At 40.5% G+C, this 70,660-nt stretch overlaps 1 protein-coding gene and 24 non-coding genes across 27 annotated transcripts; all 25 read right to left on the bottom strand.

The window, feature by feature from the left end:
* Window positions 1-1,372: 1,372 nt before the first annotated feature.
* Window positions 1,373-1,445, bottom strand: trnam-cau (transfer RNA methionine (anticodon CAU)). Its single transcript has one exon. It is a non-coding gene; the product is annotated as a tRNA-Met (tRNA).
* Window positions 1,446-1,808: 363 nt separating this feature from the next.
* trnae-uuc (transfer RNA glutamic acid (anticodon UUC)) lies at window positions 1,809-1,880 on the bottom strand. The gene has a single exon. It is a non-coding gene; the product is annotated as a tRNA-Glu (tRNA).
* Window positions 1,881-2,167: 287 nt separating this feature from the next.
* On the bottom strand, window positions 2,168-2,239 carry trnah-gug (transfer RNA histidin (anticodon GUG)). The gene has a single exon. It is a non-coding gene; the product is annotated as a tRNA-His (tRNA).
* Window positions 2,240-2,617: 378 nt separating this feature from the next.
* trnam-cau (transfer RNA methionine (anticodon CAU)) lies at window positions 2,618-2,690 on the bottom strand. The gene has a single exon. It is a non-coding gene; the product is annotated as a tRNA-Met (tRNA).
* Window positions 2,691-3,181: 491 nt separating this feature from the next.
* Window positions 3,182-3,254, bottom strand: trnam-cau (transfer RNA methionine (anticodon CAU)). The gene has a single exon. It is a non-coding gene; the product is annotated as a tRNA-Met (tRNA).
* Window positions 3,255-3,745: 491 nt separating this feature from the next.
* trnam-cau (transfer RNA methionine (anticodon CAU)) lies at window positions 3,746-3,818 on the bottom strand. The gene has a single exon. It is a non-coding gene; the product is annotated as a tRNA-Met (tRNA).
* A 363-nt stretch (window positions 3,819-4,181) lies between these two features.
* On the bottom strand, window positions 4,182-4,253 carry trnae-uuc (transfer RNA glutamic acid (anticodon UUC)). Its single transcript has one exon. It is a non-coding gene; the product is annotated as a tRNA-Glu (tRNA).
* A 292-nt stretch (window positions 4,254-4,545) lies between these two features.
* On the bottom strand, window positions 4,546-4,617 carry trnah-gug (transfer RNA histidin (anticodon GUG)). Its single transcript has one exon. It is a non-coding gene; the product is annotated as a tRNA-His (tRNA).
* A 378-nt stretch (window positions 4,618-4,995) lies between these two features.
* Window positions 4,996-5,068, bottom strand: trnam-cau (transfer RNA methionine (anticodon CAU)). Its single transcript has one exon. It is a non-coding gene; the product is annotated as a tRNA-Met (tRNA).
* Window positions 5,069-5,163: 95 nt separating this feature from the next.
* Window positions 5,164-5,236, bottom strand: trnar-acg (transfer RNA arginine (anticodon ACG)). Its single transcript has one exon. It is a non-coding gene; the product is annotated as a tRNA-Arg (tRNA).
* Window positions 5,237-5,431: 195 nt separating this feature from the next.
* Window positions 5,432-5,503, bottom strand: trnae-uuc (transfer RNA glutamic acid (anticodon UUC)). Its single transcript has one exon. It is a non-coding gene; the product is annotated as a tRNA-Glu (tRNA).
* Window positions 5,504-6,240: 737 nt separating this feature from the next.
* On the bottom strand, window positions 6,241-6,313 carry trnam-cau (transfer RNA methionine (anticodon CAU)). The gene has a single exon. It is a non-coding gene; the product is annotated as a tRNA-Met (tRNA).
* Window positions 6,314-6,676: 363 nt separating this feature from the next.
* On the bottom strand, window positions 6,677-6,748 carry trnae-uuc (transfer RNA glutamic acid (anticodon UUC)). The gene has a single exon. It is a non-coding gene; the product is annotated as a tRNA-Glu (tRNA).
* A 738-nt stretch (window positions 6,749-7,486) lies between these two features.
* Window positions 7,487-7,559, bottom strand: trnam-cau (transfer RNA methionine (anticodon CAU)). The gene has a single exon. It is a non-coding gene; the product is annotated as a tRNA-Met (tRNA).
* A 95-nt stretch (window positions 7,560-7,654) lies between these two features.
* On the bottom strand, window positions 7,655-7,727 carry trnar-acg (transfer RNA arginine (anticodon ACG)). The gene has a single exon. It is a non-coding gene; the product is annotated as a tRNA-Arg (tRNA).
* A 195-nt stretch (window positions 7,728-7,922) lies between these two features.
* trnae-uuc (transfer RNA glutamic acid (anticodon UUC)) lies at window positions 7,923-7,994 on the bottom strand. Its single transcript has one exon. It is a non-coding gene; the product is annotated as a tRNA-Glu (tRNA).
* A 738-nt stretch (window positions 7,995-8,732) lies between these two features.
* Window positions 8,733-8,805, bottom strand: trnam-cau (transfer RNA methionine (anticodon CAU)). Its single transcript has one exon. It is a non-coding gene; the product is annotated as a tRNA-Met (tRNA).
* A 2,397-nt stretch (window positions 8,806-11,202) lies between these two features.
* trnae-uuc (transfer RNA glutamic acid (anticodon UUC)) lies at window positions 11,203-11,274 on the bottom strand. Its single transcript has one exon. It is a non-coding gene; the product is annotated as a tRNA-Glu (tRNA).
* A 738-nt stretch (window positions 11,275-12,012) lies between these two features.
* On the bottom strand, window positions 12,013-12,085 carry trnam-cau (transfer RNA methionine (anticodon CAU)). The gene has a single exon. It is a non-coding gene; the product is annotated as a tRNA-Met (tRNA).
* A 95-nt stretch (window positions 12,086-12,180) lies between these two features.
* trnar-acg (transfer RNA arginine (anticodon ACG)) lies at window positions 12,181-12,253 on the bottom strand. Its single transcript has one exon. It is a non-coding gene; the product is annotated as a tRNA-Arg (tRNA).
* A 195-nt stretch (window positions 12,254-12,448) lies between these two features.
* On the bottom strand, window positions 12,449-12,520 carry trnae-uuc (transfer RNA glutamic acid (anticodon UUC)). The gene has a single exon. It is a non-coding gene; the product is annotated as a tRNA-Glu (tRNA).
* Window positions 12,521-13,255: 735 nt separating this feature from the next.
* Window positions 13,256-13,328, bottom strand: trnam-cau (transfer RNA methionine (anticodon CAU)). The gene has a single exon. It is a non-coding gene; the product is annotated as a tRNA-Met (tRNA).
* Window positions 13,329-13,423: 95 nt separating this feature from the next.
* trnar-acg (transfer RNA arginine (anticodon ACG)) lies at window positions 13,424-13,496 on the bottom strand. The gene has a single exon. It is a non-coding gene; the product is annotated as a tRNA-Arg (tRNA).
* A 195-nt stretch (window positions 13,497-13,691) lies between these two features.
* On the bottom strand, window positions 13,692-13,763 carry trnae-uuc (transfer RNA glutamic acid (anticodon UUC)). The gene has a single exon. It is a non-coding gene; the product is annotated as a tRNA-Glu (tRNA).
* Window positions 13,764-30,396: 16,633 nt separating this feature from the next.
* On the bottom strand, window positions 30,397-54,325 carry smox (spermine oxidase). 3 transcript variants are annotated; one of them, XM_007239184.4, is made up of 7 exons: window positions 54,177-54,325; window positions 45,515-45,749; window positions 43,316-43,542; window positions 39,452-39,625; window positions 36,570-37,266; window positions 32,118-32,278; window positions 30,397-30,934 (listed from the first exon to the last, which is right to left on the bottom strand). In XM_007239184.4, the coding sequence occupies exons 2-7, from the start codon at window positions 45,720-45,722 to the stop codon at window positions 30,782-30,784; spliced, it is 1,620 nt and encodes a 539-aa protein (XP_007239246.1). In that variant the 5' UTR covers window positions 45,723-45,749; window positions 54,177-54,325; the 3' UTR covers window positions 30,397-30,781. The 3 variants fall into 3 exon arrangements, with proteins under 3 accessions (XP_007239246.1, XP_015458509.1, XP_022537528.1); XM_015603023.3 differs by lacking the exon at window positions 30,397-30,934 and adding an exon at window positions 32,443-32,486 and having other exon boundaries at window positions 32,191-32,278; XM_022681807.2 differs by lacking the exons at window positions 30,397-30,934; window positions 32,118-32,278 and adding an exon at window positions 32,285-32,486.
* Window positions 54,326-70,660: the final 16,335 nt, after the last annotated feature.

A 70,660-nucleotide genomic window follows, 5' to 3' on the forward strand; every position in this document is an offset into this window, starting at 1 on the left:
AAAATGTATACCACAATATTGTAGATACCAGAATATTTTATATACTATTAAAGGTATACCACAATATTTTATACAGTATTAAAGTTATATCACAATATTTTATATAGTATGACAGGTTACCACAATATTTTATATAGTATAACAGATGCCACAATATTTTATATAGTATTAAAGGTATACCACACAATTTTATATAGTATTAAAGGTATATCTCAATATTTTATATATTATAACAGGTATACCAGCATTTATTTTACATAGTATAACACATGTACCACTATATTTTATATAGTATAACAGATGCCACAATATATATATAGTAAAAAAGATGCCACAATATTTTACATAGTATAACAGGTGTACCTCTATATTTTATATAGTATAACAGATACCACAATATTTTATATAGTATAACAGACGCCACAATATTTAATATACTTGAAGGTGTTTTTTATAATATGTATTTTTTTACTAACCAGACTTAAATTATGAATTGAATTTCAAAGGAATTCGTTTGAATTCACACTCAAAATCAAAGAGTGTAATTTTTTAAAGAGTGTATCTCTTTAAGCCACGCTTTAAGGTGGCGAGGATTTTGATTGGTCAGAAATGGAAGGCCCGCGGTGGAGAAACATTTAATTGGTTAAAAATGGACAGAGCATCGGGCAAGCGCTGCGATTTGATTGGCAAGAAATGGAGACACGCCAGGGGTTTTGATTGGTAAGAAATGGACGGGATAAACGAGGAGTAGATTTCATTGGTAAGAAATGGACGCTGTGCCGTGAGCTGATTGGAGAGAAATGGAAGCGGCGTTGGAAAAAGAGTGACACGATTGGCGTGCTGAAAGCCGGCGCTTGTGTTCCAGGTAGCGCTAACTAGGCTCAGGCATGCAGCTAGTTACCTGCCAGCACCATAGGGGATGGCAAGAACCAAAGTAATCTTAGCGAATGTTGGGGAGCGACAAAAGCAGAGGAGCCGAGCCAGCCAGAGGTCGAACCTAGAATCTTCTGATCCGTAGTCAGATGGGTTATCCATTGCGCCACTGTGCCACTGATTGTAAGGCACATGACTGGATATATGCATCGGAGGAAAGATGTGCAACAACACTTACCGGATCATATCAAGAGCCTACTGTTACATGATCCACTGTAGGCTTTTTTCTAAAGTACTTGCAAAGTTAAGTAAAAGCTGGAATCAGATTCGTTTTCCCTGTTCGTAGATGTTGTGATTAACTACACATGTATGTGCAAGGAGAACATAAGTCTTTATTTTAGATACTGGTGCTTAAACACCTTCACTTACCATGCTCCTCACAAAACAAGGTGAGTCTCTTAGGACATTACGAGCATGTTTCTTATTTAAAAATGATCAATGCCCCGTGTGAGGATCGAACTCACGACCTTCAGATTATGAGACTGACGCGCTACCTACTGCGCTAACCAGGCTCAGGCATGCAGCTAGTTACCTGCCAGCACCACAGGGGATGGCAAGAACCAAAGTAATCTTAGCGAATGTTGGGGAGCGACAAAAGCAGAGGAGCCGAGGCAGCCAGGAGTCGAACCTAGAATCTTCTGATCCGTAGTCAGACGCGTTATCCATTGCGCCACTGGACCACCAGCAAGAACCTGTCAGGCAAAGTGGATAAGAGGACATTTCAGGCCTATGTCACACCAAAATGGGCCTCTTAGCTCTGAAGTAAAGCAAGATCCCAACACCCAAGCTGCACTATTAGAAGTTCTAACAGGATCGACATTGAAACCCAGCAAAATGTTAAGGCATCACTCTGCTTTCCTCAGCCAGCAAGAAGCTTCCCATACCGGGAGTTGAACCCGGGCCGCCTGGGTGAAAACCAGGAATCCTAACCGCTAGACCATATGGGACTCCAAGGTTAAAAAGGCACAAGGAAAATTATGTCATTAGACTCTTGAGTTTAGAAATAGGCCCTCCTGCAGGACAATTTCCTAAGTGTTTGCATCCGTAAGAATTTTCTCAAGCATCCAGAAACGAAATTTAGAATAATCTGACAAGCAGACACATGCCTCATCCTCACGCCATGTTGCACAACGCTTTGCTGAAGCAGTACTACTGAAAAACAAGACATGCACCTGTTTTACTTTAAAAGATTCCAAAGACAGGCAAGAAAAGCCTGCTGCAAGCTTAAAGGACTTGCCGTGACCCGGATTCGAACCGTGGTTGCTGCGGCCACAACGCAGAGTACTAACCACTATACTATCACGGCACCCCACCATCCACTAACAAAGAACTTGCTCTCTTCCCAGGCAACAGGCTTGTCAACTGATTGTACGGCACATGACTGGATATATGCATCGGAGGAAAGATGTGCAACAACACTTACCGGATCATAACAAGAGCCTACTGTTACATGATCCACTGTAGGCTTTTTTCTAAAGTACTTGCAAAGTTAAGTAAAAGCTGGAATCAGATTCGTTTTCCCTGTTCGTAGATGTTGTGATTAACTGCACATGTATGTGCAAGGAGAACATAAGTCTTTATTGTAGATACTGGTGCTTAAACTCCTTCACTTACCATGCTCCAAACAAAACAAGGTGAGTCTCTTAGGATATTACGAGCATGTTTCTTATTTAAAAATGATCAATGCCCCTTGTGAGGATCGAACTCACGACCTTCAGATTATGAGACTGACGCGCTACCTACTGCGCTAACGAGGCTCAGGCATGCAGCTAGTTACCTGCCAGCACCACAGGGGATGGCAAGAACCAAAGTAATCTTAGCGAATGTTGGGGAGCGACAAAAGCAGAGGAGCCGAGCCAGCCAGAGGTTGAACCTAGAATCTTCTGATCCGTAGTCAGATGGGTTATCCATTGCGCCACTGTGCCACTGATTGTAAGGCACATGACTGGATATATGCATCGGAGGAAAGATGTGCAACAACACTTACCGGATCATAACAAGAGCCTACTGTTACATGATCCACTGTAGGCTTTTTTCTAAAGTACTTGCAAAGTTAAGTAAAAGCTGGAATCAGATTCGTTTTCCCTGTTCGTAGATGTTGTGATTAACTGCACATGTATGTGCAAGGAGAACATAAGTCTTTATTGTAGATACTGGTGCTTAAACTCCTTCACTTACCATGCTCCAAACAAAACAAGGTGAGTCTCTTAGGATATTACGAGCATGTTTCTTATTTAAAAATGATCAATGCCCCTTGTGAGGATCGAACTCACGACCTTCAGATTATGAGACTGACGCGCTACCTACTGCGCTAACGAGGCTCAGGCATGCAGCTAGTTACCTGCCAGCACCACAGGGGATGGCAAGAACCAAAGTAATCTTAGCGAATGTTGGGGAGCGACAAAAGCAGAGGAGCCGAGCCAGCCAGAGGTTGAACCTAGAATCTTCTGATCCGTAGTCAGATGGGTTATCCATTGCGCCACTGTGCCACTGATTGTAAGGCACATGACTGGATATATGCATCGGAGGAAAGATGTGCAACAACACTTACCGGATCATAACAAGAGCCTACTGTTACATGATCCACTGTAGGCTTTTTTCTAAAGTACTTGCAAAGTTAAGTAAAAGCTGGAATCAGATTCGTTTTCCCTGTTCGTAGATGTTGTGATTAACTGCACATGTATGTGCAAGGAGAACATAAGTCTTTATTGTAGATACTGGTGCTTAAACACCTTCACTTACCATGCTCCTCACAAAACAAGGTGAGTCTCTTAGGATATTACGAGCATGTTTCTTATTTAAAAATGATCAATGCCCCGTGTGAGGATCGAACTCACGACCTTCAGATTATGAGACTGACGCGCTACCTACTGTGCTAACCAGGCTCAGGCATGCAGCTAGTTACCTGCCAGCACCACAGGGGATGGCAAGAACCAAAGTAATCTTAGCGAATGTTGGGGAGCGACAAAAGCAGAGGAGCCGAGGCAGCCAGGAGTCGAACCTAGAATCTTCTGATCCGTAGTCAGACGCGTTATCCATTGCGCCACTGGACCACCAGCAAGAACCTGTCAGGCAAAGTGGATAAGAGGACATTTCAGGCCTATGTCACACCAAAATGGACGTCTTAGCTCTGAAGTAAAGCAAGATCCCAACACCCAAGCTGCACTATTAGAAGTTCTAACAGGATCGACATTGAAACCCAGCAAAATGTTAAGGCATCACTCTGCTTTCCTCAGCCAGCAAGAAGCTTCCCATACCGGGAGTTGAACCCGGGCCGCCTGGGTGAAAACCAGGAATCCTAACCGCTAGACCATATGGGACTCCAAGGTTAAAAAGGCACAAGGAAAATTATGTCATTAGACTCTTGAGTTTAGAAATAGGCCCTCATGCAGGACAATTTCCTAAGTGTTTGCATCCGTAAGAATTTTCTCAAGCATCCAGAAACGAAATTTAGAATAATCTGACAAGCAGACACATGCCTCATCCTCACGCCATGTTGCACAACGCTTTGCTGAAGCAGTACTACCGAAAAACAAGACATGCACCTGTTTTGTTTTACTTTAAATGATTCCAAAGACAGGCAAGAAAAGCCTGCTGCAAGCTTAAAGGACTTGCCGTGACCCGGATTCGAACCGGGGTTGCTGCGGCCACAACGCAGAGTACTAACCACTATACGATCATGGCACCCCACCAACCACTAGCAAAGATCTTGCTCTCTTCCCAGGCAATAGGCTTGTCAACTGATTGTACGGCACATGACTGGATATATGCATCGGAGGAAAGATGTGCAACAACACTTACCGGATCATAACAAGAGACTACTGTTACATGATCCACTTTAGGCTTTTTTCTAAAGTACTTGCAAAGTTAAGTAAAAGCTGGAATCAGATTCGTTTTCCATGTTCGTAGATGTTGTGATTAACTGCACATGTATGTGCAAGGAGAACATAAGTCTTTTTTGTAGATACTGGTGCTTAAACACCTTCACTTACCATGCTCCTCACAAAACAAGGTGAGTCTCTTAGGATATTACGAGCATGTTTCTCATTTAAAAATGATCAATGCCCCGTGTGAGGATCGAACTCACGACCTTCAGATTATGAGACTGACAAGCTACCTACTGCGCTAACGAGGCTCAGGCATGCAGCTAGTTACCTGCCAGCACCACAGGGGATGGCAAGAACCAAAGTAATCTTAGCGAATGTTGGGGAGCGACAAAAGCAGAGGAGCTGAGCCAGCCAGGAGTCGAACCTAGAATCTTCTGATCCGTAGTCAGATGCGTTATCCATTGCGCCACTGGCCCACCGGCAAGGACCTGTCAGGCAAAGTGGATAAGAGGACATTTCAGGCCTATGTCACACCAAAATGGGCCTCGTAGCTCTGAAGTAAAGCAAGATCCCAACACCCAAGCTGCACTATTAGAAGTTCCAACAGGATCGCCATTGAAACCCAGCAAAATGTTAAGGCATCACTCTGCTTTCCTCAGCCAGCAAGAAGCTTCCCATACCGGGAGTTGAACACGGGCCGCCTGGGTGAAAACCAGGAATCCTAACCGCTAGACCATATGGGACTCCAAGGTTAAAAAGGCACAAGGAAAATTATGTCATTAGACTCTTGAGTTTAGAAATAGGCCCTCATGCAGGACAATTTCCTAAGTGTTTGCATCCGTAAGAATTTTCTCAAGCATCCAGAAACGAAATTTAGAATAATCTGACAAGCAGACACATGCCTCATCCTCACGCCATGTTGCACAACGCTTTGCTGAAGCAGTACTACTGAAAAACAAGACATGCACCTGTTTTACTTTAAATGATTCCAAAGACAGGCAAGAAAAGCCTGCTGCAAGCTTAAAGGACTTGCCGTGACCCGGATTCGAACCGGGCTTGCTGCGGCCACAACGCAGAGTACTAACCACTATACGATTACGGCACCCCACCATCCACTAGCAAAGATCTTGCTCTCTTCCCAGGCAATAGGCTTGTCAACTGATTGTACGGCACATGACTAGATATATGCATCGGAGGAAAGATGTGCAACAACACTTACCGGATCATAACAAGAGCCTACTGTTACATGATCCACTGTAGGCTTTTGTCTAAAGTACTTGCAAAGTTAAGTAAAAGCTGGAATCAGATTCGTTTTCCCTGTTCGTAGATGTTGTGATTAACTGCACATGTATGTGCAGGGAGAACATAAGTCTTTATTGTAGATACTGGTGCTTAACCACCTTCACTTACCATGCTCCAAACAAAACAAGGTGAGTCTCTTAGGATATTACGAGCATGTTTCTCACTTAAAATTGATCAATGCCCCGTGTGAGGATCGAACTCACGACCTTCAGATTATGAGACAGATGCGCTACCTACTGCGCTAACGAGGCTCAGGCATGCAGCTAGTTACCTGCCAGCACCACAGGGGATGGCAAGAACCAAAGTAATCTTAGCGAATGTTGGGGAGCGACAAAAGCAGAGGAGCCGAGCCAGCCAGGAGTCGAACCTAGAATCTTCTGATCCGTAGTCAGACGCGTTATCCATTGCTCCACTGGCCCACCGGCAAGAAACTGTCAGGCAAAGTGGATAAGAGGACATTTCAGGCCTATGTCACACCAAAATGGGCCTCTTAGCTCTGAAGTAAAGCAAGATCCCAACACCCAAGCTGCACTATTAGAAGTTCCAACAGGATCGCCATTGAAACCCAGCAAAATGTTAAGGCATCACTCTGCTTTCCTCAGCCAGCAAGAAGCTTCCCATACCGGGAGTTGAACCCGGGCCGCCTGGGTGAAAACCAGGAATCCTAACCGCTAGACCATATGCGACTCCAAGGTTAAAAAGGCACAAGGAAAATTATGTCATTAGACTCTTGAGTTTAGAAATAGGCCCTCATGCAGGACAATTTCCTAAGTGTTTGCATCCGTAAGAATTTTCTCAAGCATCCAGAGAACGAAAGGTAGAATAATCTGACAAGCAGACACATGCCTCATCCTCACGCCATGTTGCACAAGGCTTTGCTGAAGCAGTACTACCGAAAAACAAGACATGCACCTGTTTTACTTTAAATGATTCCAAAGACAGGCAAGAAAAGCCTGCTGCAAGCTTAAAGGACTTGCCGTGACCCGGAGTTGAACCGGGGTTGCTGCGGCCACAACGCAGAGTACTAACCACGATACGATCACGGCACCCCACCATCCACTAGCAAAGATCTTGCTCTCTTCCCAGGCAATAGGCTTGTCAACTGATTGTACGGCACATGACTGGATATATGCATCGGAGGAAAGATGTGCAACAACACTTACCGGATCATAACAAGAGCCTACTGTTACATGATCCACTGTAGGCTTTTTTCTAAAGTACTTGCAAAGTTAAGTAAAAGCTGGAATCAGATTCGTTTTCCCTGTTAGTAGATGTTGTGATTAACTGCACATGTATGTGCAAGGAGAACATAAGTCTTTATTGTAGATACTGGTGCTTAAACTCCTTCACTTACCATGCTCCAAACAAAACAAGGTGAGTCTCTTAGGATATTACGAGCATGTTTCTTATTTAAAAATGATCAATGCCCCGTGTGAGGATCGAACTCACGACCTTCAGATTATGAGACTGACGCGCTACCTACTGCGCTAACGAGGCTCAGGCATGCAGCTAGTTACCTGCCAGCACCACAGGGGATGGCAAGAACCAAAGTAATCTAAGCGAATGTTGGGGAGCGACAAATGCAGAGGAGCCGAGCCAGCCAGGAGTCGAACCTAGAATCTTCTGATCCGTAGTCAGACGCGTTATCCATTGCGCCACTGGCCCACCAGCAAGAACCTGTCAGGCAAAGTGGATAAGAGGACATTTCAGGCCTATGTCACACCAAAATGGGCCTCTTAGCTCTGAAGTAAAGCAAGATCCCAACACCCAAGCTGCACTATTAGAAGTTCAAACAGGATCGCCATTGAAACCCAGCAAAATGTTAAGGCATCACTCTGCTTTCCTCAGCCAGCAAGAAGCTTCCCATACCGGGAGTTGAACCCAGGCCGCCTGGGTGAAAACCAGGAATCCTAACCGCTAAACCATATGGGACTCCAAGGTTAAAAAGGCACAAGGAAAATTATGTCATTAGACTCTTGAGTTTAGAAATAGGCCCTCATGCAGGACAATTTCCTAAGTGTTTGCATCCGTAAGAAGTTTCTCAAGCATCCAGAGAACGAAAGGTAGAATAATCTGACAAGCAGACACATGCCTCATCCTCACGCCATGTTGCACAAGGCTTTGCTGAAGCAGTACTACCGAAAAACAAGACATGCACCTGTTTTACTTTAAATGATTCCAAAGACAGGCAAGAAAAGCCTGCTGCAAGCTTAAAGGACTTGCCGTGACCCGGATTTGAACCGGGGTTGCTGCGGCCACAACGCAGAGTACTAACCACGATACGATCACGGCACCGCACCATCCACTAGCAAAGATCTTGCTCTCTTCCCAGGCAATAGGCTTGTCAACTGATTGTACGGCACATGACTGGATATATGCATCGGAGGAAAGATGTGCAACAACACTTACCGGATCATAACAAGAGCCTACTGTTACATGATCCACTGTAGGCTTTTTTCTAAAGTACTTGCAAAGTTAAGTAAAAGCTGGAATCAGATTCGTTTTCCCTGTTCGTAGATGTTGTGATTAACTGCACATGTATGTGCAAGGAGAACATAAGTCTTTATTGTAGATACTGGTGCTTAAACTCCTTCACTTACCATAATCCAAACAAAACAAGGTGAGTCTCTTAGGATATTACGAGCATGTTTCTTATTTAAAAATGATCAATGCCCCGTGTGAGGATCGAACTCACGACCTTCAGATTATGAGACTGACGCGCTAACTACTGCGCTAACCAGGCTCAGGCATGCAGCTAGTTACCTGCCAGCACCACAGGGGATGGCAAGAACCAAAGTAATCTTAGCGAATGTTGGGGAGCGACAAAAGCAGAGGAGCCGAGCCAGCCAGGAGTCAAACCTAGAATCTTCTGATTCGTAGTCAGACGCGTTATCCATTGCGCCAAAGCTGGGGAACAATAGTCTGCTTTGCCGTGGGAAGAAGAAAAAATGGAGGGAAGAAGGGGGAAGAAGGGAAAAGGAAAGAAAGCGAGAAAAAGAAAAGTTAACCATCGAGCAAAAACTGAAAAATGAAATGGTTCTGCCTCTTTTAAAGAACTGCAGTGTTTATTTCGTTGAATATGTTTCTTTTTATATTATTATTGTCATTTTCTGAGCTAAAGGGAAGATCGGGGCAGATACAAAGGTCGCGAGTTCAAATCCCGGTGTGCTATCAAAGAACAGCAGCTTAGATTTTAAATGTACCTAAAATCTACTGAAATTTAGAGGCATTTAAACACGTTTTTCTATACACTAATCTTAATTTACTGTTAATCTCTAAATTATGTGAAAAAAAATACATTTTATGTACTATAAAAGGCTTATCACAAATTGTTACATAGTATAATATGTATACCACAGTGTTCTATATATTATAACAGGTATACCAAAATATTTTACATAGTATAAAATGTATACCACAATATTGTAGATACCAGAATATTTTATATACTATTAAAGGTATACCACAATATTTTATACAGTATTAAAGTTATATCACAATATTTTATATAGGATAACAGGTTTACCACTATATTTTATATAGTATAACAAGTGTACCACTATATTTTATATAGTATAACAAGTGTACCACTATATTTTATATAGTATAACAAGTGTACCACTATATTTTATATAGTATAACAGATGCCACAATATTTTATATAGTATTAAAGGTATACCACACAATTTTATATAGTATTAAAGGTATATCTCAATATTTTATATAGTATGACAGGTATACCAGCATTTATTTTACATAGTAAAACAGGTATACCACAATATTTTACAAAGTATAACACGTGTACCACTATATTTTATATACTATAACAGATGCCACAATATTTATATAGTAAAAAAGATGCCACAATATTTTATATTGTATAACAGACGCCACAATAATTTAATATAGTATAACAGGTGTACCACTATATTTTATATAGTATAACAGATACCATAATATTTTATATAGTGTAACAGGTGTACCACTATATTTTATATAGTATAACAGATACCATAATATTTTATATAGTGTAACAGGTGTACCACTATATTTTATATAGTATAACAGGTGAACCACTATATTTTATATAGTATAACAGGTGTACCACTATATTTTATACAGTATAACAGAGGCCACAATATTTTATATAGTATAACAGGTGTACCACTATATTTTATACAGTATAACAGAGGCCACAATATTTTATATAGTATAACAGGTGTACCACTATATTTTATACAGTATAACAGAGGCCACAATATTTTATATAGTATAACAGGTTTACCACTATATTTTATATAGTATAACAGGTGTACCACTATTTATTTTACATAGTATAACACATGTACCACTATATTTTATATAGTATAACAGATGCCACAATATATATATAGTAAAAAAGATGCCACAATATTTTACATAGTATAACAGGTGTACCTCTATATTTTATATAGTATAACAGATACCACAATATTTTATATAGTATAACAGACGCCACAATATTTAATATACTTGAAGGTGGTTTTTATAATATGTTTTTTTTTACTAACCAGACTTAAATTATGAATTGAATTTCAAAGGAATTCGTTTGAATTCACACTCAAAATCAAAGAGTGTAATTTTTTAAAGAGTGTATCTCTTTAAGCCACGCTTTAAGGTGGCGAGGATTTTGATTGGTCAGAAAGGGAAGGCCCGCGGTGGAGAAACATTTAATTGGTTAAAAATGGACAGAGCATCGGGCAAGCGCTGCGATTTGATTGGCAAGAAATGGAGACACGCCAGGGGTTTTGATTGGTAAGAAATGGACGGGATAACCGAGGAGTAGATTTCATTGGTAAGAAATGGACGCTGTGCCGTGAGCTGATTGGAGAGAAATGGAAGCGGCGTTGGAAGAAGAGTGACACGATTGGCGTGCTGAAAGCCGGCGCTTGTGTTCCAGGTAGCGCCACTGGCCCACTGGCAAGAACCTGTCATGCAAAGTGGATAAGAGGACATTTCAGGCCTATGTCACACCAAAATGGGCCTCTTAGCTCTGAAGTAAAGCAAGATCCCAACACCCAAGCTGCACTATTAGAAGTTCTAACAGGATCGCCATTGAAACCCAGCAAAATGTTAAGGCATCCCTCTGCCAGCAAGAAGCTTCCCATACCGGGAGTTGAACCCAGGTCGCCTGGGTGAAAACCAGGAATCCTAACCGCTAGACCACATGGGACTCCAAGGTTAAAAAGGCACAAGGAAAATTACGTCATTAGACTCTTGAGTTTGGAAATAGGCCCTCATACAGGACAATTTCCTAAGTGTTTGCATCCGTAAGAATTTTCTCAAGCATCCAGAGAACGAAAGGTAGAATAATCTGACAAGCAGACACATGCCTCATCCTCACGCCATGTTGCACAACGCTTTGCTGAAGCAGTACTACCGAAAAACAAGACATGCACCTGTTTTACTTTAAATGATTCCAAAGACAGGCAAGAAAAGCCTGCTGCAAGCTTAAACAACTTGCCGTGACCCGGAATCGAACCAGGGTTGCTGCGCCCACAACGCAGAGTCCTAACCACTATACGATCACGGCAACCCACCATCCACTAGCAAAGATCTTGCTCTCTTCCCAGGCAATAGGCTTGTCAACTGATTGTACGGCACATGACTGGATATATGCGTCGGAGGAAAGATGTGCAACAACACTTACCGGATCATAACAAGAGCCTACTGTTACATGATCCACTGTAGGCTTTTTTCTAAAGTACTTGCAAAGTTAAGTAAAAGCTGGAATCAGATTCGTTTTCCCTGTTCGTAGATGTTGTGATTAACTGCACATGTATGTGCAAGGAGAACATAAGTCTTTATTGTAGATACTGGTGCTTAAACACCTTCACTTACCATGCTCCTCACAAAACAAGGTGAGTCTCTTAGGATATTACGAGCATGTTTCTTATTTAAAAATGATCAATGCCCCGTGTGAGGATCGAACTCACGACCTTCAGATTATGAGACTGACGCGCTAACTACTGCGCTAACCAGGCTCAGGCATGCAGCTAGTTACCTGCCAGCACCACAGGGGATGGCAAGAACCAAAGTAATCTTAGCGAATGTTGGGGAGCGACAAAAGCAGAGGAGCCGAGGCAGCCAGGAGTCGAACCTAGAATCTTCTGATCCGTAGTCAGACGCGTTATCCATTGCGCCACTGGCCCACCAACAAGAACCTGTCAGGCAAAGTGGATAAGAGGACATTTCAGGCCTATGTCACACCAAAATGGGCATCTTAGCTCTGAAGTAAAGCAAGATCCCAACACCCAAGCTGCACTATTAGAAGTTCTAACAGGATCGACATTGAAACCCAGCAAAATGTTAACGCATCACTCTGCTTTCCTCAGCCAGCAAGAAGCTTCCCATACCGGGAGTTGAACCCGGGCCGCCTGGGTGAAAACCAGGAATCCTAACCGCTAGACCATATGGGACTCCAAGGTTAAAAAGGCACAAGGAAAATTATGTCATTAGACTCTTGAGTTTAGAAATAGGCCCTCATGCAGGACAATTTCCTAAGTGTTTGCATCCGTAAGAATTTTCTCAAGCATCCAGAAACGAAATTTAGAATAATCTGACAAGCAGACACATGCCTCATCCTCACGCCATGTTGCACAACGCTTTGCTGAAGCAGTACTACCGAAAAACAAGACATGCACCTGTTTTACTTTAAATGATTCCAAAGACAGGCAAGAAAAGCCTGCTGCAAGCTTAAAGGACTTGCTGTGACCCGGATTCGAACCGGGGTTGCTGCAGCCACAACGCAGAGTACTAACCACTATACGATCACGGCACCCCACCATCCACTAGCAAAGACCTTGCTCTCTTCCCAGGCAATAGGCTTGTCAACTGATTGTACGGCACATGACTGGATATATGCATCGGAGGAAAGATGTGCAACAACACTTACCGGATCATAACAAGAGCCTACTGTTACATGATCCACTGTAGGCTTTTTCTAAAGTATTGCAAAGTTAAGTAAAAGCTGGAATCAGATTAGTTTTCCCTGTTCGTAGATGTTGTGATTAACTGCACATGTATGTGCAAGGAGAACATAAGTCTTTATTGTAGATACTGGTGCTTAAACACCTTCACTTACCATGCTCCTCACAAAACAAGGTGAGTCTCTTAGGATATTACGAGCATGTTTCTCATTTAAAAATGATCAATGCCCCGTGTGAGGATCGAACTCACGACCTTCATATTATGAGACTGACGCGCTACCTACTGCGCTAACGAGGCTCATGCATGCAGCTAGTTACCTGCCAGCACCACAGGGGATGGCAAGAACCAAAGTAATCTAAGCGAATGTTGGGGAGCGACAAAAGCAGAGGAGCCGAGCCAGCCAGGAGTCGAACCTAGAATCTTCTGATCCGTAGTCAGACGCGTTATCCATTGCGCCACTGGCCCACCGGCAAGAACCTGTCAGGCAAAGTGGATAAGAGGACATTTCAGGCCTATGTCACACCAAAATGGGCCTCTTAGCTCTGAAGTAAAGCAAGATCCCAACACCCAAGCTGCACTATTAGAAGTTCCAACAGGATCGCCATTGAAACCCAGCAAAATGTTAAGGCATCACTCTGCTTTCCTCAGCCAGCAAGAAGCTTCCCATACCGGGAGTTGAAGCCGGGCCGCCTGGGTGAAAACCAGGAATCCTAACCGCTAGACCATATGGGACTCCAAGATTAAAAAGGCACAAGGAAAATTATTTCATTAGACTCTTGAGTTTAGAAATAGGCCCTCATGCAGGACAATTTCCTAAGTGTTTGCATCCGTAAGAATTTTCTCAAGCATCCAGAGAACGAAAGGTAGAATAATCTGACAAGCAGACACATGACTCATCCTCACGCCATGTTGCACAACGCTTTGCTGAAGCAGTACTACTGAAAAACAAGACATGCACCTGTATTACTTTAAATGATTCCAAAGACAGGCAAGAAAAGCCTGCTGCAAGCTTAAAGGACTTGCCGTGACCCGGATTCGAACCGTGGTTGCTGCGGCCACAACGCAGAGTACTAACCGCTATACGATCACGGCACCCCACCATCCACTAGCAAAGATCTTGCTCTCTTCCCAGGCAATAGGCTTGTCAACTGATTGTACGGCACATGACTGGATATATGCATCGGAGGAAAGATGTGCAACAACACTTACCGGATCATAACAAGAGCCTACTGTTACATGATCCACTGTAGGCTTTTTTCTAAAGTACTTGCAAAGTTAAGTAAAAGCTGGAATCAGATTCGTTTTCCCTGTTCGTAGATGTTGTGATTAACTGCACATGTATGTGCAAGGAGAACATAAGTCTTTATTGTAGATACTGGTGCTTAAACACCTTCACTTACCATGCTCCAAACAAAACAAGGTGAGTCTCTTAGGATATTACGAGCATGTTTCTAATTTAAAAATGATCAATACCCCGTGTGTCACTCTGCTTTCCTCAGATGCCCAAAAGGACACTTGGAGATGCCCATAAATATAAAACATACACGGCACAAGTTATTGACCAGTGTGAAAGGTTCTGTAAGCTACGTGTCATAAAATCCCCCCCGTCCCAGGCTCTAGAATGTACCGGACTGGTCAAGACTGGTCAACACTGGCCAATTCTCCAGTCAACAAGTGCTGCTGGTTTTTTACCATTTTTTGAGTCCTGGACTTTTTACCATAAAAGGCAAAATGCCTAAGGGAAGGAAAAAGGGTGCAAACCTTTCTGAGGTGTTGGCTGTACATGGAGAGAGACTTGAATGCATGCTTTGTAATGTATTCTGTCTTTTGTCCATTAAATAATTTGCTACTCACTTGATCCAGACTCAGATTTCATGTTTTATTCTGTCAATACTTTTTTTTACACCACAAATTGGCATAGTCGGCAGGGTGAAGGCTGGTGTGCAGCGGAGGGAAGAGAAGTGAACGCGCACCGCGGACGCTCTCCAGCAGCAGACTGGACCCAAAAAGCAGGGGAAATCTTACAGAGCAAGACCAGAGTACTTCCGGGGTGCGTGTAACTGATTATCCCTCCAATCGCACTCCAAACTTCATCCACAAACACTGGTGGTGAGTGACTGATTTATTGTTTCAAGAGTGAAAGTAAAAATACTTTAATTATTCCCCTCCACCTGCCCTCAAGCACTCCGCCCTGGACAAAGTTTAGTTGCATGACGGTGTAACAAAAGGACTAACCTGGTCTAAGCGAGGCCTCTAGTGATTAAAGTATCACTAGAGAAAAAAACTGAAAGAGTAGCCTGCTCATAGCAAGTCCTCTATTGATAGCTGTATCTCTGGAGAAAACAGGTCCAGAGCGTGGGGAGGAGTGCTTAGATAATACTAATAGTACAGGGTGCTGATTAAGTATTAAGTTGGGAAAGAGGGAGGTGAGAAATTAATTATTGGGGCTAAATTATCTGAGTCGCTAAATCAAGTGAGAGAGCAAAACTGGGATCCCAGATATATAAATTAAACAAAACTAAATAAAAAAAAAAGGAAAAAACATTGAAAAAAAGGGAAAAAGTTTTAATTTAGTTTCAGACTGCGTCTCTCCCTAGCCAGAGGAGCCAGGATTATGGCACTGATAGTGTAATGCATGTCCCGCTGTGGATAAAATATTTCGGATTTCCAACTACTGGGAGGCTTAGTGTGAAATATTGAATTGTGTGAGTGTGTAACTATGCGTCAAGAGTGAAATAGTAGTTAAATCGGTTGATTATTAATATTAATTAAATTAATTAATTATTAATATTAGTCAAGTTCATAAATTAAACATTGTGCTAATTGACGCTGCCCTGCCAAAAAGATAAGCACCAGCAGGAGACCAGAACCAAGCTGCAGTGATCCGGTGGGACAACAAGAACAAAGCCTTCGCAGGTGCCCGGATCTACAATGCAGTGCAGCAGCCCGACTCGCCCATAGCTTCCCATACCTGGAGCCACCCGATGCAGGCTTCAACGCGCACTGAAAGCCCTACCATCGAGCTGGTTGAAGTCGTGGGCCAAGATTGGTTCCGTGTTGGTACATCAATATTGGACTGAAAAAGTACATGTTTTAGGCTGCCTCTAGTCTCCCTGATTCTAGGCAGGCGAGGTAGGAGGAAGTTTGCAGAAAGAGTTGAGGACTTATATCTTGTTATGTCTTGTCGCCCGACATTAAAAAAGATAAGCGCATTTTGTTACGAAAGCTGGGTCCAGTTATTGCAAGGTGGATCGAAACTGGCCAAACAGGGACATCCGCCTAGTTCTCCCAATCAGATTTCAACGCTCCTGATCGGAACATGATAAGGGACCTGAGAGCGCGGTTGGAAGAAATTAGTAGCGTGTAAGCAAGAAGATTGAGAGACAGTTCATAATTGTCTAGTCAGTCTGACGAGAATTCATACAGACTTTCACGGACTGGAAAAAAAAGCAAGTTAAGGGTCGGGGACGAGGCAGAGGTAGCGAAAAAGAATTTGCAGCTATTATAACTGTGGCAAGCATGGACATTACGCAAGAGACCCAGCAACAGCACATCGGGAGCAGAGGGGAAGCTAAGGGGGCAGGATGCTGAAACCGAGATCCACTGAGACAGCAAAAAGGGAAGTACTTTCTTCTTCTCCTTAATTTTCATTAGTACAACAGTTTACAACAAGCCCATTAAGTTAGAGAAAAAAATTACTTAACTGTAATGTATAATAGGTCTATGGGCAGCAGAGAATGAGAGAAAGAGTCGCTGAAGTCTGAAGGCGACCACGCGGGAGCAGGCTGACCGGGCCGAGGAGCCAGGAGAGAAGATGCCAGCCGCGGCAGTCATGCGGCAACATGCGAGGTTGTTCGACACGCAGGTAGAAGAGAAAAGACAGTTATATTGACACAACAAACAGGCATTAATTGGGTTAAGCGTTGTCCCTGGTCCTTTGGCAAAGCAGTCCCAAACCCCGGACACCCCAGATTGTGATGGCAGTGGGACTTGGCTGTTTGCTGACCATCAAAGAGATATTATTATAATCTGAATGCGAAACGTAGCTTTGATGGTTCTGCTGAGGTTCATGTCAGACATCTGGAGAAGAATGTTTTTGGCAGTACGCAAATTTCATATTCACATCAGGTGTAATAATTTGTGTTATGTTTGTGCTTTGATGCCACACGCTGCAGATGATCCATTTGTTTTTGAAATGTACACAGACATATATGGCATTTTGTTTCGCTGAGTTCAGACGAGATATCACTCTCGTAACCCAAGTTAGTTAACTTTATTAGAAAATTGCATATTAACTCATTGCCTTAAGTTACTTAAGTTTTTACACAAAAAAATACATTTTCGAGTTTAAAATAGCTGAGAAATGTTCAAAAAAGAACGTTTGGAAAAAAAAAGATCATTTATTTGAGTTCAACTTAATTGTGTGTTTTTATTGCATAAAATATTAGTAAACAACTTTAGTTAGCAGTGTATTTTTTGGAAAACTTTTTAAATGTAAAATAAGCTGCAACATACATCTAAGGTAAATGGAATGTAGCATAAGACTTTTTTTTTTTTTTTACAGAATCATCGCTTCATAAGATATTAAAGAGTTTACTTACATTTGAGCAGCAGGGGCCAATGAAAGCACTGTATTTGTGTTGGGGCTGTAGAGCCATAATCTGACCCGGACCCACCAGATCATCACATTTGCTGTCTACATACTGATAGCTGAACTGATGACCTGAAGTATGGAGTAAGATCACTGTCAAAAATACTTGTAAATGCTCATTTTATTTTGTGCGTAAACACTTTGGGTGTATGCAAAAGTCTGTTTTAATACATCCATAAGCGATCAAAATCGTACACAAATATTTTTGTTGTGTGTGTTTTGTAAAAATACAACTTAAAAATATACAGATATGAAGGTTTATGCATACAACTTTAATTATCTTGGCTACATCTCTCTCCTTATGAATACGAATCTAACAAGCAAACACTGTCAAAAATATGTCACCTGGCTACTAGGCAAAATGCATTGAGCAGGGGCGCAATCGATTGGACATAGTGCGTATGCGCAAACTGCTGCTGTTTACACTCAGTGATGGCCCCGCTGAAACTAAACGTGACAAAATTCCCTGCACACTGCAGCAGGTAAGCTGATTTATTTTTTTTAAACTTTCAGCTGAAGATATGGAATTTAAATCACTAGTATGGTCATATAACATTGCTAAAATGGTGTGGAAATCATAAGAAATAAAATCAGGATTTGCTCTGTTGTTTGTGAACTGTTAAAATATCTTATTAGGTTAGGGTAGATATGCAGATATACCTGCTAGTCTAGCTAAGTTGATAAATGTCATCTCTGTTCGTTTCAGAAAGCTTTAAACACTAACACTGGAGAAATTATTAATAAATACAGCCTAACTGTGAACAATATTAATCTAGCTAAGTTATTAAAACTCAATTCTGTTCATTTCAGAAAGAGCTTTAAACACTAACACTGGAGAAATTAATAAATACAGCCTAACTGTGTTGAAGATAAGTTCTACTGCAGGGAACAGTGGTTATATGCGTAACGTTCCATATCAGTCGATTCACTCGGTACAACGCATAATGTATGGGACCTATATACACGCCCCGCGGAGCAGACACTGAACCAAGAGGGCACACTAGAGCACCCCAGACCCCGAAGAAAGACTAGCATGAGCTACTGAAGTGGCCACCACATCCAGGCGATAAAAGCGCACAAAAGTATGAGGTGATGCCCAGCTGGCAGCAGCACAAATGTCTTTAACGAAGACACCCTTAAAAAGGACCCAAGATGCAGCCATTCCTCTAGTAGAATGAGCCCGCACTCCCACAGGCAATTCCAGACCCTTGCTGTTATAAGCTAAAGCAATAGCTTCCGCAACCCAGTGAGAGAGATGCTGCTTAGACAAAGCCCTGCCAAGAACTGGTTTGGCAAAACAGACAAAAAGCTGGTCACATCGATGGAAAGCCTGAGTACGATCAATGTATGTACGCAGTGCACGCACAGGGCAGAGCGTGTGCAGTTTTTGCTGCTCAGCAGAAGCAAATGGAGGAGGAGAGAAAGAATTAAGCTCAAGGCTAGTGAACTATAAGACATAGGCAGCACCTTTGGCACATGCACCTGCACCATAGGGTGCACTGACAAAGCATGAAGATCACCCACACGCTTAGCAGAGGCTAAAGCAATTAGCCGAGCCGTCTTATATGAAACATATGTCCACAGAATTCAGGGGCTCAAATGGAGGCCTAGACAGGGCTTCAAGCACAACAGTGAGGTCCCAGGGAGGAACGTCCGGCCTAGATACAGGCTTTAGACGTCGCACTCCCTTTAAGAAATGTACAGCTAGGGGGTGTGCCCCAGGCAACAACCCCCCAAAACCAACATGACAGGTTGATATAGATGCCAAATAGACTTTTATTGTTGAGAATGAAAGCCCACGCTCCAGTAACTCCTAAAGGAACGTCAAAACATCCACAATGGAACATTGGAAGGGAATTAAATTTGACACCAGTGCTCAAATGCACGCCATTTAAAAGCATATAAACCTCTTGTAGAAACCCTTGCACACTGAATGGTAGCCACAACATTAGAGGGCAAACCGCTGGCCATCAAGACAGACCTTTCAGTGGGTAGGCATGGAGACATCACAGCTCTGGCTGGTGGTAAGCAATTTTCCCGCCTGCCTGAGACAGGAGATTCATGTGAATCTCTGGATTCGAAGAGATCAAACCGATCCCAGATCTGTTTCCCCACCAGGAACGTATCCGTTGACACCACCACACGAAACAGAACTCTGCCTATGGGCGAGCCCTGGCACAGCAGGAGGGGCTCCTCCAAGGAGATTTTCAAACAACACTGAGTCACGACTATCTTTTTTTGGAGATGGTGTGAGGCATTCAGGTGGTGTGATAATGGCCAGCGCTGAAATGCATGCATTAGAATTAAACCCAGCGGAACTACTGCTATCCTTGACGCCATTTGACCCAACAGCTGGAGAAATTGGCGGAAACGCAGACTGCACGACAGCTGAAACTGTGCAAGGCAGTCATAGAACGCACATATTCTGCGCTCTGCCAGATGCGCTTGGCTGGTGAAAGAGCATATTTCCAACCCCAGAAACGACAGCTTTTGGCTGGGAGTTAGAGAGCTCTTTTTTAAATTGACCGAGAAACCTAGCCGCTGAATATGGAATAACACAGCTCCAGTGTGCGTTAAAGCTTCGTCCTTTGACCGTCCAAGTAGAGCTAGGTCGTCTAGATAAGAAAGCACTCGCACTCCTTGCATTCGCAGAGGAGTAAGAGCTGCTTCCACACACTTCGTAAAAGTGCGTGAAAAGCCCGAACGGGAGAACAAGCCACTAGTAAGCCGCGCCCTCGAAGGTGAATCTGAGATACTGTCTGTGATCTGGATGGACTGCAATGTGAAAATATGCATTCGTGAGATCTATAGACATGAACCAATCTCCCAGGCCGACCGCGCGAAGGAATTGGCGAAGTGTTCGCATTTTGAATTTGAAAACTCTTAAATGCTTGTTTAACATTCTTAAATCCATAATTGGTCGAAAACCCCCGCCCCACTTCGGCACCACAAAATAACGGCTGTACCAGCCTCTTTTTGCGTCTGCCTGAGGAACTACACTGATCTCCTCTCTGAGCACCGCCGCAACATTGAGTGACACTTTTGTTTACACCAAGCTGGAAAAGCGGGGGTGGGGGAAAGCTTGGGTGAGATTCTATCGGCTTGACGTCACTGCACCACCAGTGGCACACTCTGTGCTCAGTGTAGCAATATAGTTAAAAGATTGGCGGAGCTGATCATGCATTCTGTATAGACCATTTCAGAGGAAAATTCATGAGCGTAGGAAGTGACGTAGCTGTTCCTTGGACACTTTAGCGGTAAACCGCGTTCAAAACAGTGGACGTAACTTTTTAATTTAACATGAATGCAAACTTCACCTAATCTGAGAGTCACAAACATTGAAAATCAGGTCAAATTGTTCTTTAAACAAGTAAACTATGGAGGACCAAGTATAAATAAATACACATATAAATGTATAAATAAATAAATGAATAAATAAATTAATGTTGAAATTAAAAAAATATATAAATAAATGCACATATAAATGAATAAATAAATAAACAAATACATGCAAACATTTTTATTTAAATATTAATTTATTTATATGGACATTTTTTATGTCAACATTTATTTATTTATTCATTTATTTATTTCAGCATTTATTTATTTATACTTATGTCATTTTTGGTCCTCCATAGTAAACACGCCTGCTTTCGTTTTTCACACTGCTGACCTGCCATGCAGTTACAGCGTCCGCTCACAACTTCTCCCTCCTTCTTATCTATAAATGATGCAGAGTACATTGTGGATAGCGTCTGACTTGCTCCAACCTCACCATACACTCTAGTGATGCTTCTCTACTATAGGAACAAATATTCCCAACTTTTCCACAGAGAAAGTAATTATATGCGCCCAAACTGTGTTGCACTTTCACTGCCGCTCTGGTGTAAACACACTCCGTTTCAACAAGGCAGTGATACACATCTGGGTAGGTCACCTCTGGCAAGCGTTTTAAATCAGAGGAAAAAACTTCTCTCTTAAATTCTTATCAAAAGGATCAGGAAAAGAGCTTTGATCATTTTTTACAAATTTTTGACCATATGTTTGCTCTGTTTTCGGGAGATTTGTGAAATATGCGCTCGTCATTTTGACAGCTGTATACTTGAAAATAGCGCCACCGGAAGCGTCGAAGCAACAGACATGCGCAGTAGCTTTGTTATTGTTTTCCTCATTGAAACGGTCTATAGGTCAGAACTTCATTATTTAACCATTTCTAGGCAGGCAGCACGGCTTCGGGAGGCATGCATACCTCACTCATGTTATCACAGGACCAAGGTAACGCAAGTAACCGGACAATATAGGGAGGGCAGGCTTGGGAAGGGGGGAAAGGCTTGGGAAGGAAGGACGGGTTTGGGAAAGGAGAACGCTTTGTAGTTTATCAATACTTGGCAACAGCAGAGAGGAGCAGCAAGCTTATAAGTCACTCTCCTCAGGTGAAGCCGATCTCTAATCAGGGCTGGGTGGCTGCATGTGTGTGCCCTGATTAGAGGAAGTCCTTATTTGGGCATAGAATGCCACTCAGAGCGTGCTGGGTTGGCTTGGCTGTACGGGCCTGACACATACAGGGTAAGATTGTTTTCCCAGTTTTGCCTTTGATTGTGAATAAAATCGGACTCAGCATGTTGTTGTTAATAATCAGATAAGCTGGATCAGGTGTGTGTGACGCAGGTAAAATGCTATAATGTGCAGGGCAGTGTATAGTGCTTTAGGGCAGTGAGTCAGCAACACTTCTTTATCTTGTTAACCTAACTCCAGTCTGATAGATTTGGTTATCAAGTTCCAAATGGCCCCCAAACCCTAGAAAGTGCACAAAACATCTTACAAACGTAGTTTTATATACAATAAAATGTGCTTATAATGCCCAATAGGGAAGTGTGCAGTGTGTGTAAACACTGTGTATAAAATAAATCATTATTATGCTGCTCTGCTCCCTGCTCTGCTCCCTGCTCTGCTCCCTGCTCTGCTCCCTACTCTGCTCCTTACCTTACTCTGCTCCCCACTCTGCTCCCCACTCTGCTCCTTACTCTGCTCCCCACTCTGGTCTGCTGCTGTGCTGGTCTGCTGCTCTGCTGCTGAAAGCTTGCTCTAATCTTAAACTTCTACACTTTTCTCTGTTTTCTTCTCTTTTACTCTCTTCACACTTACTAATCCACTTTTAGTCTGCTTCCTCTTTGCTCTACACACCTATTAATCCACTCTCAGTCTACTTTTATAGACTTTTTCCTCAGGTTTGCTGGATTAGCTGTTTGCTGCTGCAGTTTGTTTGTGTAAGTTTCTAATTTCAACTGAAACAAGGTGAGTGCTTTTTTTTCTCCATGGCTTCTGCTCAGGTTTACACCTGTTTAGAGTGTGGCATGTATAGCTTAGATCCCTTGTCCACCGATACTGGTAACAATAGTGGTATTTGTACTAAGTGTGAGATAGTTAGCACCTTGGTGGATAAGGTGAATAAGTTAGAGCTGCACGTCCGGGGTTTAATAAGGGATAGACAGCAGGATTCACTGTTAGCACCACCGGGTGTCTCAGGGAGAGTTAGTACCCCCTCGACTCCGGCCTTAGAGCCCTCACAGCGGGGCGAATGGGTAACGTCTCGGCGGCATAGTCGAAAGGCTAAGGCAAATGCTACCGCAAAGGCCACAGCCAGCCCACATGAACACCACGCTCCCCCAGTTCACGTGTCAAACAGGTTTGCCCCGCTCAGTGAAGCACCAACTGAGGAGCCTGTTAAAGGTACTCTGGTGATAGGAGACTCTATCGTCCGACACGTGAAATTAGCTACTCCTTTAGGGGCACCAGCGGCAACAGTTACTTGTTTACCGGGAGCCAGAGCACCGGACATTAGTGGCAACCTTAGGCCGATAGGGAATAGGAGATATTCGAGGGTAGTAATTCATGTAGGGCCCAATGATATTCGTCTGCGGCAGTCTGAAGTAACTAAGGCTAATATTAAAGAGGTGATTAAACAAGCCCAGACGCTGTCCGAGGAGGTAATCTGCTCTGGCCCCATCCCAATGAGTCGTGGTGATGAAGCTTACAGCAGGCTTTCTTCGCTGAACCGCTGGATGTCCAAGTGGTGTGCAGAAAATCATGTGGGCTTTATAGATAACTGGCTACAGTTTGAGGGCAAGCCTGGTCTTTTAGGTAGGGATGGTGTCCACCCCACGCGGGAGGGTGCTGCCTTACTTTCATGCAGCATAGCTCATAGTCTTTTAGTTAGTCGGCAGAGTAGTATTAGAAGCTGCTGACAATCCAGAGCCGGGACCAGGCCGCAGACAGAGAGGCTTAACCGACCGTCTGCGAGCTGCAAAGAGACGTTACCTAGATACCAATGTATTCAGACTGTGTCTGTCCCCCGAGTGAAACAAAAACATCAAAAAACTAAAACAGTCAATCTAAATAACTTAACTTATATTAAACAATCATATCCAGACTGTAGTACTAACACTTCAAGCCTAAAGATTGGTTTATTAATATTAGATCTCTAAATTCAAAAGCAGTTCTAGTGAATGAAATCATAACTGATCAGAAATTCGATGTTCTGTGTCTGACAGAAACCTGGATTAGGCCAAATGAATATGTAGCATTAAATGAAGCCACCCCTGCAGGCTATAATTATATACACAATCCGAGATTGTCCCGTAGAGGAGGTGGGGTCTGCATACTTTTCCAAAGTACCTTAGTTAGCAATCAGAAACACTATGATAATTTTACTTCTTTTGAGCTTCTTTACACCAGTATAATTAATCCAATTACAAAAAAGAATGCATTTTCCTTAATTAATATCTGCAGACCACCAGGGCCCTATTTAGAATTTTTAAAAGAATTTAGTGATTTAGTCACAGACTTAGCAGTAAGTAGTGATAAAGTGATTATAGTTGGAGACTTCAACATTCATTTCGAAAAATTGGATGATCCATTAAAAAAGGCATTCACATCGATTTTTAGACTCAGTTGGTATTATTCAAAATATAACAGGACCTACTCATTACTGTAATCATACTCTGGATTTAGTTTTGACCCTGGGTGTGTGCATAGATAACCCGAATATTCGTTCTCAAACCTCCGCAATTTCAGATCATTACCTTATTTCATTTAAATTACATCTTAGTCATAATATACGTACATCCCCTAGCTACTCTGTAAAACGTTCAATTACGCCTTTTACAGCCCAACAATTTACAGATAAGCTTCCCGATTTATCATCTATAATGTACTTTCCTGTAGACCCAGTAGAACTAGACAAACTAACCGAAGGTTTAGAAAATACCTTTCGCTCTACCTTGTATGTTGTAGCACCCCTTAAACATAAAATAGAGAGACAGAAAAAGCTTGCACCGTGGTACAATGATCAAACTCGTACCTTAAAGCAGTTAGTACGAAATTTAGAGCGTAAATATCGATCAACTAAACTGGAAGTTTTTCACTCTGCGTGGAAAGACAGTCTTGTTAAATATAGAAAAGAACTTAATAAAGCTCGCTCAGCGTATCTGGCCTCACAGATCGAGATAAATAAAAATAATCCTAGAGTTCTCTTTAGTGTTATTTCCAAATTAACTAAAGACCAGGCAGGTACTGAACCTCAGATTCCAGCCATTTACACCAGCAATGATTTTATGGACTTCTTCGATAGTAAAATTGAAAACATCCGGGATAAAATTAAACAGATAAATATTACATCCTCTCTGTCATCTGGTGTGGCTGATTTAGAACAAAACCCTGTCACCAAAGTTAGGTTGGAAGTCTTTAACCCACTTCCACAGTTAGAACTAGAGAAAATTATCTCCTCTTCAAACAACACAACCTGCACACTTGATGCAGTTCCCACAAAATTATTAAAGCAGGTACTGCCAGATATAATTAAACCTCTGTTAATGATAGTAAGCTCATCACTCACCCTAGGCCATGTACCCAAAGCCTTTAAATCATCTGTAATAAAACCTCTGATCAAGAAACCAAATCTTGATCCTACTGTACTGTCTAACTATAGACCTATTTCAAACTTACCATTTATTTCTAAGATTTTAGAAAAAGCTGTAGCCCAACAACTTTGCTCTTACCTGCAAAGAAACCAGATCTATGAAAAATTTCAATCTGGATTTAGGCCTTATCATAGCACTGAGACAGCTTTAGTTAGAATAACAAACAATCTACTTATAGCCGCCGACCAAGGCTGTGTTTCCCTACTGGTACTTCTCGATCTGAGCGCAGCCTTTGATACAATAGATCATACTATCCTTTTAGAAAGACTAGAAAACATGGTTGGTGTAACCGGAACTGCCTTAGCATGGTTTAAATCATACTTAACCGATCGCTATCAGTTTGTGAGGATAAATGATATGTCTTCCAGTTATACCAAGGTAAGATATGGAGTTCCACAAGGCTCTATATTAGGAACATTATTATTTACATTATATATGCTCCCACTGGGCGAAGTTATTAGAAAACATGACGTAGATTTTCATTGTTATGCGGATGACACGCAGCTCTTCATATCAGCCAAACCTGACGACAGAGTGAGATTAAAGAAAATTGAGGATTGTGTAAAAGATGTGAAATTGTGGATGTCGCACAACTTCCTCCTATTAAATAGTGAAAAAACAGAAGTTCTCCTATTAGGCCCCAAAGCTGCTAGAAATAAATTATCAGACTTAATGCTAAATCTGGCCGACTTCTCAGTCACACCTGGTTCAGCAGCTAAAAACCTTGGAGTTATTATAGATTCAGATCTAGCATTCGATAAACACATATCTAATATTACTAGAACAGCTTTTCTACACCTACGTAACATCGCCAAGCTAAGAAATGCCCTATCACTGCATGACGCAGAAAAATTAGTCCATGCCTTCATTACCTCAAGGCTAGATTATTGTAATGCGCTACTGTCTGGATGTTACTGCAGTCACTTAAATAAACTTCAGCTAGTTCAAAATGCTGCAGCCAGGGTCCTTACTAAAACTAGAAAATTTGACCATATTAGTCCAGTCCTGTCAGCACTGCACTGGCTGCCAGTCAAATTCCGCATAGACTATAAAATTCTCCTGTTAACGTATAAAGCCCTACACGGGCTCGCTCCTGAGTATTTACAAGACCTCATCTCCTATTATGAACCACCACGATTACTTAGATCTCAGGGTGCTGGTTTCTTAGTAGTCCCTAAAATTCAGAGGAGCTCTGCAGGAGGAAGAGCTTTCTCTTATAAAGCGCCTCAACTCTGGAATAATCTCCCCGAATATGTTCGGGACTCAGACACAGTCTCAATCTTTAAGTCTAGACTGAAAACTTACTTGTTTAGTTTAGCTTTTGGTAATTAATGTTTTTTTCCTTTAGATAAGGCTGCAGATTCAGGGGTTCATGGACAGAGGGAAGTGGTAAACTGAGATGCTGGTGCTGTTGTTCTCCCACTGCACACGGTCACTCAGGTTTGTGGAAGGTGGAGTGGGTGGATGCCAGTGTTTCAGGGAGCCTCCATGTCTATGTTACCTTCTGGCTCTCTGCCTTTAGTTAGGCTGTTTTATTCAGTTCTGCCGGAGTCATTAGCCACACTCTGATAATGTTTTAATATTCTCAGTTTTGCATAAATCCAGTCAAAACTAATTCCATCTCTCTGCTTTCCTCCGAGTTACTGACTGCCCACCTGTCTGACCCGATACCGATGTTGGACCCTCAGGCTCTCGCGTCTCCTGTCCGGCCAGACTGATGGAAGTTTCTGAAGTCAGCTCTTCTCCACCACCACCACAGATCAGCTGCTCATCGTCCATCTTATTCTCCACTACTGATTACATCCAAGCCATTAGTGGCGCTATTACACTCCTGAATACATAAAACCTATATGGATGTATAAAATACTTCTTTTAAATTTTAATTTAAAAGCCGTTTGACCAGTGGTAGGATGGTCCCCCCTCAAATGTGAGTCTTGGTCCTCCCAAGGTTTCTTCCTCCTCCTGCAGCTCTGAGGGAGTTTTCCTTGCCTCTGCGCTCACTGGGGGTTCTGTATTCTGTATTTTCTATGTGTAATGTTTTGCCTGATTCTTTGTCCTGTGATCATGTTTCTGTAAAGCTGCTTTGTGCCAACACCTGTTGTAAAAAGTGCTATACAAATAAATTTGATTTGATTTGATTTGATTGTTCTCAGTGTATGTTCTTGTAGCTAATTGGAAATAAAAATTCCATTACAGTACAGGCCAAAAGTTTGGACACACCTTCTCATTCCATTTTTTTTTCTTTATTTTCATGACTATTTACATTGTAGATTCTCATTAAAGGCATCAAAACTATGAATGAACACATGTGGAGTTTTATGTACTTAACAAAAAAATGACCTGGCCTCCACAGTCACCGGACTTGAACCCAATCCAGATGGTTTGGGGTGAGCTGGACCACAGAGTGAAGGCAAAGGGGCCAACAAGTGCTAAACACCTCTGGGAACTCCTTCAAAACCATTTTAGGTGAGTACTTCTTGAAAAGCATTGAGAGAATGCCAAGAAAGTGCAAAGCAGTAATCAGAGCAAAGGGTGACTATTTTTAAGAAATTAGTATATATATATATATATATATATATATATATATATTTTTATTTTTTTTTTTCACCATTTTTGTTAAGTACATAACTCCACATGTGTTCATTCATAGTTTTGATGCCTTCAGTGAGAATCTACACTGTAAATAGTCATGAAAATAAAGAAAACGCATTGAAAAAGAGAAGATGTGTCCAAACTTTTGGCCTGTACTGTATAAGACTTCCTTCTGCATTGCATGAGCAGTCAATTGTGGGTAACCAAGGGTCAATACACCAGTTGTCTTTTTGAAACTGGAAGTGTGTCCTTTGCTTTGCAACAACTTTTTATGTTGTAGTGCCTGAGAAACGCAGCCTACCTACACTGCTTTTGGCATTCTGCACCAAAACAAGTCTTTAAAAGCATACCTAATGATTTGTTTTGCAATGTACATGAAGCAAATGCACTTCCTTATCTAGAAACACCTCAACAACCATGTACCAACACTATATAGCATCATATTAACCTCCTTATGACAAAATGTTTTTTTAAGTTGTTGTGAGTGAGTAAACTGGAGCCCTCAGCGTTCAGTGATCGTAGCACACAATGAGTGAACTGGAGCCCTCAGCCCTGAGCGTCAGTATGTCCAGTGAACTCATGACTGAGCAAGCACCGTTCCCCTGCAATGAGAATGTCCGCCACAAGATTTGCAGGTGATTCAGTGATTCACAGACCACACAGCAGTTCCCCTGCCGGCCTGCACGGCCACTGCTGAGCTCAACTACTGAACTCAGAAAGGACCAAATCAGCTGAGGGAGTGATTCGATTCAGTACGTTCACTTAAATGATTCGTTCATTCGAGCGGATCGTTCAACACAACACTAGCACACACTACAAAGGTATGGTTGCTGAAAAAGAGGGTACTGCTAATAAACTGGCCTGTCTGCAGTCCTGACCCTTCCCCAATAAAGAATTTGCGAAGATGTCTCAAGATGTTTTTGCAGGAAGATTAGGACAAAATAACAATTACCGTAAAACATTTCATCACTTACTTGGTATCAGGGCTAAACCCTCTTTTACGCGATGTGAGAAGGAATGGCATTATTATAAATAGAAAATGCTTTGCTGTCGTAACTTTTTGGAGTGTGTTTCAAGCCAGAATAGCACAAATGGATATTTATGCAGCAATGTTTTTGACAAGTGGTGCATTTATATTGCATTCAGCAACAAGAGAATTTTTTAGTGAGCCCAGCATTTTTGATGATTAAAAATAAGAGATTTTACCAAACTTAAAAAAAAAACAAGCTGAACTGCTTGAATTTTTGCAACAGGAGTAAAGGCATACATTTATTCAAAAGCAGTGTGTAAGAGTGGTAGGGAAGAACATGCCAACATGCATGAAAACCGGAGTTTTCTACAAAAATATATATTTCTGAACTCTTAAAACTTTATGAATATGAACTTGTTTCTCTGCATCTTTTTTGTTATTTCAGCCATTTTTCTGTGAATAAATGCTCTAAATGACAATAGTTTTATTAAAAAAAATGGAAAATGATGTCTGTAGTTTATAGAATAAAAACACAATGTTCATTCTACTAAAACATAAACCTATAAATTGCAAAATCAGAGAAACTGAAGTGGTCTTTTAATATTTTCCAGAGCTGTATATTGGACACAACTGCATTTTCTCTCTCCAACCACAAGAGGGAAGCCAAACACTTAATATTGACTTCCAGCCTCATTTGCAGTTGCATCACTCGTAATATTTAGGGTTTTCTTGCTTTCATAGACTTAACTTTAAATGGAAGTCAATGTAAAATACAATTGTTTTCCAAGTAATTTAAGTAATATTTGGTCTATTGGGCTGTTCATCCAGAATTAACACAGTGTACAGAGCAAATACAAGGTTCAAACAACAGGGTTCAAAGTTTACCATGTATTAAAAAGACAAAAATGTAGATAAATGTTTTTCACTGCATTTCAGTAATACATTTGTGAAGGGAAATAAATCAAATCAGCAGTACAGAGACTCTAGGAGAAGGATAAAAAAAAACACTGATATGAGAAGATAAAAATACATCAAGGCTGTGGCCTTTCTAAAAGCCTAAACCTTCAGTTTCTATTAAAATCGTGAAGCAATTTGTTCTAGTGCTTCTTTATAACCTCAGCTCAACTCAGTCAAAGCTAAAACTCAAAACAGAAAGATGCACACACTGTTAACTTCACATTAATAAACACTTTATTCATTGCCACTTGGTTTTGTTTCATTTTTAAATGACACAATTAAATACAGAAGGCACTTACAAAAAGTTAAATTACAGACGTGTTATAAACATATAACTTATTGATTAAAAAACAAACAATCAGAGAAAGATAAGAACCAAAGATGGCAGCAGACTTGGCAGCCTTATACAGTACATCTCAAGTAATATCTCTAAATAAGTCTAAATCTACATACAGTAAAAAGAGATTTTTTTTTGTTTGTTATTGGTTTAATGCCCTACTAGTTTTTATACATGATCATTTAGAATACAGATAGCATAAAACACATATGTATCACTAGTTAGTGGTTCTTTTATTCATTTATTTATTAACTCAACGTTATTTTACATGTTAGGCTTTGTGGTTTCTGCATTGAAGAGGTCATGGTACAGATCAATCAGCCGGTTCGCCTCCCTCTGGCCTGACAGCAAAGCACCATGGGTTGTGGAATAGTATTTCCTGTGTGTGGCCTCACCCGCAAAAAGCACCTGTAAAGGCTGAAATGGGACAAAGAAAGAAAGCAAGGGTATAGTAAACAGTGTATAGAAATTAGTTGCTGTTTTTTCCCCTCCAAACAGGAACGGTTGTACTGCTCATCATCATCAGTACTGATCATAATCGCCTCTTCCTCATTTATCTTTGTGTATTCCTATTTGTAGTCCTTTTGTTTTGCGAAGGATTGCCAACTATTCCTGTTACATGCTAAGAGTTAATTTGTGTTGTTTGACCCTCTTTTGTTACTCCATTTTTTCCTTTTTCAAACAAAATTTTGATTTGTTTGGACCTATTTGATGTCTTGGTTAGTGAGGTTTTCAGATGCTATGTTTACAAATGCTATATTTTTCAAACATATATTAAAGGGTGGTCTCAAATCCCTGTTTTGGGTACAGTGATAGGATTTTCCTAGTATCTTCAATGTTTTTCGACAGCTGTCTTGAAACCTGACTTTATACCCGAAAATAAGCAAGTCCGCATTGACTAGGTCAAGATGGCTTATTCTCTCTCAGAGGCAGGTGGTTATTTTGAGCACGAGGACCTGCTGCTCTCTGGCTTAAAGTGATTTCTGTCTGCAGAGAGTTGTTTCCTGGGGCATTCTGCAGGGTCAGACTGTTCCTTTCAATCCTGTAATTGTGTGCTTGTGTTTAAGTGTGTACTTGTGGGGGGGAAAAAGAAAAAGCAACAAAAATGTTAGAGAAAGGGACGAGGGGAGCCAGCAGGCTAAAGAGGGCATTGTTAGTATCACTAATTCCTCCATGTTCCAAATTCATTAAATAATGCACAGTTTAAATATTTCTTTTAAAATAAATTAATGTCACGTTGAATTTGTGTTGATCTTCTAGTGTTAAACTGCTGCCAAGCCTCAGAGTGAGAAAACCTACTCTGGTTACAGTTCCTGAGCTGCTGGCCAAGCCAGGGTTCCTCAGATTCGTCACATTTAAAGACATGCTGTGTTCACAGAAATGTACACAACAAGCTACATATAAATTTAATGAACACAGCATGTCCCTCCAGTAGACTGTTAGAAGGCCAAGGACTTTTTTTGAACAAAATCATGTTTGGTCCGGACCACTTCATGGCATTTGTTAATTTAAATGTATTCCAGCATTCTTCAGTAGAGAAGTGTATCCAAAGAATGTGTAAAAAAATGATTTGTGCATTTAATCTGGAGCTACTACTCACCGGAGCCTTGGTACTCTTGTTGTAGGGCAGGGGCTCAGCCAGCTGCTCCACGTCTCCTCCACTGGAGCCCACACGAGTAAATGAGTACGATCCCCTGATATAGGGGTTACTGCCCCATGCCGAGCGCAGGATCCGCCGTGGCTTTGGAATGTTTTGGTTCCCTGCAGCAGACAGCAGAACATGGTAATATTAGAGAGAGAGTACTTGACCTAAAACCTATATCATTTCTAGTATTTGTACCTTTCCATTTGTAGTGCTGTGTCCTGGGTGCCCTGTCACTCTTTACAGAATGAACTGTGCGCACTGTAGATCCCTGTTCTCTTACCTTTTCTTTCTCAACGCTGTGGTCTTGCCAAAAGTGTTATCTTGCTAAATGCATCCAAAAAAATAAGAACAAGTGTATGTGAGAAACTACTATGAATAAGCACACAGTCCAATTTGACATTTGATAATGCTAATCGTGTGAGTGCATGTCTCTGGTTCAGAAACACTGGTGGTTTTATCCGTTGTGTACTTTTGTTGTATTTAAATTTTGTGAACATTCTCACATGGGACTCTAGGCTGAATCTTATGCTAACACCCTCTTTTTAATTCAGTAGTTTGGCTGGGTCTTGATACAGTTTGACAAAAAACTGAGAACAGATCATCTTTTCGAGTCAGTAGAGTTCAACTGAGCTATGAACAAATAATTTCTTGTTGATTCACTAGAGTTCAACTGTCCCTTGAGCCAGGACCTACTTGTCGATTTGGTAGTTTGCATGGACCTTATTCCGAGACTTTCTTTTCCATTCAGCAGAGTTTGACTGGGCATTCTTGTTGATTCAGAAGAGGTCAACTAAACCTTGATCCAAGACCTTCTTGGATGGGCCTTGACCTGATCATTTCAGTTTAATAGAGGTCGACTGTGCTGCCACTTTCTTGCCAACTCGGGAGAGTTTGGCTGGGCCTTGAGCTAAGACTTTCTACTTAACTTAGTAGGGGTTGACTGGGCCTTGACAAGAGACTTTCTTGTTGATTCAGCATAATCCAACTGGGCCATGAGTCAGGACTTTCTTGCCAAAGCTAAGCTTGTCTCTAGGCTAAGACTGTCGATAGCTGGGCCTTGACCCGAGACTGCCTTGCAGATTCAGTGGAGTTTGAATATGCTGTAAGCTAAGATGGTCTTTTAGTCTTTGGAGTTTGACTAAGTTTTAGGTTGGGCCCCTGAGCCCGGATCTTTTTGCAGATGCAGCAGAGTGTGACTGGGTGCACTAAGGCAGTTCACCTGGGCACTGAGCCGGGACCTTTTTACTGAGACTGTACAGTTTACCTGGACTGTGAGCTATGACTTTTTCATTGAGGCTGCAGAGTTTTGCTGGCCATGAGCCGGCAGAAGAGCCATTTGGCTGGACAGATAGTTGTGAATTTCTTAACTTTATCAATGAGGCAATAGAGCCAGGCTAGGTGGGATCTGGGGAATGTAACAAGGCCGTAAGTTGGGACTTTCTTGTCGAGGCAGTAGAATTTGGCCGTAAACTAGGACTATGTTTTTTGAAGTCTAGCATACTGTTTCTTATATGCTGTATATTCTTTTAGTATGTGCAACAGGTATCCTCCCTAGTTGCCTTGTTGCCACCAATGCTTATATAAAACTTAAACTTCAAAAACACTACGCTATTATTATTGTTGGACACAACAGAGCAAACTGGCCTTAGACCAGCAAAAACAGCCAGTTTTGCTTTTGCAAATCTGGTTAACAGCAGTGATGAAAAAAGGTTATTCTGTGAGTCATGCTGATCCAGTCACGTTTCTCAGCTCTAATTAAGTGGAGGTAAGGCAGACAGTGGTATATATCAGTCAGGAGCCTGGCAGAGAGAGGGATTAAAACAGACTGACCTACATGTGAGCCACTGCCGCCTGCTGAAGTCACACAAACAGCGGTGTGTGCTGACTCTTTAATCTGATTGTGACCTCTCAGGATGCTAACATTAATTGAAGATGAGAGATGTGTATTGTTGACCTAAGGACTGTCAGACTTGCCAGAAATTTATTTTAGAATTTCACACACCAGCCAGCTGCTGTTAAAACTGTCTTGCTATATTCAGCTTTCCAAAAAAGCCAAAAAGATTTCAAGCATGATCTGTGACATTAAGTGTGCCTGAGCAATGCTAGTATTTTAATAATAAATATAATTAATATAGCTACACTATATGAAGGGGGACACCCTCTTAATCATTGGATTTAGGTGTTTTTGTTCAGTTGTATTGTCACAAGTATTAAAAAAAAGCACCTAGCCATGCAGGCTGTTTTTACTAACATGTATATTTTTAAGTTTTTAAGTAAGTTCTGCAGAGTTCACATAAGTCCTGCTCTTAGAACTGCAAAGGGGGCTGTCTCCACACTAATGTTTATGAGTATAAATAGGCATATCACTAAAGTTCCTGTTGGTGTCCCAATGCTGTTGTCCATATCATACACAGTTATAGATGGCCAGTCACAAGCCGCTATCAATGCAATCGATCCGCCTATACCTGTTAGCACTGTGCAACTTTTTTTTACCTTCAGACAGACTTGGCGTGTAAACTATATTATTTTTTCTGAAGTAACACTTTAAACCTTTAATGTTAATGCACAAAGCAGCTATTTCTGTCTTTTAATCTGCTGATCTATTTTAATAACATGATTTGTCAACACTGTTGTAATATTTGCTTCAATAAGAAAAGGTTCTGACCTAAATTTGTAGACTGTTATTGTTCAGGTGGCAAACCACACACAGTGCATAGTGCACAGAGCACATTGGCCGATGGTCAACGTTACTCACAAGATACACCTTAAAACATACAGGTGTGGGCATTCCCAAGTCATTCCTTGAGGTAACACTTTATGATTAGTTTACATACTTTTCTAAAATCAACGGTACCAAACAAAAAGAAATGATCATCTGGATCTGGAAAACGCCCAGTAGAAACAGAGGATCTGTTCGTTTTTGGGGCATTACTGGCATTACTGTGAGGATTTGATTGTAGTCAGTGACAAAATCCTTAGTTAAGTCACGATATTGGACAATCACCACCCCAGCTCATCACTAAAATCTCAACTCATCCCAAAAGTACTGGACCATCATTCCAGAGAACACAGTTCCACAGCTCTGCATCCACTCCAGTGTAGCCCACACCTGGCATTAGGTATGGTACCAATAGATTCATGCTTATCTGCTCCAGAGAGTCCTATTCTAGACAAGGACAAAACAAACTGTGTGTACATTTACACATCTGTCACTACTGGATAAAAAAAACTTAAACTTAAAATAGCTTAATAAAAAGTCACTTTTGGAAGGATGGAGTTAACTAAGTACACTGCTTCAGAGCAAGGGTCTTTAAGGTAGCCTGCATGATTACATAATACATTTCATGCATTGTGTAATCGCAATGTTTGAGGCACAAACAGGCAACACAGTGTTCTGCTTGTCTATATCGCTTTTATACAGCTTTACTGCCCAGGGTCCCTCACAGCTTACACTGAATAGAGAAATTGGTAAGGCAGTGAACGTTCAGGGCTGTGGCCATCATACTGTATGTATAAATGTGACTCACCAGGCAAAAATGGCAGATCCAACAAGGCAAACAGAGACAACTAACTGTGAAATCATATCCTTAGTTCACGTGTGCAGCAAAGGTGAGCTATGTGCAAACGCTCTCCGGTGAGTCATTGTGTGTCTTCGAGAGCTAGTGAGTAATACAGAACCCTAATGAAACACTCCTTGAGTCTGAACTGCTCTGTTAAAAACTGAGGTGCGTTATGGTTCTTAAAGCAAAACCATAGAATAATCTTTTTTCTGTCCATAAAAAATCCAACAGTCCTACACTCAATGAAAACGTTCTTTAAGGAACCAAATTGTATCGCTCAAAAACTGTGTGTAGCACAATAATTTTTAAATTGTGGAATACATAATATTGGCCAGGCACATGATTTTAGCTGTGGTCCCTGGATTAAGAGTAAATAATTTGTAATTTGTACAATTTGCAGGTAGCTACTTAACTAGTAGTGAAAGATTATATCCGATCAATTGGATCTAGATCTATGAGGATAATGTAGCCAACAAGTACTAGAAGCTCATACTCCACAAATTTGCACTAGATCTATGAAGCTAATGTTGCTAGCTAACAATTAGCAGAGGCTTCTACATTAAAAATTAGCACTAGAGCTATGAGGTTCAGGCAGATAGTTAACAAGTAGTAAAAGCTTGTATGCCACAAATTAACACTGGAGCTATGAGGGTCATGTTTCTAACAAGTACTAAAGACTTGCACCTACACTGGCATTATGAGGCTAATGTAGCTAATTGGCCAACATGATGAGCAAGAACTGGTCAGCAAACAAATAAAGTAGTTTATATATATAACATTATTTTGCTAACCAATTAAATTGGTCAAGCTAAGTCATACTGGTTGTTTAGCTCTAGCTCACACTGACCTGTGAACTTGCGGAGCAGCTCGGTGCAGATCTCAGCCACGGTCTCATCATCACAGCGCTCCATACGCAGTGCCTCGTCGCCGCAGATCCAGCCGCTGAGCATGTGGCCATAGCGCTCAGGTGGGTAGAGCACATCGAAGCTGCAGATCTTGCGGTACCAGAGCTCATCCGGATACGCCGGGCTCTCCAGCTGCGCCTCGTCCTCCCACACAAACTGGATGCTGTTGCACTCGGGGCTCCAGAAGGGCTCAGCAAACTCCAGGAAGATCTTGTCCGTGGTGCTGATGCCCAGCTTCTGCACTGCCAGCGCCTTGTCCAGGGGCAGGCTTGGAGAGAACAGAGTCTCGTGGGCCTTCTTGAGTACGCCCAATGAAGCGGTCAGAATCACGTGGTCAGCGGCGAGCCACTCGCCGTCCTCGCACTCCACACGTACCGGAGCCGGACCCGGGCGCTGGTCCTGGTTGTGGTCGGCGCCATCGGAGTCTTCAGCGTCAGGGCAGCTGTAGTTCCAGTGAATGCGGCGAACGGGTTTGTTCACGTGGAGAACACGGCCTGGGATGTCCTGGGAGAGCAGCTCTATTACTTTGATGAAGCCGGCTGGGATGACGTGGTGAGCGCCAGGAATCTCTGTCCACTCCCCGAACTCGCTCAGAGACACCTCGTCCATGTTGGGGGAACTGCTCTCACAGCTCTCCACCTGAAACAAACATACATAACAAACATGCACACATTCAAAAATAATTGTAATGGCTAGGGTCAGGTACCAGACTTTAATTTCTTTATACAATGCAATGAATATTAAGAAACAGAAATGTGGTATCTTTCAGTGTTCAGCCAAACAAGCAAGTCAAAAACTAATTTATTTCATGTCACTAGGGATGTAAAATAAATCATATTTTTATGAGTATATGAGTTTGCTGATAAACACATTGTAAGAGCTGCAGTAACAGCAAACGTTCACGGTTAATGCGGATCGCACCTCAAAACTGTTTGGGATGAACTATGGATTAATCTCTTACATTTAATCATAAATGTACAAGTCTGTTGTAAAACTCAAGTCACTGATACAAATACACCAACAGACCATGTCAAAATAAATGTTACTAATACAAATGAACAAACACACTGTGTCAAAACAAAGTCACAAACAAAAGAAAACAGAAATAAAAAGTCACCAAAGCAAACAAGTAAACAGACTGGGACAAAATTTAAGATAAATATCAAAATAAAGTCACTAAAAAAAAAAATAAGTAACACAAAATGCTTAAAACTAAAAGCTAAAACTATTGTCTCATATTTGTTTCCCGCCATCTGATCCAAAAAGTTATATTTAAGATTCATTTACACCATACTTAAATACTGTAAACACAGTCACACTGCTAGAAAATTTGAGAAGGGCCCATCAGACTCCCTTGTCTTAGGTTTTTGAACACAAGAGGCCGATAGTTTAAAGCATATTTAGTTACATTTTAGTGATAAATAAATACAGTTGGCTTATTTGTTACAGTGAAAATTAGCTTCTGCAAGTAAAACATTGTAAACATAAATAACTAACAAACAAATAAATAAAATAGTTACAAGTATTTCCATACAATGCTGTAAAGGGGCTTTTGAACTGATGAAATCAGAACAATCCATATCTGATTTTCTCGCCCTTCTCAGCCTCTGTCCCTGAAAATCACTGGCACCATTGTAAGTCTACTCACCACTGTCCCCACTGTCTCCCTGAATTCTGACAATGCATGACATTTACACAACCATGAGCTTACTGCAGCGATGTGAAAGGAAAGTCTCTCATAGAGTTTGTACACAAAACGCAGGCCCTCAATAAAATGTGCTCACACTCACATGCTCAAGACTCTGCGGGAGACTCTAGTAATCCCTTGACAGCCCCCGCAATTTAGCAATCACAGAATGTCATTAACATAAAACACAGTGGGAGGTCACAGCATTTTGCTCTAAATCAGACTTCTCCAGTCTAAACTAGCTCCAACCACACTCTGTATAGCAGGTCATCTGAGTCCACCCTCATATTCACTGATAAGCTTTGCCTCAGCTTGTTGGAAGAGGTACACAATTTTTTGTTACATATTGAATATTTTACTATCAGCCACAAACCATGATTTGTCATGTTTACGCTGACAGGTTTGAGCAAGCTGTGGCCTCCACAGTAAAACCGACAGTATGCTCAGTGTGAATGGAAGACAAACAGCACATGTACAGCACATCACTCGATAAATATGCAAAGGATTAAAGCTCCATTAGAAAATGAGAAAATTGAGGGTTTCTTGTTATTACATTATTACGTAGCATTTTCAGCCAACCACACAGGCAGCTCTGCTCTGGATTTGTCTTGATTGTTCTAAATTTAACATGTTTTCAGGACTTCGCTGTCACAGCAAAACCTCAAAGCGAGGAGGCAGTTTCTGTTCCTGAAAGGACGACTTGCTGATCTCTTGGGAGTTTTAGCTCAAGCAGCTGTAGGTTTTGCTCAACAAACATCCAGTTCCGCAGAAACTTGCTTTGCTAATAAGATAGGTCAAATACAGAGTTTGAGCTGAGAGAAAGGCTACAGTAATTTAAATAACAATAACAAATAAAAATATAATTTCTTATTTATATCTACAGTATACACACAACTATTTGCTGACCCTTAAACTAAAAAGAAAAGAACAGCATTCTAATTTATTATTACAATCCATCTCTGTAAACACCAGATTCAGGCTTACATTTTAAATAGACTAAAAGAGAATTTGAAACCTATCTTTCTTGGAACAGTTAACATTTCTTAAACAAGGACCAATAGAAAGGATTCAATCTCTTTTATTCACTGTAGTGAAGAATAAACAGCTTTGCCACTGAGTGCTGTAAATCATCCATACCTTAAGATACTGCTGCAGCATGGATAGCTTGAGCTTCTTGGTGCTTTCTGAGTCGTCAGGGTCCAGCATGATCTTCTTTCGTACCAGATCCCGGGTAAAGATTCCCACGCTGTTCTTCGTCTCAGCACCCACTGGCTTTCCATTCTGGAAAAACTCCTGAGTCAACTCGTACACCTGCAGCCAAAGAGCAATACAGCCAAGTAAGTACAAGGAGAGGAGTGTAAGTATAAGTAGAGGATGAGAGATAGAGAAAACAAGAATAAAAAAGAAATAAAGAAAGGTTTAAAAAGTTAATGAGTAAAACAGTTCATTTCTTACAACATCAAGTCAAGGCTCTGCCCAAACCGCAGACGTGGCCTTGAATTCATTAACTACTACGAATGGAATGCATTACAGTGCATTACGTCTTCTTGTCGGTAACTTGACCATGAACTCCCTATAGAGACTACAGGAGGGGGGGCTGCAGAGTTAAACATAGGACTGGGCCTACATAAACACAGGCGCTCAAAATAAAAAAATAAGAAAAACAGAGGGGTCACGATGGGGTTACTGGCTCAAAGAGTGAACTTTACTCTGGCACCTGGAAGCTAAATGAGGAAATCCAACTCTTTTTCCGAGCGAGAGGGAGAAAAGGCTCCTCACGTGAGACACAGCCACAAGACACAGCTGGTGACAGGCGCCTTTATACGGCACTTACACTGTAAATCTAGCCTCTATTTCGCTTTTTTTAATGCTGATCTACAGCCAGTTTCACAATATCTGATATCTGATATGGACACATTATGCAGTTTTTATGAGCTTTGCAAGCAAGATAGAACAAATATAATATAACAGCAATACAGCAGTCCTGACATTACAATACATTTGTTCCAATTAGTTTTGAATTTACACTGCAGCTTAGTCACTGAGCACATGAAACAATAGGGGTCATCATGATACAAGTAGTTTTGTGTCACAATCAGATACTTTCTGGACATTAATGATTAATTATTAATGATTAGCCCTTTGCCCTCAATAAATGCAAATTACAAAACCTGCTGCAATGTATAATCACTGTATTCTCACTGACATTATATATGCTGAATATATCTGCTCTGGGCTCTCTTGACGTAGCTGATACAATAAATATATACCATATATATATATATATATATATATATATATATATATATATATATATATATATGCATGGGCGTGATAGTGGGGGGAAAAGTGGACCTGACTACCTAGGGCCCGAGTAGGGAGAGGGGCCTATGAAAATCCTGATTTTTTTTTTTGCTGACGTTTCTTGTGTACTGGCATGGATAGGGGCCCTCTGACATTGAGAGTGTACAGGGCCCAGGATTTGCTTCTACGCCCCTGTATATATATATATATTAGGGGTGTCACGATTCTCTAAATCCTCGATTCGATTTCATTTTCGATTTGAGGGTCACGATTCGATTCGATTCTCGATTTTCTTGTTTTTTTTTTTCTTGTTATTATTTTATGCCTCATAAAATTTAAATAATATATTTATTATTATTATTATTATTATTATTATTATTATAAATATTATTATTATTATTATTTATTAAGATATATATGGTAATGCCATCTAGTGAAACTGCTCACTTATATGAAGCTGCAGTTCTTCATCCAACCACTAGTCGGAGCTGCAGTCGCAGCTCACTACTTCAGTACAGCCCAGCCACGGGCTACAGAGCTCAGCCAGTCCGTTTTTACTGTTTCTGTAAACAAATAAAGGTTTTAACTCCACTAACCGGATAATACAGCTCACTACAGTTCATCTTTCAGCCCAAGCAGCTAACAGCAGCAGGTTAGAACAGCCGACACGGAGGCACTGCTCGGATTACATTATAAACAGGTCAGTTAGCGCGCTGCTAACCTCAGGATGTTTATAACTACGGAGTTTAGTGGACACACCACGGCCGCCAGGTAAGTCTTTTAAAGGCTACTGAAGACTATTAAAGGCTATTAGAGGTTATTGAAAGCATTATTGGGGGGGCAGAAATCAGTACAGGCTGGTTAGATAAGTGATGTGGTGAAACTGTGACTAGCGCTGTCACAGTGATGTTTATTAACGTCATTAAAACAGATTTTGTCAGGTATTTTCTTATAAATATTTACACATAACTTATATCTCTCCTGAAAAGCTTTTATTTTAGTCAGAAACACGCTTGTGTTTACTTTATCTGAGAGAAAGATGTTTTTTTAATTCAATGGAAAGCAACAGGTGTAGTCAATTATAAGTTTAAGATTTTTAATCCACCTCACTGTGATCTATAGTCAGTGTTCTCAAGTCACACTGACACACGCATTTCAGCGAGTTCACACGCTCTCACCTGCGCGCACCCACCCCTCCGTTAGATACAGATACAAAACCTGCGCGCCCAACCCCCGCCCCCCCTCCCCCGTTGGACAGATAAAAAACAGTGATCACACTCCCGCCGACACTCAAAACTTGAGAGCCCTGTCTATATTTCTATAAATCCGTTTTCAGTTTCTCCTCCGTGGTTGAAAGGCAGCTGTCTCTCACACAGCAGAACTGAGGGCGGGGCTGCGCTCATGCGGCGGCTCTCTCTATTTAAATGAATAGGATGCGCTGTGTTGGTGCCGCGCCATTTGCGTAGCGCGCTGCGCTATTTGCGTAGCGCGCGCGGGAGGGATCGTCGATTCTCTTTTTGACTTCGATACTCGAGACCATGACCTCATTTCGATTCGATTTCGATAAAATATCGAGATCGTGACACCCCTAATATATATATATATATATATATATATATATATATATATATATATATATATATATATGAGAATGGTAATCATCCTACAGTCTCTAGGTAAAGTTGACTTCAGGTCTGTGATTAAAATTACGTTGTCAATTTATCATATAATATGTTATAAAATGACAAAACCACAGTGAACGAGTCAGTATGTCAATTTTGTTTATACAAATGTTTTTATTAATGTTTTATTTATATTATAGATTTAAACATTACAGTTCAAATATGTAAATATTTTTACTCATCAATTTTTATTGATGTTTATAAGGGAATGTATGCATTGGTATGCATATGCATGTTTTTTATAAACTATCAATATTGCACTGGCATAAGATGTTCTTAAAACGACAATAATATTGTTTATCACAATCATTTCTGGGTCAATATATTGTCTATAAATTGTTACCATCACAAGCCTAGCTGAATTATAATATTTTTTTCTTTCTTTTTTTTTAAGTCTTTCTGGCTGACCTTATTTAACCGTGCTATTAACCAAACTAGGGCACAAGAAAACACATGTTCAAGAAATAAACCACAAGACCACGTATGCATCTGGAATCAGATGATGGGACGGAAAATGTGTGCTCACTGTCTCATCACATCAGTGGAAACATCTGAAGAGCCATGAATGTTAAAACAATTAAAGATATTTTTCAAGCATGGTGTAATAAGGGACAGTTATAATCCCAGCGTACAGCTTCTGGACCCCTATTTGAGTTAACTCAACTTAGTTTAGTCAAAATTGTAACTCAGTTTTTTTTTATTTCTGCATCTTAGCATGGTAAACAATATATTTTGAGTTTAGCTACAAAATAATCAGGTAACAAAAAACATAAAAGCAGTTAGGATTTAAGTTAATTCAAAAGTGTTACTGCAGCATTTTAAATTGACCTGATTTAAAAAAAAATTTGATGTAATGTACAAGTAAAAACTGGGCTAAATATGGACCATTTAGGTTTAGGCATTTTCAGAACTTTAAACATGTGTGAGAATCTAACAACTTAATCAGTATCTCTACACCAAGTCAAAGGCTAAAATAACTTTTGTAAAGGACACAAAGCACTTTAATTCCACCCACCTCGTTGTACAGGTCGCTGAACTCCTCCACCAGGTCCTTGGGGATGCGCTTGCCACTGTTGGTCTGGTAGTGAGCCACGCCGTTCTTGGCGTAGAGGCTGATGCGGCCCACGCTGCACTCCTCCTCAGTAGTGTGCTCCAGCAGCCCATTGTCCTCAGCCAGGTGGTAGACGGGGTTCCCGTTAGCGCCATGGATCCAGGTGGCTCCAAGTTCCAAAGTGGCTTTACCTGAAAACAGATAGTTTTAGTGGTTAGCAAGGGAAAGAGGAACTATATATATATATCTAAGTTCTCTGCCATCAAAATGAGAGTTTTCTTTTGGGTGCAACCATGACCTAAATTTTCCAGAACAGCATTTTGGGGCCCAGCAGGAAACAGAGGACATAAGTTAAGGTGTCTTAAATGGTTCCTCAACTCTTGGCTCCATAGGTTCTTTAGACATCTATGGCATCACGTTTTAGCACTATTTTTAAGAATGTATGTGTATACACTTTATGGACAAAAGGACTGGAACACCCGCTCTTTCACAATTTCTACTGAAATAAAGTATATTAAAACGTTGATTGTTCTTTTGTTGAAGTTAATGCCCAGGAAAGTCCTTCTACTACAGTGTTCGTGAAGAAGATAGTGAATCTATTATGTTGAATAAGCATAATCACAGTTAGTCACCATCTCCCCAGTTCATTTAAAAATCATCCAAAATGAAGGGAGCTTTATACCCTTCTAATTTAACTTATGCTTTGTATTACACAAGGTGACAAGACATTCATGCTCATTTGCTCTAGGGAGTCTCATTCTATCTATTCTAATACTTCTCAACAGGGACTAGAGCAATGTGTGCAACTTAACGTAGCAGCAATGGGTGCACATTTAAGCAACTTAATCCACAAATATTTTGATAAGCAGCTTTATTTTAGTATATTTAAGTGTAACTTGCCCTTCAATGGTCGCAAATAGGGGTGTGCCATATCATATCGTACACGATAATATCGGAAAAAAAATTGAATATCGTGAACGATATTAAACCCTGAAATATTGTGCCATATCACGCACCCCTAATTATCACATCAGGGTACAACCTTTTTGCTGTTTTTACCAAAAGAAAAAATTCACACTGTTCTCATTTCCTATTATGTATCTACTAGAGACAGATTATATCTGTCCAATGTCATTCATTTTACTGCAGTACTGGATATATGGAGATATATGGAGTGCATTATTAGTATTGTGCAGTAGTGTATTCTTGAAAAAAAAATCAGTGTTTTGTCATATCGCCAAGAGTATCGTTATCGCCTACCCCTAGTCGCAAACTATATCTCCTTTCAGTGAAAAAATTCTGTTTGAAATGTTGTGTTGTACATGACTAGGCTTAATCTGTGTCTGGAAAACTGCCTTTTTATATCTAAATTTGAAACAGATTATAACTGGTTTGATAATTACTAGGGGTGTCACGCTTTCGATATTTCATCGTAATCAATCGAAATTATGTCATGGTCTCGAGCATCGAAGTCAAAAAGAGGATCGACGATCCCTCACGCAAATGGCGCAGCGCGCTACGCAAATGGCGCAGCACACTGTAGCTCATAGAACAGCCCATTCTCCAGAGAATGTGGACATTCTCATCTTCTTAAAGAAAAACTTGGAAATATAAAAATAACAGGTGTTTTATCTAGTCTAGAACTTGTCATTCTCAGGGACCGAAAAAGTCTTAAAGTCTTATTTTTCATGTTTAACTGTTATAGTAGGATAGAGTTTAGTTTGTTAAGGCCCTAATTGTTCCATTACTTTTTACATGACTGTTCCAGTATTTTTTTATTATTTATTTTATGTGCACACTGCTGCTACCAAAAAAAAAACACTAGATGGCATTACGAATATATCTTAATTAAATTATTTAAATTTGAAATTTTATTAATCAAACCAATGACTGACCATAGACTAATCTAAAACTGGCATAGGCCTCTCTGCTGTAAAAAAAAAAAAGAAAAGAAAATCGAGAATCGAATCGAATCGTGACCCTAAAATCAAAAATAATAATTTTGAATTGAGGATTTAGAGAATCGAATCGTGACACCCCTAATAATTACTTGGTCTAGGCTAACCTGTGGCTTTATGAACAGCTAGCTAATTACATCAGTTACTGTAGATTAATTAGATAGAGTAGCGAAAAGAGTTTGTTTTGCCACAGAATGCCACTTACCGAATTGAACACTAAGCACTCTGCCTCCGATTCGGTCCGAGGCCTCTAGCACGGTGACATTGGTGAAGCCGTTCTCCAGAAGGGTTTTGGTGGCTGCTAGGCCGGCCAAGCCCGCACCAATTACTACTATCCGCGGTTGTTGATGCCTGCGAAAGCCGCTACTAAGAGGATCATCAGTGCTGTCTGAAGATATTTCACAACTTTGCATGCCGTCCAAGCTCCTCTTCTAAAGGACCTTTAGATAGAGAAAGATAGAGAGAGAGAGAGAGAGAGAGAGAGAGAGAGAGAGAGAGAGAGAGAGAGAGAGAGAGAGAGAGAGAGATGGTTAATGAAAGGAAGCTCCAGAGAGTCATGCACTGCACGTCTTGCTCACCCACAGATCAAAAGGTCTGAGAACCACTGCACACACTTTCAAAACCTGGCCTTTTAGGATATCAATACACTCTGAAAATAGACTCTCATATCTCAAGCTCTAGTGTGTGAGAAGACAGAGAGAGTGTGTTCAAGTACTGATGAACAGGTAAAAGAAGCACTTATTGACGTATTGATGTTCATCTTTTGTTCTGATATCAAGAGTATTATCAAGAATTTATCCAGCTTTTGTTGGAATAACTGTGTAACTGTCTCTACTGTCCAGGTAAAGCTTTCTAAAAGATTCCAGATAATTGCTGCGAGGACTTGACTGCATTCAACAATGAAGAGTGTTAGTAAAGTCAGGATGTTTTAAAAGTAATGTATGGAGCACCATCATTCTAGAGAACACAGCTCCACTGCTCCACAGCTCAATGCTAGCTCAACACCTAGCATTTAGACATGGTGTCAATGGCTGCCTGCTTTGGAGAGGCATGTGATTTTTGCTAGTCATTTATCTATTCAAATTGACAATTCTAGCCAGATACAGCTGGTCATGATCAAAACCATCCAGTGCACTGTCCACTGTGAATGGTAATACCTTCTATGATGTGTTTGTGGTACACACACGACACTGTGATTTGAAAAATGTTACATGTTCTGTTATATCAGTATATTATTAGGTATCAGACTGAAAAACCGATGTATGCAACCACAAACAAGGCCATGTAGTTCAGAAGAATAAAACACCTTTAAAAATTCTGTGAAGATGATCCCTTAACTGTCAAAAAAACACAAGCAATTCATCCCTTCATATCCCTCCAAAATCTCCCCACTTATAAACATACTAGCCTAAAAGAAAAGGCACACCTGACACAAGACAGGTGATGGAAAGAGGGAAGTGGAAAAGACAGAAGAAAAGATTAACACAGTGTTATTATAGCTGCGGCTCTGAAGGGTGTTACTAAAAGATAGACTAAACAGAGCTTGAGGCAGAGGAGCTGCTTTCATCAGAACATGATGAGCATGTGGTTGTCTGTGACACACTCTTCTAGACTCAGATGTACACACAAAGAAACAGCATTGCTTTCATCCGTCTTCCTTCCTTTGTTCTATTTATGTAGGTTATGTAGGACTTATAGCTTACTTTATTACATATCCTTTTATTTATAGCTTAGCAGTGGCCAGTGTTTTCATGGCATGGTTATGAATTACTGGAGTTTGAGCAAATATGTCCAAGTTGTCCTCTGTCAACAGTACTATGTATGTACTAAAAAACATAAAAAAAGGCATTATCACCCACAGTTACAGTACAGATGGTGTAAATAGTGGTAAACAGTTGCATCTTGTTAAAACTGTCCATTAGGACAGAAAGCAACCGTGTATATTCTTTAACTTCCATGGGACACTGGCAAAAGTCATGGAACACAATACTTGCTCGTGTCCTATGACATGTGGCATGTCAGTCTACAATGCATATAAATGCTTTATACCCCTCTATTATCCTATTATCAGGCTTGGTGATCTCAAGCTCATTACACTATCTATAAAAACACCATATGGAGGAGAAATACAGGCAGACAGCCAGGAGCCTACAAATGACTCACTATGGTGAACCAAGTGGTACACTCTTACAGAGAGGCTTACTGCTGGTTGGACAGTGGATCATGCAGTGTGTGTTTGTGTCTGCTATAGGGGCTGCTGGTTTTCTGACCTTGAGCTAATACAATGTCATGTGACCACATGGTAATGGTAAAAATAAGAAATTAAATTAAATATTTTTCCATTTACTTATCAACATTTCACACCTACTGCAAAAACTGCAGGAACTAAGTGAGAATATTCAAGCTGCATGGAATGGATTACTGCATTACACATGATTTACATGTGTTAAACACCATTTCTGTATGAGTAGCTCAATAAATATAACCAGGAGTTTTTTGCTCCTGGCAACTTTTAACATCCTTTATAATATCATTGCAATTCAACACTTCATTCTGTGTTTAATTTTTTTTAATATTTTTTTGTAGTAAGGGTAAATTAACCACTTCTTGTAATTATTAAATTAAACACAGCTCATTTTTACATATGTGACCTTAAGAAAAGAAGTCTTTCCAAGAGTTCAGCAAAAGCGTGTGCAAACTAGCCTCCTCAATTATTACTACAGTAACAGGACTGGATTAACACAGGCCTTATCTGTCAAAAAAAACACCATATTTTAGTTTTAAGGGGCTTGGCCATGGCTTATCTGAAGAGGACAGATAGAGCTTACGCAGGAGGTGACAAACAGCTAAAAACAAGTGGGATAGGAAAAAGGAACAGTGTTCCTGCTGATGGTGGATCTAGCAGTATTACAGATGTGCTTAAGTCATTTGCATTGGTTTTAATGCTAAGATACACAAGCACAAGATGTTATTTCTTATTTGTTAGAAATAAACGAATTCTGTAACACTGACATCAAAAGTTGAATGCAAATGAGACCTCTAACCTATCAAATTGATTGAACAAAAAAAAAAAAAAAACAGGAAATGGTCTGTTCGGTTGCCACATTTATCGCAAATCGATCATGATTATGGGACCAGCTTGGATGCCAGCTTTGGCTCATGCTCAACCGTATATCAACCATAAGCTATAGGAGTCCAAAAGGGTATTAGAGCCTTGTACATTTACCCTAATAAACTTATCATTTCTTTCTATTATTGTAAACGTTTACCTATTAACAATACATTTACACATGTGTACTACTGATTCTAAATATCACTTGTTCCAATGAGCTTCATTCAAAAAATGACTTTTTTAATACTTTATTAAACTTTATTATTATAAACATGCATTTTCTATTTCTGGCAACTTTCTGCAACTGCTACATGCCCACACTTTTTGTAGGTCACTAAGACACTGACTGCTAACCTAAAAATGGGACAGAGGTGTCCGCTTATCATGCTCCTATAAATCAACCACAAACACTGGTCACTGAGTGGCTAGATGGGACAGTTCCTTTGATCCGCCCCTTTACAGGAACAGGTGTGACGCAAGGGGAAATCGTTCACCACATCTGCAACATGCACCATTCTTAACTTCTTAACACAAGTGTGAGTTGAATGGGAGTGTGTGGGTGATGCTGTGCAGACACACTTGGACCACTGCTGCCCGTGATGTAGCAACAGCTGTGGCAGATTGTTGTGCCAAAACAACAACTGCAGGCAGCTGCCTTGCTTTTATCAGAGCACGTCGAATGTGGTCTAAGACGTGTACACAAAACATATATGTAGTAGAAAAGAAAAATAAAGACCTGAGCTCTGAGTCGCTCTTCCAGCCTGGCCAAGGTGGAAGGTTCGTTCTTGTTGAGGACGGAAAGGGAAACAATGGGAAAAGAGATAAGGTAAACAAACCGATGTCCCATTATTTCGCTTCCTCATTATCAGTGTACAAAGTGATCTAACTATGAATAGCGCATGTCTGAAACGACACAGCTTCCTGACCAACTTCCTGCACATCTTGGCCCTACTATGCTGTAAGCAGATGGTACATTTACAGCAGGGCTGTGCGGTAAAACAGAGGTGGGATTTTACCACTTGAAATGTAATACATACAACTTTTAATTGCATTATCGTGTAAAGAAATGATAGTCGCTTTTCACTTTTATTACTACTTAATGTGTGAAAATTAAAACCAGGTGTATGTTGAATTAATTCAATGAATGCACTCATCTGCTTTAAGATGCACCTGTTTCTGACCACTACAGGTTGTCTAATCTCTGTAAAGAAGTACTGCCTATAGAATAGGACTCAATAGGAGCAGATAAACATAAATCTATAAATCACAACAGGGATTTAAACCCTCCCAAGCACTGAGCTGTGGAACTGTGGTATTGGGTGTCCCAATACTTTTGTCCACATAGCACGTTATATAGCACAATATAACAGGCAGCTGCCTTTTATTAAAAGATGATACAAGGTTTTGAGTACAGACTGGGGGTTGATCAATGCTGATGTCAGCGTGTTTTTCCTGTGGCTGGATAATAACCCCACCACATGTCCCTGTTCTTCAGTGGTCAGAGATTAAGAAGTGACAGAGGGGGGAGGAGCGTGTGTGTTAAAGTGTGTTTGCGTACGTGTCTGTGGTGGGTGGGCCTCTTCAGTGACCTAAAAACAGCAACCTACATCCTCTATACAATGTTTTTACAGCTTTCAGGAGAAAAGCCACAGACAGAGAGGGATAAAGAAGGGCCAATCCTTCCCGCTTCACTGAGGAGCTGTCCGTAAGGACAAGAGTGACCTCATTCAGAGGTGTACCTCATTCCCACATGAATACAACCTCATTACATCAGCACAATGACTGCCAAAAGCAGGACACTAAAATACAGCAGCAGTGCTGTTTGTGTAATATACAGTATTTCACTACTGTGAAAATAAATTCTAAACCTAAAGCAGTGCAGCATTTTTTTCCTTATTATTCCTGCCTGTCCGACCGGACAGCATCACTCCAAAGCTCGGCTCAGTGCAGGCGCGGTGACAAGCCATTTCCGAACTTTCAAAGCTACACAGTGCACTGGGTCTCATGCCAGGAGACGCAGCCATTCCCGTACCTCTCGCTTTCTCTCTCTCACAGACACACACACACACATCAACACACACACAGTGTGCTCAGTCGGGTGGAAGAGAAAAAGTAAAGGGTAGGACAGAGGGGAGTTTGTTACACTATCTGAAATATTGGCCCACAAACAACTGTGATCTTATTCTGATGATATAATGATGATATGACAGCTTAATAATGCAGTTACCCCTTTTAGTGAGAAGAAAATTTGTAATAACAGTAGTGGGAGAGAAGGTGTGGTGTGTTTTGATTATGCAACATTTTTTTGAATGCTGTTTCATTATTGAACGCAGTACCATTTACAAAGCATGGACGTTTTAGTAACAAATTATGCATGTCATTATAATTATGGTATGTGAGCAATGATCTTATCCTAATCATATTAGTCTCAATCAACAAAGTATCTATTTGTATTTCCTGACTAGTATTATGTGCATTTCATTATTAATATTTTAATATTATTTTATTTTATTTAATTTTTTTTTTATTACATCTCATTGTAAAATGTGGAATGCATACATGCACAGGGGTTGGACAATGAAACTGAAACACCTGTCATTTTAGTGTGGGAGGTTTCATGGATAAATTGGACCAGCCTGATGGCCAATCTTCATTATTTGCACATTGCACCAGTAAGAGCAGAGTGTGAAGGTTCAATTAGCAGGGTAAGAGCACAGTTTTGCTCAAAATATTGCAATGCACACAACATTATGTGTGACATACCAGAATTCAAAAGTGGACAAATTGTTGGACAAATCTGTGACCAAGACAGCATGTCTTTGTGATGTATCAAGAGTCACGGTATCCAGGGTAATGTCAGCGTACCACCAAGAAGGACGAACCACATCCAACAGGATTAACTGTGGACGCAAGAGGAAGCTGTCTGAAAGGGATGTTCGGGTGCTAACTCAGATTGTATCTAAAAAACATACAACCACGGCTGCCCAAATCACAGCAGAAATCAACGTGCACCTCAACTCTTCTGTTTCCAACAGAACTGTCCGTCGGGACAGTAAATTATTGTGGTCTAAAACCAGTGTTTCAGCTTCATTGTCCACCCCCTGTATGTTGGTTACCATGTACTTGCGTATTTCCACAAATAAAAAATAATATATATATATAGTTGTGTTGTTTTTCCTCTAATTAACCAAACCAACCTGCTCATGTGGGACTCCTGGGCTAGGTGGCTTCCAAGTTGGTTCCAGATGAGCAGGGGAGCTGACATGGGTTGTATATGTGCTGGATCTCAGCTGGGCTCACCAATTGGGCCCCATCATTAAAGAAAGCCTATCTTAATCTCACACGGGTGCTAAACTGAGATAGGGCCCACATTCAAGCCATTCTGGTCCAATCACTGACCCTGATGAGGCCCAGTTCTGGGTTTCCAGCTGGACTACCCATACAGGCCTCCATGGGTGTGTTATCCGGGTGATATGTTAAATATAAGTTTAGAGAATCTTAGTAAATCTCTCTTTGTGTCAGTTAAATGCAGTAAGCTTAGTTACAATACTGGAGTACAACGTCATAACATTAGAAATGGGATTTACAGACTTAGACTGACATCAGCATTAAATTATGATGAGAGGACAATAATAAAACTGATCCAACTCCCTCCAGCCTGTGAAAAAAAAATCAATCTAACCTCAAATGCTTCATTATTTTAGGAAGCCAGCTGAGTGAAGAAGTAGTGTTTTGACAGAATGATCATGATAGAGTAAAAAGATAGGAAATTCCAGCAGCATTGAGCCGTGGATCAGTGCAACAGTGTTCTCTGGAATGATGGTGCTCCATACAGTATACGTTTAGGAAAGAGTTGGGGAGTTTTATTGTACATTTATGACATATACTACACTGCTAGATCCTGGAGAGATGTACACAGAACATTTAGTTTAGAAGGAAATTTTTGCACTTTAGTTTTGTGGTAGTTTTTTTATGACCTTTTCTATTTTGCTACAATGTTATATTTTGTTTTAATGTATATTAATTGTTTAAAACTGCTATGTTTATACTAACTAAAACCTAGCTAAAAATATTGTCATTGCAAAAATACTGTAACATAATGTGAAAGTTGTTTATGGCAATATCGCCCTAGTACATATAGAGTGCCAATTACAGTGTATAGTACTGTAGCATGAAGTACAGAGAGACAGAAGAGAGGAAGAGAAGAGATTGCCCATCTGTCTGAGTCAGCCTTAAGACTATTTGGGGTCTACTGTGAATGAAAACAGTACACTCTGTAGATATTTCGAAACAAGACGTACAGTTCATTACAAATCAGCAACAACTGAATGACCCTGTTATCTGAACTGGATATTTTTTGTCATTTTAATTATCGTCTGAGAAGATATCTTATCTTCTAACTCTCACACACAGAAGAACACAGAAGAAGTCGGCAGCAGGCCATTAGCTACAGTACGATGATCATATCGGTACCAGTACCATTCAATGTTTTACACCAGTATCATTCAATGCGCTTTCATTGTAAATTAATACTGAAGTCATACAGACTAGGAATACATAAGGATTCATGTAGGATAGTAAACTTAAAAGTGTTAAACAAACCAAAATACTCTGTGAACCATTTAAATCTTGGCAATCCTTTCCGGTTGCAGTCCTGATAGAAGCCAAGTTCATCTTGAGGATACTTTCAAAGTTCCTGTCAAAGTGACTTTCATTTCTTGAAATTATTATTTTTTTCAATAAAATATCTATTTCTTTATGTAGATTACTAGTTCTTTCCATAATATGGATTAAAACATTACCCAAATAATCAACACAACTCAAACACATTAAGAGAGCAAGAAATTAAAGTAATGAACTAAAAAGGTATGGCTGTTAACAGTTAGTTATCCTCATAAAGCTGAATTAGAAAATGCCAAGATGTGCAAAGCTGTCATATAAGCAGGGGATGCCAAATTTAAAGAATCTAAAATATAAAACATATTATGTATTTTGTATTGTTGAACACCTTTTTTGTTTACTAAATAATTCCACATGTTTGGTTTTCTTCATGTTTGTATGACTTTATCATTAATGTACAATGCAGAAAACTTTATAATAAACAAATAATAAAAAAAACACTGAATTGAAGGTGTGTTCAAACTTTTGACTCTTTTGTATGTTAGCTCTCACAGATTAGATGTGTAATATATCCTGAAAAGAGGATTTTTGCCTGAGGAGTAAAGGTTTGGTGACTTTCTGGAGACAAAAGAAGGATCAGGACTGCCACGTATGAGTGCCAAGCCGACAGCTGAGCGAAGTGGTTCATATTTACCGGGTTTAGAACGGGAAAAAATGTCTTAAATAGACCAGAACAGCAATTTCTCTCCTGTATTTTGATATTTAGCTATAGAGTTAGTTACCTACAGCAGTTGGTATCTAGGTTAAATGGGTTAAATAAAATAGCAACCGTCACTGCAGGTGGAAGACAATCGCTCTCTATAGCTCAATGAACACTATTAGTAGTGTAGTCCAGCGGGAATGTGATTAATAAACCATTATAAGCTGAATTAATGTGGTAAAAGCAGTTTACAGTGAAGTACAGAGGCAGTGTGAGGGGCTGCAGTGTGTACAGCTGTGCCTCTGTTTACTTGCTCAGATCTTGCCTCACTCTTCTCCAGCTGGAGCTAAAACAGGGCGACGACACCACAAAACACACACACACAGAAACACGCAGAGCCGGATAAGGATAAAGGCTGCTAAAGCAGCTGGTTACCTGACTCCGTTCGTCTTCAGCTTTGAACCGGGAGAGCAGCTCTTTGTGTTCCTCCGCTCGGTAGGTAGCTATTTATGAGAGAGTGTGTATCGCTGTGCAGAACCAGCGGCAGCCAGTTCCTCCTCGCCGCTGCCTCCTCATGAATAAACATGAGCCGCGCTGACGTATAGCCACGGAGCAGCCAATCAGAGTGCGGGGGAGGCGGGGCGGCGCGAATTTCTAATTAGTTAATGAAGGGCTGCAAAAGTCACAACGCAAAAGTGCATTAAAGGCTATGATTCTAATAGTTGTCCGCTATGTATTATATTATATTATAATAAAATTATATTATATTATAATAAAAAAAAACATTCCTGTGCCTTTCCAAACTGAAATGTCACTAATCTTGAAACAACCCTGAAACAACAAATCAGAGAGATGCATGGATGCAAGCAGAAGAGAGGGTATTCCAGCCAAAAAAGTGAAGACTTCATGTAAATATCTAGAAAAATGGGATATTGAATTTACCTTTTTTAAGAGGGGCAGGATGAAGCAGAGTTATTCAATGTGGAAAGTTTGAAAAACGCTAAGCCTGGGCTAGAAGCACAAAAACATGCCCAGGCAATGTCTGCATTTGTGACTAGCAATACCACAGAGGCAGACCAGGTCATAAAAATGGAGGTTAAAATGTCAGTCAGTGCTGTGTGCTAAAAACAATGTTGCCTTTTCCTTCTGTGATGACTTCAACAAGTGTTCCCAGGTTCTGGTATCGCACAGGTGGTTATTTTAGATTTCTTGTTACATTAAACTACATTACATTACATTACATTATATTTGGCAGACGCTTTTGTCCAAAGCAACTTACAATAGTGAAGCACAAAAGTAATAGAAGGTAAGAACATCTTTATATAGGGCCTAAAGGAGGTCAAAGGGAAATAATGGGATAGAGGAGTGAAGGAGGGGAAGAAGGAAATGAGGTTAAAAGTAGTTAGTTTGTTGTAGGTGTTAGGAGAGTAAGTGCTCTTTGAAGAGCTCTGTCTTCAGGAGTTTATTAAAGATAGTGAGAGATTCTCCTGATCTGGTAGTGGAAGGTAGTTTGTTCCACCATTGGGGAACTCTGTCTGGATTGCTTTGTGTGAATGTGAATGTTCTTGTAATCATGTCTTAAAATCTAAGGGATACTGAACCTCCGTTGGACTGGTGGGACGGCTCGAAGCGCGTGGCTGAAAATTTTGCTTAGTTTTAAATCCAAAGCTTGAGCAGAAGGCAGGGGGGACCTCAGACCCTCGTGTCTGTGATTGGCCCAAATAAATATTTGGCCAAAGGGTTTAGAATATTAACAATATGAAACCATTCTTGCTTAAAATCAAGCCTTTTCTTTAAGATGTGGTTCAGTTGCAACTCCAACATACTCAATCGTCTTCATCCAGTTAATCCAGAAGAACTTCTCCATAGATTATAATAAATAAGTGAGCAGAGGGGGCGGAGCGACACAACTTGATTTTCTAATTAGTTAATAGAGGGATTGAAAAGTCACAAAGCAAAAGTGACTAATAGGTTTTATTTCTAATAAACTTTTGCAGTTGTGAAGAAGACTAACCTTGGGTTTAAATTGGCATATAAAACATAAAAGGCAAAAACAGCAGTTATAAGCCTCTCTGCTATGTTCAGAAGTACTGTAGGAGCCAAAAGTTCACAGAGAAGAAGGCAGGGGGGAACTCAGACCCCTGTCTCTGTAAATGGTTTGAAGAAATGATTTGGCCAATTGGTTTAGAATACTACCAATTGGAACCATTCACAGCTAATAGAAAATAATCAGAACATTTCCAGAATTTTTGTGTAAAACTATACAAATAAAATGGGCAAATAGGACACTTTGAGTTACCTCTAACATGGATACAAGAAGAGGTACAACACACTATTCTAACAGGACAATGTACATCTCCATACTGATCCCATGCCAAGAGCTTGCCTTAAAGAAACAAATGCTATAGCTATGTTATGGGCAGCCGCATTACATATACTCGATTAAGAATATTCAAGACATTACAATGCAGGCTTTAAGACCGACCATCTCCCTTTTGTGTCCCTTTTAGTTTAATTAAATAGCCAATATCATCTTGAAAGAGATTAAAAGACAAATTGAATTGAGTGATTGAATTACATGCAAAGGGGCCTTTGAGATGTTATCAGCATGTTACAATGCACCCATCAGTCTTCATTATGGTGAAGTGTTTTGCACCCGGCACTTATTTGACCTGTTCTTTATTTGTGTGTCTATGTAAACAGGAGGAAGCAGGTCTAAACCAACACACTCTCCAAATAAAGCCCAGTAAATAAACAGTGGCCAATTTCCTCTTTTTTTTTGGGTGAGAATCATGGGACAGGAACTAGTATGTATAGGTGACTTTTGCCACATCCCATAAAAGCTACATACCACTACAACTGGGCCACTGCACTGAATGTGGATGAGATTTTTGCTGTATGTTCAAATGGACAATTCTAGCCAGACACTGCTGGTTACTATCTTATTACACACTACATTGCCCACTGTGGATGATACGCACTCCAATGCTTAGCCAATCAGCTTATAGAGATGTAAGTATACCAAGCCATCCCCTAAGGTCATGATCAGTTTAAATAGTGATGTTCCATGACTTTTGGCATGTCTGTGTTTTTTTTGTACTATAGATTTAGATGGACCTTAGAAGCTATGCTCTTTCTTTAAGGATATATTTATATTTGTTTGTACCTCAAAAAACAAAAATGTACTTGTATAGGAACTTTTATTTTTTGTTCAAATTAGACTGTACTATTATTATTATTATTATTATTATAGGTTTGAAGTAGTTTTTCAAATAAAATTAATTTTAAGGGGAACAACCAGCACATAAATACACTACAATATGAGAACAGGACGACCAAGAAAAGCCAAGTAAGCTTTCGAAACACTGGACATGTACCTAAAAAGAAAGGAAAAGCTGTGAAATAAGGTACCACACAATTTTGCAACTTGCTATTTGCCATTGTGCATATTAAGAAAAGGGCTCACAACAGGTTCACAACAACAGGACATCATACAAATAGATTACAAAATCACTTCCATGGGACTACTAGTTTCTGTTCCATCACTTTTGGCATTGCATTTTTGGTATAACACTGTAAAATTCAACTTTTACAAGTTTCCAGTGAGCTTTCTGCTGTGTCATGATACATCTGGTCCTAGAGTTTCATTATATTTAGAAGCTTTATGTTTAAAAACCCAAAACTGATATTAAGTAGTCATTTTTATGTTTTATATAATGTATTTTGTTGTGTTCTGCCATAAAGCATTCATACATATTTAACTATTGCATTGTTCAATGCCTATGAATGGATAATGAAGGACTTATGAGGGAGGAAATTTCCCAACAGGAAGAACAAGGTTTGTGTCACTCCTTGATGTACCTGTGTAAAGCATATCATCAGCCCTGACGCTGAGATGAGCTGTTTACTCTAAACTAAATGGAATGTTTTCAGGTGACACAACAGGTCAATACATGTCAATACACCCTGCCAAGGGCAACATCCACACACACAAATGACGTGTCAGTAGCCGCAGCTGCTATTGTGACGTCTGTGAGTTAAATAGACTATTTAAAATAGTACATTAATTTAATAGATTTTCGATGTTCTATCAATTGCTATGCAAAGAAATTATATTTTTAATTTTATGGCCAGGTAAATAATATAGATTTGAAATGCTATGAAGTCAACAGTATAGCATATAGATCAGAAAATGATGCTTGCTTTTACATCCTACAACACAGAGGACAGACAGTTAATCATAATATATGATCTACAAGTTTGCCTAAGGTAGCCTGTGCATAATTACAGAGTGTCAGAAACTGGGGGACACGCCCAGTATGCAAATAGATTGTGCCAGAAGCCAATAGAAAAGAAACAGTTATTTGTAACAGACTCAATTCATTTGATTCAGCTTAAAGATCCCTGTTTGAATGTAAATGTGGCCACAATTGTATTGTTTAGAAATGTCCCACTTTTACATTTCAAAACAGACTTTATTTATTTGTGAGTGGAACAAGTTGTGGAAAACAGGAATCTTATATTTACCATGTCCAAAAGAAACAATGACTACTCTGGGCCAGGGCTGGACTGGGACAAAAAAATCGGCCCTGGCATTTTTGGTTTGGACCGGCCTCTCATAATTAGTGGAGCACGACCGACTTGTTATTTATGAATGTGGGGTTACAGAGAAGCATAATGTATCATCAACATATTAAATATAAGAACTTTGGTGTCTATTGTTACCTTCACCATGTTTGTCTGCTCTGTGTAGTTCAATTTATTTTTTATCCTTTTTATTGAAATTATCTCTAACATGTACCTACTAAATTTCTCTGATATAACAGCTCAATTCTAATTCTTAAGGTTAAAGGTGCGGTTAAAGGTAAAAAGTTTGGGCCGGGTCGGGCCAGATTTACCACCACTTTCCTAGGGGCGGGTCGGATCGGGTTCCAGAAAATAGTCTGTGACGTAGGCATCGGTTTATTTATGATATTTTTATTTTACATAAAGCTATGGCGTGATAATTACAATATAGCTAAGTAACCAAGTATTATTGTTAACGAAAACGAATGAAATAACGAAAACACTGAAAGTAAAAAAACATTGTCATTAACTGAAACTAATAAAAATGGTAATTCAAAGAAAAAAGGTAACTAACTGGAACTGTACTGTGTTTTTATTAAAACTAACTAAATCGAACTGAAATTACAGGTAGAATACCCTTCGTTTTCGTTCATTTATTTATAAGCGCTGTTTTCACTCTAGCAGTTTTACAGCAGGCGATGTTCTGCCAATTCTGCTCTTGAAGGGGAGCCAGATTCTGCGAGGGTCAGATTTCGGCAGTGCGCGACACCTCGCGTCCGTGGCGTTAGTTCTTGTTTATATTGCTCACGCTAGCCATGAAATAACAACAAAAACACTGAGGAAGCTGCAGAATTGAGTGCAAGGGGGATAAAACATGTGTTTTGTAGTAAAACAGGAGATACAGTATGTGAAAAAAACAACAATAGGTCAATTTGAGAAGCAGCTGTGAGAACCTTCACCTGTGAATATCTCATACACCTGTACACCCCACGCGGGAGGATGAACTGATAAATCTCTCTCTCTCTCTCCCTCTCATAGATGATCATTTTGGTGAAAATTAGTAAATCCTGTAAAGTTTACTGAGTGTTTGAGTTTGTTTATGTGTTTCTCAGATTGAGCTCTCTAATGTGATGTGTAATAACTAATAAAAACTAACAAAATAAAATTAAACTATAATGACAAATTGTCCAAACAAAATTGCACCAGTTTGAATGTTATAATCACGCAGCTCTGGGCGCATATGAGCTCCTCCATTCTTAATAAACAGCAGCGAACATGTCTGTGATTTTTACACATTTATTATTATTTTTTTTTAATAATTTTATTTCTAATTTTTCCCATTTTCTCCTCAATTTACACAGCCAATTACCCAACCCACTCATTAGGACTCCCCCTATCACTAGTAATGGCCCAACACACCAGGAGGGTGAAGACTAACACATGCTTCCTCCGATACATGTGAAGTCAGCCACCGCTTCTTTTCAAACTGCTGCTGATGCAGCATTGCCGAGCAGCCAGCGCACTTGGAGGAAAGCACAGCGACTCTGTTCTGATACATCAGCTCACAGATGCCCTTCGCTGCAGACATCACAGTAGGAGTGACGTGGGGAGAGAGCGCCATCTACCCACCCAGAGGGAGCAGGGCCAATTTTGCTCCCTCTGAGCACCGGCAGATTGATGGCAAAACTGCATGAGCTGGGGGTCGCACCTGCAACATCCCACTCATAGTGGCAGCGCTTTAGACCGCTGGACCACTCGGCGCCCATTTTTACACATTTTGTATCATCTACAGTGAGACTCTTCCATTTCTTCATGCGTAACTTCTCTGCAACCCCTTTCTGCTGCTTCTGTTTCTCCATGCTGCCTCGCCTTTAACATACGTGCTCAACACTGAACGTAGCGGGAGTTACAGCGGACCATGCAGAGAAAGGGTGGGGCCACTTTCATCCTATATCCTGATTGGTTCAGTCCACTGTCTTTATTGAGAATGGGCCAATGAGCCAATGAGGACTGTCGGTCCACTGGGCAAATGCCTGGTATGCCAGATTACCAGTCCGGCCCTGCTCTGGGCTTGAAGACATCTGGGCTGGACCATCTCACACAGATGAAATGTGTATTGTAGTGGTCAAACTAATCAGTAATCTTGGTCTAGTTGAGAAGAAATAGCCAAATAGAAAAAAATGTTGTCAGAGAAGGTGTTGTAAGAAGAAATGGCAACATAATGATGTGTAAGAATGGGTAAATACTATACTGTACTGGAAAGTGTTTTGAGATTACAAGATTATATTTTTGGGCTAAACTGATGACAGTCATGACAATAGTGTTGCTATTGGAACATACAGGGATTAAGGGGTTAAAAAGTCATTACCATGGTTAAGGTTCACAGCTACTACTGACTACAATCGTGGCTTTTGGCCTCCCACGCCATGATTACGCGATAATTCCCCAACAAAATAACCCCCACTCTGTAATTCTTGTCTCCTTGGCTCTAATTCACAACTTGTTATCTCCATCATTTTTTAAGGGGCCTGAAACGAAGTGCCCGCGCACTGCTACGTGACCTCCATGTGAAGGGACACAAGCTTGAGCGGGAATGTGGCTGTGGGCTTGCTCGAGAATGGCTTCTCTGTCCACGGCTTCAGCCAGGCTCATAGACCGCACATTGTGAAGCCAGTATATTCTCCAGAAGATGGATTAGGTTTGGCTCAGAGCCTCGACTACACACAAAAGACGGGGGAAATGAAGTGGCTTTTCATTAGGGAGAGGTAGGGGTGAGCACAAGAATTGAGTTGGAGGCCCTCCAAACCAGCCAACTTCAGCTGGCCTTGACGGACATCAACAGAACATTGCATTTAGCACTGATCTGAGAGTTTTTGGGCTTCACACCTCTATGGATTCATTTTTACAAAAGCTCTTGTCTAGCGCAATGGACAGAAACGCTAGAGGCAGTGTTTTGAAAAAAGCACATAGAACTTGCAAGCATCTTTTATCTATTTGTAATAAAGTAAAAGTAAAGCTCAAAGCAACTTACTGGTCACCAGATTTATTATCAATCCTGAATTAATAGGACCAGCTAGGATGGGAGTTTCACAACCTGTAAGTCTACAGGATCTACAGGCCCAGCTGCAATATTTGTTGGTAAATGTGCTGCAGGATACTATACACTACCTGTAGCCATCTATGCCCAACTGTGTCTCATCCTGTGCCCAGGCTAGATCTAGACCAACTGGATACTTGGAGCATCTATTCACACACATATATGCCAAACCAAGTGGTTACCAAATAATAATTACAGTAATTTATGCATTAGTAATATTGACTGAATAATAATAATCAGAAGGATTAAATTTTTATGATTAATGGTCCAGTATAAATACGCCAACATGCACCATGTTAGGTTTTTGGGTAGTATGCCTCATGTTGAGAGATTGTACCAGATAGGTTGCAGTGGTGTCAAATTTCATGATGAATGAAACAACAGAATGTTCCAAAATATTTACACTCTCATTAAATGTTTTTTTTCTTGTCCTGTAAAGTTGCAATTTAAAAAATAAAACACAAATTTAATAAAATATATTCCACATTCCACATATATTTTCACAAATAAATATAAATAATAATAAATAAATAAACACATAATAATAAATAATAATAATAAATAAACACATAAAGCTGGCAAACATCTAGACCTGATCTTCACTCGTAACTGTGACACCGACTCTTTAACTGTCACTCCTCTACACCTCTCAGACCACTTCTTCATGCAACTCAATGTTCGCATTTCGAAAAAACCCACAGCTACTCCTACTATGGTCTCGTTCCGCCGAAATCTTTGAGATCTCCCAGCAGACCAGTACTCCTCGCTGGTGACTGACAATATGCCTCCATTAGGCTCATTTTCATCACTCAATGTTAATGATGCCACTGATACTCTTTGCTCCACATTAAGCTCCTGTTTGGACGACCTCTGTCCTCAAACATCTCAAGCCATTAAACCAAGCAAACCGCAGCCATGGCTCAAAAATGACACGCTCAGGGAACTACGCTCCAAACTCAGAGCTGCTGAAAGAAAATGGGAAAAAAAGCAAAACCAGACAGACCTAAAAAACTACCAACTGCTCCTGGCTTCTTTTTCAGCCAGCCTCACTGCTGCTAAAGCTGAATTCTATCACAAAAAAATCAGCTCCCTCACAGACTCCCGGAAACTATTTGCTTCATTCAAAACACTACTCAACCCTCCACCTCCTCCTCAGGCTACCTGCCTTACGGCTGAAGCTCTTGCCTCATTCTTTACTGGGAAAGTGGCAGCTATCAGCAGACAGTTTACTGATGCGACATGTAGCAGTCCTACATCATGCTCTGCTGCCCGGTATCCCTCTACCGAAGGCGTCGCTTTCTCCTCGTTCGCTCCTCTCACTGAGAACGAGACACTGGCTCTCCTAACGCGTAGCCATCCTACTACGTGTCCACTTGACCCAATTCCTTCAGACCTTCTGCAAACCATCGCACCGGCAATCATTCCGGCTATCACTCACATGATCAATGCCTCTTTAACATCTGGTGTGTTCCCGACTGCTTTTAAACAAGCACAGGTCACACCACTGCTTAAAAAGCCTTCTCTCAACCCCGCCCAGGTTGATAACTACAGACCGGTCTCACTACTGCCTTTTCTTTCTAAAACATTAGAAAGAGCAGCTCTCAATCAAGTCTCTGGCTTCCTCACCCAAAATGACCTCCTGGACCAGAACCAATCTGGTTTCAAGAAAGGGCACTCTACTGAGACGGCTCTGTTGTCTGTGACAGAAGCGTTAAAAACTGCTAGAGCTGCAGGACAGTCCTCAGTGCTCATTCTGCTGGACCTCTCGGCTGCTTTCGACACAGTCAACCATGACTTCCTCCTAACTATACTCTCGAACATGGGGATCTCAGACAATGCGCTGTCATGGTGCACTCGTTCAGGGTGTCATGGCAAGGACGGCTGTCCCCAGCCCACTCGTTACCCACTGGGGTTCCCCAGGGTTCGGTACTGGGACCTCTTCTCTGCTCAATATACACTACCTCTCTAGGTCGGGTTATCCGCTCACATGGTTTTTCCTACCACTGCTTTGCTGACGACACTCAGCTATACCTGTCGTTCTCACCAGATGATCACTCAATCTCTGCACGAATATCACAGTGTCTCTCAGACATATCCGCATGGATGAAGGAACATCACCTCCAACTAAACCTCTCAAAGACTGAACTTCTGGTCATACTAGCAAAACCTTCTATTCAACACTTTGCCATAACCATCGACTCTCTCTCTCTCTCACCGACAAAGGTTGCTAGGAACCTGGGTGTCATGGTTGATGACCAGCTTCTCTTCACGCACCATGTGGCCTCAGTTGCTCGATCCTGCCGCTTTGCGCTTTACAACATCGGAAAAATTTGACCGTTTCTGACGCAACAGGCCACCCAACTCCTGGTACAAGCTGTGGTAATCTCACGCCTCGACTACTGCAATGCCGTACTAACTGGCCTCCCGGCCTGTGTAGTAAAACCACTACAGATGATTCAGAATGCAGCAGCACGTTTGGTCTTCAACCAACCAAAACGGGCACATGTCACTCCGCTGCTCATTGAGCTCCACTGGCTACCGGTTGCTGCTCGCATCAAATTCAAAGTGCTTACAATCGCCTACAAGGTGATGACAGTACAGGCTCCTTCCTACCTGCACTCGCTCCTGAAGGCTTACGCTACCTCCCGGCCGCTGCGCTCCTCCAATGAACGTCACCTCGCTTTGCCAAACACTCACACAAAGCAATCCAGACTGTTCTCATACAGAGTTCCCCAATGGTGGAACAAACTACCTTCTACTACCAGATCAGGAGAATCTCTCGCTATCTTTAAGAAACTCCTGAAGACAGAGCTCTTCAAAGAGCACTTACTCTCCTAACACCTCTAACAAACTAACTAATTCTAACCTCATCTCCTTCTTCCTCTTCTCTACTCCTCTATCCCATTATTTCCCTCTGACCTCCTTAAGGCCCTATCTATAGATGCTTTATTTTTAACTTCTATTATTTTTGTACTTAACCTCTTCTATTATTTGCACTTCAATATTGTAAGTCGCTTTGGACAAAAGCGTCTGCCAAATGTAATGTAATGTAATGTAATGTAATAAATAACTATGTGCCAATACTGTATTTTTTTTTTCAATTATTATGCCACCAATAGTTTTAGTGTGTTGGTCCACAGACCCTGGCTTTCAGAATACCAGGAAATCAGCAAACAGGGGACAATTTCTACCCAGAGGTCCTTTATTGAGGTCCTATTCACTGAAGCCTAAACAACAACTCATGGACAAGCTGTGCTACGACCACCAGGGATCCAGACACTGGAACAAGGCTGGACTGAGGACAGCCTTTGATGACTGGTAAACTGTTGTTATGTAAGCCCTTGGTCAAAATACTCCCAGCATCCATTCCAAACCTTCAGTGAATGGAGATAAAGGGGGTTTTGATGCATATACTGTAATGTACTGCCCTCAGAGCAGACCTATGCTTTACTAACTTTCAAAGCCTTTATTCTTAGCGTAATTGAAAGCCATGGAAAGGTCTTTTCCCAAAGCTCCAGGCTTTGAAGTAAATGACATGTTGTAAACTTTCCGAAACACTGAGCGAGCGGTCTGGAGTGCAGCTAAGTTCATGCACACTCTTCTGGAAAGACCTATTCAATATCCTTGGCAGACAAATCACGGTTATTTGAGCCAAAATTAAATGAGATTCTTCAGTAATGGAGGCGTCTGAGTTATCTGACCAAATCATTGGTCTGGGAACACTTACAGAAACACAATCCTGCTTTGTGGCCTATATTCAGTTTGGAATAGTAAAACAATTCTAACCTTAACCTCTTTATAGAAGATTTGGATATGGCCACCTCTCAAACGAAAGAATGGATTGCGATTAAAAGCTAGATGTTAAGAGCTAATGTTTAGAGTTTGTGTACCATCATGTGGGGGCAAATGGAGGTGCTGTAAATATACTGTAAAACAGGTGTGAAATTGTCTGTTAATGGGTGACTGATGGATGGAACATTCCATTTCCAAAATGCCATAGGTGGTAATGATCGTAACCGTTAGCATCTGGTCAGAAATGTCCATGTGAATAGACTGGCAACTCACATCCAAATTCACACACAAAACACATCCAAATTCAATTCAGGAGACCACATACACATATCCTACAAGTCAGTGCTGAATTCTATAACTTCCATGGGACATGGTAAAAGTCATGGGACACAATACTTGTTCCTGTCCCATGAAGTTTGGCATGTCAATGAATTATTGCGCATATAATAATAAAAAAATTATGTAAAGATGTCTTTAGATGTAAACTAAAGTGCAAAGACAGGCCATTTATATATTTGTGTAATTAATTTACATATTTCTGACTGTTCTTTGACAATTTAGCTCCACCCATTGAAGTAAAAGCCCAAATATCAGTCACAAAGACAAAAAACTAAAACTAAACTAAAATGCATGATACATCTAGATCATAGACTCCTGAAAAATATATATAGTTTGTGCATTTTTAAATTGTACATTTTTGATCTCTTAATGTGTGTTGATAAGATTTTCATGAATTGCAGTAGTTGGTGTCCAACATAATAACCCAACCTAAAGATGTACATAGAAGTTGCTTCTATTCTGTTGTTCTTTCATATTGTTGTTTTTTTAACACAGTATTTTTGTGTTTGAAAGCATGAACTCATTAGCCTTACACATTAGGATACAAAAAGTGAAGCTGGCAGCCTGTATTCACCCAGTGTCCTAGTCAAATCCCTCACGTTGTCCAAGCTTACGCTTTTACCCTCAGTCAATTTTCTTCCTTCTTTTCATTTCCTCTCCTTCTTTCTTTCTTTCTTTCTTTCTTTCTTTCTTTCTTTCTTTCATTCAGATCCTCCCAGTTCAGCTTTTGTACTAAGGTAGTCACACCACTGGTTGTGTAACACTCTTGGCACAACGTGGTTCTCTTTTAATTGGCAATGGGGCGCAGTTGCCTAGCGTAACAGAGGAATCTTGCCTAACAATGTACTCTTCGGTGTTCTGATGCTAGCTTAGTTTTAGCTCATTGACTATGCCTATTAACTGTTAAAACTCAGTCCTTTTACTGTATGTCTTCCCACACATTATATTCATCTTATTTTTCATTATATAAAAATATTCCTGTTTCGTTGACTGTATTAATATTAGCTGCTCCTGAACTATGTATTGTTTGGTTGTCCTACATTGATTGTGTCTCTGTTGTGCTCCATTAAAGCCCTAGAATAGCATTAGCCATTAAACTCTCAGCCAGTACCTAAACTGGGCTCTAAACAAATCCTTAAAGGATTTAAGAATTGTTTGGTGGATTAAACCAAATTCAGGCTGAAAAGGAATACACAGTGAACTTGCTAAACACCTAGAGTGACCCCTCAAATAAGCTAAAAGCTATGTTCCCTTAGCTGAGATACTTTTAGTTAACTGAGTGAAAACAAAGTCTCTACAGGCAGAAGAATTTTTTGTGGACCATATATTGTCCCAGAGATTATTGCGATACACTATATTTTTGTAATTTAAGACTATTAAATGCAACTGACATAATAACAGTATAAAAAAGCATAAAAGGTTATTAAACACTTTTAAAAGACGGCAAAATATTTAATAATCATTTATTATAATTAGTTTGGGAATTATATTTGTATTTCTTCACCACTGTATGACTAAAGCCATGACTGGCTAAAGTACTGTTCACTGTTATGTGTGAACAAACATACAAATAAACACAATAGGCGATATCATGATGATCAAAAGTTATTGAGGTCGTGCTCGTTTATTGTACGATAAATCTATATTGCAATTATTGTGACAGGCCTACTCTGCAGTGAACCCCACCAGCCAATTATATCCACCTATACAAGACTAACCTCCCATCCGTTTGAATGGGGAGAGACCAAAATCCTGTAAACCTTAAGGTGCGATTACTATTTTAACAACATCTTTTAAAATCACTGATAAAATGTCACGATTCGTTTGCAGCGTTTGGCTAATAAAGCACAAAAATATGTGATTTTCTGGCTTGATATGGCTCCTGCACTTGCACAGATCTCCTCACTGAGAGGCGGCTTCCCAACTAGCATGCTGACTATCCTCTACTCACAGCATAAGCAGCAAGCTGTTTTTTTTGTTGTTGTTAAAGGGCAGGACTTTATCCTTAAATGGGTAATTCAACCAGTGGTTGGTCTCGTCACTAAAAACGTCTCTGGTAAAAAGCTACACTATGCTGTAAGTCTCTGGCTTCTTATGTTTTCCATCCTAAATCTAATCTGGAACTAGTGCTGGGCGATAAAACGATATCGATAGTTATCGAGGAAACTATATATCGCGATAAGTCGGGGCGAGAAATTCGATAAACTAAATTTTCTATTTCCCGTTTAAGTAGCGTTGTGAAAAGGCGCAGCACGAGATCAGGCAGCACGCTGAACTGCTGCTCAGCCCAGTACAACCCCTCCCCTCCCCTCTCCACCATCCCCCTCCGCCCCACCCCCCGAGCCCCTCCACTCTGAACTCCTCACATAGCGGCTCCTTCTCTCCCATTTACTGGATAAACTTCATTTATACTATTCAGCGGCGCTACACTGGAAAACTCACCTTTTAAATATGAGGCATGCGTCTCCAAGATATTTAGAGAGGTGAGCTTGTTCAGATTTCTGAAGGCAGGTAACGCTGCTCTGTTTGCTGCTAGTTAGATTAGCTTGTCTCCAGTTTAAAGTTAGCGATGTTTAGGTGTAAAAGGGATCTGTGCAATCTGTCATCATTAGCTAAGATGCTTTCACTGCTTTTTACATTCTAATAAACTAATGGGTAACGCACGTTAGCCGTGTTAATCCACGTTTCGTGTAAATTAAGGTTAACTTCAGCACGAGTGAGGGGTTAGTATATAAACACACAGAAAGGAAGCACTTTCCATCTTTTTTCCTAACTCTCACTGTTTCTGTTAGAAAACCCTGAGGGCAGCATTCTCCTCTGTCTTTGTGTTTTATAGTTTTTAACAGATAGAGAGTCTGTTATGCTGGATATTTTACTAAATACAGAAGATTATATAATCTGTCTAGCTGTATTTGAACTGAGCTAAACATTGCTGTTACTGAACTGGAGTTTTAAATACACTTAAGTAATGTAAGTCTAGTCTACTGAAAGCCAGTAATGTTAGTATAAATCTGTACTGCAGTAGAAGTGGATCATTTCAGAAACTTGACTTTATTCCTCCCACCTCCATTATAGGCCACTTTTTTTTTTAAATATTTAAATGTTAGCTTAATTTAAATGAAAAAAAAACTAAAGGCTCTTATTTAAAAAAAAACATAAGCAGTAAATTATCTAAAATTACAACAAATAGAAAATAGAAAAACAGTAAAACATATGTAATACATACTTTTTATATGACCAAAATTAAACTAGACTGAAATCTGACTAAAACTAATAATATCCGATAGACTAAAATGTAACTAAAACTATTATACATTTTAGTGAAAAGACTAAGACTGTATCAAAATCACCTGTCAAAATGAACACTGTGATATACTCTTGTATTTTGCTTTATGTAGTTGCCTGCATTCAGGGAGGGGAATGATCTTTTGATTAAATATAATTTTATAAAAATAAATAAAGTGTTATTGCAATTTAAATTAAACAGACATATAATGTAAAGGGTCTTACATATTTTTTAGTTTATATATTTGTCCCCTTTTTAAAATTAATTTAAAAGCTGTACCCACCTGGCAAGATGTTAACATCCTAGTGTCTGTCCACAAGGCTTTGAGCCTGCTAGTGATTTTGTCCATAACTCCCTTATTCTGTCACTTCTGAGTAAAAATAGAAACCTTTAAGTGTAACAGAAAGTGATTTGATTTATATCGTGATACATATCGATATCGGCTGATATGAAAAACTATATCGTAATAAGATTTTTTTCCATATCGCCCAGCCCTATCTGGAACAAAGTTTTTAATTCAACAATTCAACAAATAATATCCCATATCTAAGCTTATTTCCTGGCTGCAATTATTACAAGTCATTCAGTGTGCTGTCCACTGTGGGGGGTAATGCCTTCTATGATGTATTACATGTGGTACACATGTGATAATGTTAAAGGGATCAGGCTCCTGCTCAGAGAATGTTAAAAGTCCCATGCTTCTGGCACCCACTATTAGGCCTCACTCAAATGCTAGCATGCTGGCTTAAGAGTGGCTTATGCTCACTCACAGTGGTCTCAAGTCTCACGCTTTGAGCGTGTGACACACGCACCACAGCGAGTTCACACGCTCACATGCCACACATGGTATTTCTCACGCTTGCCAATCCATCGGCTGCATATTAAAACGTATTCTCGTTGAGCCAATCAGAATGTAGATCGCTCTGTTGCTGGGCAGACCTAGTAAGAGGGTGGAGTTTCAGCCAGAGTGTCGCGAAGAACTGTCTGATTCGAAAATTCTAAAACACACGTCGGTGAACAACTAAGAAAGGACTGAGTGCACCCCCACCACCAATCCGCCCCACACCCCCACCACCCCCCTCCCCCCCGACCCAGCTCACTCATAAGATAACACCTCACAAAATACATACAGATGTCCCATGACTTTTGGCACTTTTGGTCAGGGCTTACATTGAAAAACACTAGCATAATCTTGCGTAGTTGGTTCTCGGCAGCCTTGGCTTCCTTCCCTTTTTTATGCTTCTCGTTTCTTATTCTCTCACACGGCCTTTCTCTTCATGTGACCTTACAGGTCTTTATTACGAAATGTACTGTGATGTACTATATGAGGATGATGCCGTTCAGATGTGCTGTGTGCATTGCTGTGACTGGAAGTAGTTTCATTAATTGTTTCAGGATGGAACATTGAGTAAGGTTCACATTGTAAAACTACATTTTTCCTGCTCTTCAGCACTTGATATGACAATGACATGACACTGAAAGTCTCTCTCTCTTTTTTTCTCTCTGCCTTGGTGTTATTCCTGTTTGGTAGAGCCAATAATTAGAGCAAAAACAAAAGAACACTTCTCTAATAAGGTCTTAGCATTTATCCCATTAGCACAGTCAGTCATTACAGGAACAAAGCAGCAATTTTGGGCAAGGCGTCAATTGCACACACGCAGCTGGATTTAGGGCATCTTGGGGCTATCTTGAGGGTGCAAAAGATTCACCTTACACAGCTTGAAATGCACAAAGGGAATTAATTAATTCCCTCAATTAATCATGGGTGTGTTTTGAGTGTAACGTAAAGAGGCAGGTGTGCTCTGACTTTGGTGCGTCTGTATCTTAACAGTGATACTG

This window comes from Astyanax mexicanus, chromosome 25 (assembly GCF_023375975.1).
Source record: "Astyanax mexicanus isolate ESR-SI-001 chromosome 25, AstMex3_surface, whole genome shotgun sequence".
NCBI classification, from domain to species: domain Eukaryota; kingdom Metazoa; phylum Chordata; class Actinopteri; order Characiformes; family Acestrorhamphidae; genus Astyanax; species Astyanax mexicanus.

Bases quoted from the DNA above. Each gene is read 5' to 3' on its own strand.
- smox (XM_007239184.4), bottom strand. From the start codon at position 45,722: ATGCAAAGTTGTGAAATATCTTCAGACAGCACTGATGATCCTCTTAGT. The intron at 43,543-45,514 runs GTAAGTGGCATT...ATCTGTTTTCAG, and splicing joins AGTGCTTAGTGTTCAATTCG to GTAAAGCCACTTTGGAACTT. The intron at 39,626-43,315 runs GTGGGTGGAATT...CTTTGGCTGCAG, and splicing joins TCAGCGACCTGTACAACGAG to GTGTACGAGTTGACTCAGGA.